Source organism: Bos javanicus, chromosome 17, assembly GCF_032452875.1.
Source record: "Bos javanicus breed banteng chromosome 17, ARS-OSU_banteng_1.0, whole genome shotgun sequence".
In the NCBI taxonomy this organism is placed as follows: domain Eukaryota; kingdom Metazoa; phylum Chordata; class Mammalia; order Artiodactyla; family Bovidae; genus Bos; species Bos javanicus.
Window position 1 is genome coordinate 52685374 of NC_083884.1, and position 60948 is coordinate 52746321.

The window sequence follows — 60948 nt, forward strand, 5'->3', positions numbered from 1 at the left end:
TGGGTTATTTTAAAGCAAAAAAATCACAGATTTTACATCATTTTATTCATGAATATATCAGCAAGCCCATAGTCTTTATTTATTTATTTTTTAACTTTTTTGGTCACATGGCATGAGAAATCTTAGTTCCCTGACCAGGGATAGAACCCACATCCCCTGCATTGGAAGCACAAAGTCTTAACCACTGGACCACTGGGGAAGTCCCAGCCCATAATCTTTGAATAGCTGTTCCATGTTATTGGGAGGGAAGGTTGAGTACTGTGTGTAGAGTAGATGGAGAAAGAGACCCTCTAGTGAACTGACCTTTAATCACCTTTCCATTATTTCCCAGCAATTCCGCTCTGACTCAAATTTGCATGCCCTCCTCAACAAGTCATATGCTGTCTCCCACTCAGCACCTGAACTCGCTTTCTAAGTTTGGGCTGTCCATCCCTATGTGATTTTTGATGAAAGCAGAGTTTTATTCCTTCTATGGAAGTTTAAAAAGTTAAACTTAAGGGAAAAAAAGGAACAAAAAAGGTTAAACTTCACTTCCCTTGATCATGGGCTATGACCCAAGCTCAGCCATTTGGATGCTCTCACCAAGAATGTGAGTTTGGACTAGATGAACCATGTACATAGGACTAAAGGAACAGAAGGGTGGCTGGTGCTCAGACAGTGAGATGCTTAGGTGTGAGGTGAAGATGGACTATGAAAGTTATGTCAGCCTTGGGAAGGACTTTGGGCTTATTATAACTTGGCCTTGATACCTGGTGTGATACAATGTATGTATTTATCAAGATTTTTGAATGCCAACTTCCCCTGTAGTCCATTGGTTAAGACTCCATGCTTCCACTGCAGGGGACACAGGTTTGATCCCTAGTCAGGAACATTCCACATGCCATGTAGTGGAGAAAAAAAAAAAAGATTATTGACTGTTGAGTAGAAGATTAGAAGGAAGAAGGGATGAAGCAGAAAACTCAGTTAGAAGCCTACTGTAGCCTTCCAGGTGGTGAAATAATATTAAGTGGGGCTAGGGTGCTAGGAGGGACATGAGGAAATAGAAGAATTTCTGAGATGCATTGCAGGTGCAATTGATGGGACTTGGTTGCCCTAATTTCTAATTCCTCTAGTAGCTTCAAACACCACAGTAAGAGAACAGTGTTGATTCCACGGCGTCAGTGTTCTGAATGAAATGCTTCAGTGGTGACAGTGACAGCAAATGTAATAGTTACAACAACAATAATATAAAGAGCAGCAGCTAACATTAATGTAGCTCTTACCACGTGCCAGCCTCTGATCTGTTTTTTTTTTTTTCCATGTGGAGTCTTAGTTCCCCAACCAGGGATCGAATTTGTACCCATGGCCACTCTCTAATCTCACATTTTCATTAACTGCCCCATAAAATCCTGTACCTATTAACAGTCACCCTCCATGCTCCTCTGCCTGAAGCCCACGGTCACCACTAACCTTTCCGGGTCTATAGATTTGTCTATTCTGAACATTTCATATAAAGGAATTATATATTATGTAACCTCAGGTTTGACTTCTTTCACTTCTTTCACTTAGCATCATGTTTTTCAAAAATATGTATTTCTTTTTGTTTACTGATTTGGCTGTGCTGGGTCTTAGCAGTGGCATGTGAGATCTTTGATCGTCACTGCGGCATTTAGGGTCTAGTTCGATCCTAGATCGAACCCAGATCGAATTGAACCCAGACCCCCTGCACTGGGAGAGCCGAGTCTTAGCCACTGGACCGCAAGGGAAGGCTCTAGCCTCGAGTTTTTAAGGTTTGTCTGTGTCATAGCCTGTGTTGGTGCTTCATCCCTTCTTATAGCGGAATCCTGTCTCATTGTATGGATGGACCGCATTTTGTTTATTCATCTCACAGTGGACTCCTGGGTTGTTTCCACCTTCTGTGTTGTTTTGCCTGTGGTTAGTACTTTTCTTCAGATCACTTCATAGGAACAGAACTCCTCGTTTCTCTGAGATAAACCAGGCTCCAGAAGAGGGTAGGTAGAAAAAGAGAAAAGGCCCTTATCCAACCAGGAAGCTCAACTATTGAGTGAGTACCTTTCGTGTGCCAGGTGGGGCAGCCCTGCGACCACCAACCTGCTTTCTGTGCATTTGCCTATTCCGGACATTCTGAATAAATGGAATCATATGATACGGAGGGAATAAGAGAAGACCACAGCCCATGTGTGTGAAGCCCAGGGAACAAATGTGCTCTGTTTGAGTGTGAGTCAGGAGGCTGAGCATAGATTGGATGGGGCAAGTTGGGGAGCAGGGGAGGGCGGTGGAAAAGAGGACCAGAAATTGATTCTGGGTCCAAGTTCACATTTGATGCAGTAGGTTTGTTTGTTATATGACCTTTGGTGAGGCACTGAATCATTCTTTGTCTCAGTTTTTCATCTGTAAAATGGGAATAAACAATTTTTGTGGGGATTAAATGAGTTAAAGGGACTTCCCTGGTGGTCCAGTGGTTAAGACTCTGCACTCCCAATGCAGGGGGTCTGGGTTCGATCCCTGGTCAGAGAACTAGATACTAAATGCCACAACAAAGATCAAAGATCCCGCATGTCATAACCAAAACCAAGCACAGCCAAATAAATAAACAAATAGAAATATTTTTGAAAAACATGATGCTAAGTGAAAGAAGTCAGACATGAGGTCACATAGTATATGATTCTTTATATGAAACGTTCAGAATAGACAAATCTATAGACCCAGAAAGCAGATTAGTGGTGAACAGGGGCTTTGGGCAGAGGAGAATGGAGGTTGACTGTTAATAGGTACAGGATTTTATGGGGCAGTTAATGAAAATGTGAGATTACAGGGTGGTCGTGGGTCTTCCCAGGTGGCACTAGTGATAAAGAACCCGCCTGCCAATGCAGGAGTCGTAAGAGACACTGGGTCAATCCTTGGGTCGGGAAGAACCCCTGGAGGAGGGCATGGCAACTCCCTCCAGTATTCTTGCCTGGAGAATCCCATGGACAGAGGAGCCTGGTGGGCTACAGTCCACAGGGTCACAAATAGTCAGACACGACTGAAGTGACTTAGCACACAAGCATAATGCCTGCACAACTTTGTATACTTACTAAAAACTACTGAATTGCACACATTAAAAGGGTCGGTCAAATGGCACCCCACTCCAGTACTCTTGCCTTGAAAATCCCATGGACGGAGGAGCCTGGTGGGCTACAGTCCATGGGGTCGCTAGGAGTCGGACACGACTGAGCGACTTCACTTTCACTTTTCATTTTCATGCATTGGAGAAGGAAATGGCAACCCACTCCAGTACTCTTGCCTGGAGAATCCCAGGGACAGGGGAGCCTGGTGGGCTGCTGTCTATGGGGTTGCAGAGTCGGACACGACTGAAGCGACTTAGCAGCAGCAGCAGCATCACTGCAGGTGATTTACATCTAAACAAAAAAGAATCTTTCCTAACAAAAGGAAATGCTAGAACACATTACCACCAGATAAACTGAATTCAAATCAGATCAACCTCTCAGTCCAACACCAGTCTAAAGAAAAGACAGGGAACAAACATATTAAAGGGCTTTACAGAGGTAAAATTATCAGAATCTAGACTGAGAATCGCTATAAGGCAAACAATCCTGTTTCATCATCAAACTGATTTCAAGGGAAGGAGAAAAAAGAAGAGATGGAGGAGGATTTAAAGAGACGAAAGGACATATCAACCAATTGGAATATGTGGATATGATTTGGATCTTGAGTTAAACAAACTTAAAAAATAAACTCATGAAACAACATTTCAAACATTGGATGCTTGATATGAAGAAATTATTAATTTTTTCAAGTGTGATCATGATACTGTAGATTTATCATTTCATTATGTTTTAGAAATACATATTAAAATATTTGTAGGTGAGACAATATGGTGTCTGGAACTCTTTTTTGAAATTGAATTGTGTTAACACATCTAGTTCCTGTGACACACTAATTTGCTAATTCCCCTCCTCTTTCTCAACCCTCTCTTGTTCTATCTGAAATTAGTTTATTTTTGGTTTTACTTGTTTACCATCTGTTTCCCACAAGAGCAGTAATCCTGTCTCTCAGATATTGTCATAGCCCACAGGTTTAGCAGTGAAAGTGGCAATTTATTAAGAGCTAAATATTTATTGAATCAGTGAATGTCAATATTGGTCTTACCACATCAACTGCTCTAGTCCTGAGTTTCAGCTCCAGGTCCCCGCCTGTCAACCGGACGTCTACACCCAACCCAGACATCTCCCCAGGTTTCCTTTTTTTTTTTTTTGGCCATGCCACATGGCTTTTGGGATCTTTGTTCCCTGACCAGGGATCAAACCTGGACTCCTGCAGTGGAAGCATGGGGTCCTAATTTTGGACAGCAGGGAATTCCCGCCTCCAGGTTTCTTTCATCTTCATCATCTTCATCTAGTTTTTCTATAGAACTTTGTGTGGCTGGCTCATATGCTTCTTTGTTTAATAATCACAATTACCCTTTGTGACCCCATATTACAGAGTGGGAAGCTGAGGCCCCAAAGAGTCATGTGACTTGCCCAAGGCCACACACCCTGTCAGTGACTGCACCAAGCTTAGAATGTAGAGTGAACTGGAAGCTTAACCATCAAAGCTTAACTGCCTCTCCCTACTTAAGATTGTAAACATTCTCTGAAGAACTCAGGCTCATCATCTGGCGGGGGCAGGTCACCCTGGACTCCTGCCTCCCCTTTCCCTTCCTGGGGTCTTAGTTGTGGCATGTTGTGGCAAAGTCATTTCCATCTCCTCCACTCTCCCATCCCCTTCCTGTCCCGGTCCTGAGGCTCAAGCTGCTGGCTGACACTGTGGCTCCTCTAGCCTTGTCCCCTCCCAGCAGATTCTCAGTACATCTTTGCTGCCTGCTTTGAGGAAGGCAAAGTTGCCCCAGTCTGAGCATCCATTACTTATCTCTTAGTTCACCGTGGGGGCACACCAGGTTCAGCTCCATCCCTCCTAGCTGTGGGCCCCTAAACAAGTTACCTAACCTCCTGTGGCAAGTTGAATGGTGCCATGCCTCCTGACACTCATCCCCCCAAAAAACAAGTTGTTTCCGTCCTAATCTTCAGAACCTGTAAATGTGACCTTATTTTTAAAAGTGTCTGTAGAGATGTGATTAAGGATCTCAAGATGAGATCATTCTGGGTTGTGTGGGTAGGTCCTAAATCTAAGACAATTGTTCCTTTTTTTTTCTTTTTTGCAGCTCTGAGCAGCATGTGGGTGGGATCTTAGTTCCCCACTAGGGATCAAACCCTTGCCCTCTGCAGTAGAAATGCTGAGTCTTAACCAGCGGGCCATCGGGGAAGTCCTGTAAGTATTCTTGTAAGAGACACAGAGAAATCAGACCTACAGAGAAGGCCGTGTGAAGACAAAGGCAGAGACTGGAGTGATGCTGCCACGAGCTATGCAAGCCAGCAGCTGGAAGAGGCAAGGATGGATCCTCCTCTAGAGCCATCAGAGGCAGCACACCTTGACTTCAAATTTCCAGCTTCCCAAACTGTCAGAGAATGTTTCTATTGTTTGAAGTCAAGTTTGTGGCAATTTGTTACAGTAGCTAGAGGAACTTAATGTCCCTCCCTATTCCTCACTGTCCTTGATTTAGGGTGGAGATAATCATAGATCAGAGCTTCCCAGGTGGCCCAGATGGTAAAGAATCCACCAGCTAACGCTGCTGCTGCCGTTGCTAAGTCGCTTCAGTTGTGTCCAACTCTGTGCGACCCCATAGACAGCAGCCCACTGGGCTCCTCTGTCCCTGGGATTCTCCAGGCAAGAATACTGAAGTGGGTTGCCATTTCCTTCTCCAATGCAAGAAAGTGAAACGTGAAAGTGAAGTTGCTCACTCATTCCTGACTCCTAGCGACCCCATGGACTACAGCCTACCAGGCTCCTCCATCCATGGGATTTTCCAGGCAAGAGTACTGGAGTGGGGTGCCATTGCCTTCTCCCCAGCTAACTCAGGAGACTTGAATTCAATCCCTGGGTTGGGAAGATCCCCTGGAGAAGGAAATGGCAACCCACTCCAGTGTTCTTGCCTGGGAAATCCCATAGACAGAGGAGCCTGGCAGCTACAGTCCATGGACTCACAAAAAGTCGGACAAGACTTTGTGACTAAACAACAAATCATAGATCCACTTTATTGGGATGCTGTGCACAGATCTGACCCCGGCTTTAACACTTACCAGCTTGTCTGACCTCGGGCAAGTGATTTGACTTCTCTGTGTCTCAGTTTCCTCTGTTGTAGAGTACAATACTTCTTAGGAAGTAGTAAGGCAGCAGTTCTCAAACTTTTCCCTCTCAGGGACTCTTAAGAACTGTTGAAGACCTTAAAGAGACCTTGTTAAAATGTTACATCTATTGATATCTACTGTAACTAGAAATTTAAGCTGTTTTTAAAAAACACTGATTAATTTAAAACAGACACATGACATGTTAGCATGAATTTTTTCGATAAAAATTAACTATGCTCCAAAACAAACAAGTGCTGAGGACAGTGACATTGTTCCATATTTTTGCAAATCTCTTCAAAATCTAGCTCATTATCAGAGAGCTAGCCCCTAAGATCTGTATCTGCACATTCAGTCAATCATGATATGCTGATTTGTATTACCTATAGGAAGAAGATGCAGCCTGTCATTGATGTATAGCTAGCAAAGGGACCTGAAAGAGACCCTTTGGGTGTTGAGGAACCCTGACGGTCATGAGGCCACACTTTAAGAAGTAGTAAGTTAGGAAATATTTGTAAAGTACCTGGAATAATGCCTGACACATGATAAACACTACTTTTAAACTAAATATAAAGCAAATGCTCAATATATTTTAAACTAAACATTTTTAGAGTTTCCCTGGTGGCTCAGTGGTAAAGAATCCGCCTGCCAATGCAGGATACACAGGTTCAATCCCTGATCCAGGAAGATCCGACATGCTGCGGAGCAATGAAGCCGGTGCGCCACAACTGCTGAGCCTGTGCTCTAGAGCCAGGAGGCTGCAACCACTGAGCCCATGTACCACAACTACTGAAGCCTGGGCACCCTAGAGCCTGTGCTTCACAACAAGAGAAGCCTGCGCACTGCAACTAGAGAAAAGCCCATGCAGCAACAAGGACCAGGCACAGTCAAAAATAAATACATAAAAATTATATATATATATTTACATAAACTTTAAGCATTTTTAGTTTTAAATAACGTGTGTCAAGTTGGGGTGCACTTTACAGCTACAATGGCGTTCAGGGTTTTTTCTGACTTCAAGGAGCTCTGAAGAGGGAAATAAGTGTAACCTTGGTCAAAACTCACTGTGTTAAGAGCAGCTTTATAGGAGTACGAGATGGGATGTGGGGATGCAGAGGAGGGGGTGTGAAGGATGGGGTTGTGGCTTCCGGGAAGGCTCACCTGGGCGAGGAAGGATGGTCTGATGGACTAGCAGATTCAGCCAGGTCAAAAGAACAGGGGGCTTGTGACAAGAAAGCTGAAATTCAAACCCTGTTCTCACCGCCTCTGTGAAGTGGTGTAGGTGTCACAAAGAGCCGCTAACGGATGTGGCTGGCCGGCAAGCGGGGCAGCCCGGAGGCTTAGGGACCAGAGAACCCCTCGATCTTTCTGTCCCTCTCCTGGGTGCCTCTTCTGAAGCTCAGGGCCCGGCGCCGCCAGGTCCGCCCGCTGACCCGGTCGGTGGGGAGGATAGGCGAGGCGCGGGGTCCTCGACGCTTTCCCGGGATGGGCCGCATCCCGGAGTCCACCTCCTGAGCCCTCCATTTCTCTGCAACGCAGAGTGGCCTCCCGGCGCTGTGAGTGGTCCCAAGAGATCTGCGACCCGCAGTCCCACCGGCTCCGCACCCCACCACCCACCTTGCTTCTCCTCTGGGCTAGTCTCGACCCCTCCGCGACGGGATTGGGAGAGGAGGAGCTAGGACCGCGCTGGAGGCGGGGGTGGTGCCTCCGGACGCGCTGGGGGCGCCGGCTGGAGGCGGGGAAGGAAGGTCCCGCGGGTGGAGCGGCGGGAGCGGCGCGGGGGGCTGCAGAGTCGGAGGGTGGGGGTGTGGTGCCCGCGGGGACCCCAGGGCGCCCTCGGGCGGCGGCAGCCGGGCGCGCCCCTCTCCAGGCCGGGATCGGGGCGGGGCGCGCGGCATCCCCGCGGGGGGAGCTGGTCAGCCGGCGTCGCCGCCGCCAAAGTTTCCCGGAGGAGCCGCGGCCGCCCTTCCTTCTCAGGCCCAGGGCGAGGGAGCGAGCCCTCGGGCGAGGACTGCTTGCGAGAGGGCAGCGTAGCCCCCTCTCCAGCCAGACCCCGCGCCTCCATTGCGCCCAACTCGGATTCCCAACTTGGGAGGCGCCGCGGGCCTGCGCACGCGCGCGCCTTCCTCGCCGCCGCCGCCGCCGCCTCCTCCCCTCACTGGGGAGCAGGCTCCGGGCCGATCCGGGCGCCGAGACCCGCACCCTGATCGCTCACCTCCGGCTCCCGGCCCACCGCCTCCGCCCATGCCGACGCCCGCCGCCTGCCAGGTGCGCCCTCGCCCGAGGGCCAGCTAAGCGCCGGCCGGCTGCGGCGGCGAAAGGTGGGCCCGGCCCCGGCGCTGCCCTCGACAGCGGCAAGTTTGGGAGTTGCACTAGTTTGCGGGGTAGGGGAGAGGCTGGGCGGGGGGGCCATGGAGGAGGACCGGGGGTCGGCGCTGGCGGCCGAGTCGGCGCTGGAGAAGAACGTGGCGGAGCTGACGGTCATGGACGTGTACGACATCGCGTCGCTCGTGGGCCACGAGTTCGAGCGGGTCATCGACCAGCACGGCTGCGAGGCCATCGCGCGCCTCATGCCCAAGGTCGTGCGTGTCTTGGAGATCCTGGAGGTGCTCGTCAGCCGCCACCACGTCGCTCCCGAACTGGACGAGCTGCGCCTCGAGCTGGACCGACTGCGACTGGAAAGGATGGACCGCATCGAGAAGGAGCGCAAGCACCAGAAGGTGGGAGGTAGCCTCAGTCTGCCCATCCGGGCAGTGGGGCCGCTGGGACCTAGGGGGCCCTTCAGCACTGGGGTTCTGTAGGTGCACACGTACGTGTATACAGGGAATAGATGAGAGAAGATCCTACTGGATGAGGGAAGGAGCGAGGCCCCTGGCCCTCTCTTACCCAGCCTGGGCACCTGGCATGTACCACCCACAGAGATTAAGGGTAGTTGGTTGGAGTCAAACCTGAGTTCCAACCCCACCTTTACCATTTAATAGCTGTGTGACCTTGAGTAAGTTATTTCACCTCTCTGTGCTTCATTTCCTCACATATCAAATGGCGATAGGAATAGGACCCGCCTTATAAGAATTAAATGGAATAGTATCTAAAGTGCTTAGATAATATTATTCTTTTCCAGAAATGAAATAAGCGCCCCTACCTTTCAGTGCTACCCAGAAGGTGTGACACAGGGCTCCTTTCTTCATAGTACTCCAGACCTTTTCAGAGCCAAGGGGATGGGACCTCCAGCCACCGAGTTCATTGACCCTCAGTCTCTGGGCTCTTGATTGCCAATGACTCTCCAGAGTTCCTTCGAGTTTATTAACCTAGGTTGGTTTCCCCACCTTGACTTTACTCTGTGAGGTAGGGATAATTCCCTTCATTTTACAGATGAAGAAACTGAGGATCCGCGTGGAGGGATTTGTCCCAAGTTAGTGCTGAGACTCCCAGCCCTCATGGAGATAATTCTAGTGTCTCTTCCCCACCCTCTTTGAATTGGAGAAAGATGATTTGGGGTGCCTTTAAGGCTCAGCCTCTGCTTGTGACCAAGGATCCTTCTGGGCTCATGAATCAGGGACTCCTCGCAGTCCACATGAGGTGACCGGGGAAAAGGAAGTGGGAGACCTGTGGTTTCCTGTCCCAACCTCAGCCCAGGGAGGCTCCTGGCAGATCCTTGAGACTGAGAATGAGAGGAAACGCTTCTCCTTGGAGGATCAGGGTGTCTGAGCAGACTCTGACTCGCTGTGTGTCCTCGGGAAAATACCCTTGGCCTCTCTGAAACTCTCTGGCCAGCCATCAACCTACTGTGTGCTTTGAGGTCTGTGTCTTTTCAAGGAAGAGAGCCTGGGCTGTGTTCACAGTCTTAACCTTAAGGGCAGATCCCTGGGTGATTCAAAGTACTCATGTTTTGGAGGTGTGATTGTGTTTGTCCTCAGAGGTCCTTGAGTCCTGAGGTCAGGTAGGAAATTCAAGCTCCCAAGCCTTAGACAGGGACCTTAGACAAGATCTCACAGGGAGCTTGAAAATGTCCCCTGCCCTGTAATTAAAGTCAAGATTCCCAGGGCCTTTGGAGTTAGATAGCCTGGTTTAAAGTGCTGTCACTCACGCGCTGTGTGACCCTGGGCAAATCACCTCACCTCTCTGTGCCTCAGCTTCTGGGTTATACAGTGGGGAAATATTAATAATAGGAAATATTAATAATAGGCTATATGATAGGGAAATACAATATTGATGATACCCATCTCATAGGGTTATGGTGCTCTGGACAAAACCTGGCCCATTTTGAGGGCTTCGCCAAGTGTTGACTTTTGTTTTGGGGTCAGGAGGGGATTTCACAGAGTTCTCTTAGGCTGATGTTGGAAATGTTTCCCCCACCCTAGGTACCCGGACTCCTACACTTTCCATCTCTCCCAAAAGGTCGAGGAAGGAAGGCACCTTGAGATGCTCACGTACAAACTGCTTCTTACTGACAAGGACTAAGGGCCTTTAGCCCAAGTCACACAAGTCCTGGCACCTGTGTCCCCATCCTTGGCATTTTAAGTTCTGCTGCACCTGGGCTGGGAGACACCCTTGGGAGCCATCGGAGGCCACTGGGCCTGGAGTCAGGTGGAATTCCCAGCCAGCTGCACTTGTCACTTCTGGAGTGCTATTGGCCAGGAAGTAAACACCAGTGTGTTCAGAGCCAGGGCTCGTTTGTAAACACTGAGGATGATCTTTTATAATTTGGAGGACAAAATCCTTTTTTCTCCCATCCCAGCTCCAGTCCCCTTTACTTCATATTCTTGAGATCAAGAGAGACTCCTCTTATTCCCTCCTCCACCCCATGCCCACCCCCTCATAAGCCTCAAAGGATCTTCAAGGTGTTATTTCCACAAAAATCTTCTTAGCATGTCCTTGATCTTATCTGTCTGTCTGTTCATTCCTGCCTCCCACCTTTTCTGCCTCCCTCCTTCCCTCCCTTCTTTCCTTTCTTCCTTCTCTCTCTTTCAACTGGCTCCAGGGACTTCCCGGGTGATCTGGTGGTTAAGACTCCAAGCTCCCAATGCAGGGGACACCAGTTTGATTCCTGCTTGGGGAACTAAGATCCTGCATCCTACATGGCGCAGTCAAAAAAATAAAAACAAAGCAAATATGGCTCCAGTAAAGCCTGCACCCTCTCTTCTACTCCTCCTTCCAAAAGACCTCCAAAAGACTCAGTTCTGTTCATCACTTAGACCTGGGCCACAGTCTTACCAGGTACTGCCTGGTTGCTCAGTCTGCAACCCCGCTGACTGACCACAGCTTGCACAGTGCCTTCCCAGGTAACACAGGTGATGCAAAGGAAAGGAAGACCAGGTCCTCATCTCAGCAGCGAGTGCATAACAGGGAAGACGGGAAAACACAGAGAGAGACTTTAGAAAGCAGTGGCAGGTGCATATCATGTAAATAGCATACGTTATTTATTCATTCGACAGATATATTTATGGAGTACCTACAAAGTGCCAGGCACTGTTCTGGGCCACAGTGGTGACCACAAGAGATGAGGTCTTTGTCTTCAGGGGTTTGACTTTCTAGTGCAGTGTTGTTCCGTAGAAATAAATGTGGTGTGTCACGTTGATACAAAGACATAGGTAAGGTTAACGTTTTTTTTTTTAACCTCACCTGTGGCTTGCGGATTCTTAACTCCCTGACCAGGGATTGAATCTGGGCCCAGAACAATGAAAATACCTAGTCCTAACCGCTGGACAACCAGGAAATTCCTCAGATGAAGTTAATTTTAATAACATACCAAACCAGGCTTTCCAAAATGTTATTTCAACATGTAATCAATGTAAAGGTACTTTTTATTGAGATGTGATTGACAGATAACACTATTTTAGGTGTACAGCATTATGCTTTGATATATGTGTGTATTGTAAAATGATTACCACCTAAGGTCAGTTAACATCCATCACCACACAGTTACCAAAATATTATTAATAAGGTATTCTGCATTCTTTTTTTCCTACCATGTCTTTGAAATTCGGTGAATGTTTAACCCTCACTGCATGTTTCAGTTGAGACCAGCGCATTCCAAGTACTCAGTAGACACATGACTAATGGCTACTCTAATAGAATGATATGATTCTAGCGTGAGGAGATAGATTTTTTTTTACAGTTTAAAACATTTCAGCTTATCATAAGTGCTGGATAGAAGATAGATAGAAGATAGAAGAAGATAAAATGGGGAAATATAAAAGAGACTGGTCAGCATTGGGGTCTCATAGATGGAGCAGTCAGGAATGCTTTCCCTGAGAAGTGCCATCTGAGCTGAGATCCAATGAAGGGTAGGTACCAGCCATAGGGAGATCTGGGGGAGGGGCGTTCTGGGCAGGAAGTGCAGCAAGTGCAAAGGCCCTGAGGTAGGAGGTTGGTGTGTGCATGGAATGCAAAGAAGGCTGGTATGACGAGAGCAGAGCAAGTGAGGAAGAGGTCAGGGAGACATTGTTTGGTGGCTCAGTTGTGTCCAGCTCTTTGCAACCCCATGGACTGTAGCAGCCAGGCTCCTCTGTTCTTGGGATTTCCCAGGCAAGAATACTGGAGTGGGTTGCCATTTCCTTCTGGGGATCTTCCCAACCCAGGGGTTGAACCCGCATCTTTTGTACCTCCTGCATTGGCAGGCAAGTTCTTTACCACTGAGCCAACTGGGAATCCCTCAGGGAGGTACAGGGATCTGATAACTCTGGGCCTCATGGGCCGGCATAAGGAGTTTGAAAACAGTGTCAAGAAAAGGTGAAGGAGATGATCAGTCAGGGGCCACTTCCTGGAAAAGCCTTTTTAGCTGGTGTGGAGGCAAGATCAAATTGTCCTTGATCAGCTCAGGGGCAAGAACCAGCTCCCCCAGCATCAAGTTCAGCTCACTGAGAGAAGAATAAAAAAAAAAGAACTGAGGGATAATAGATAAATTGTATTCATCTAGTGCTACTGTAGCTAATTTCCACAGCCTTACTGACTCGAAACACAAATTTATTATCACATTGGATAATATGATACTATGAATAATATCAATATGAAGAATACTGGATAAAATTCTGGAGGTCAGAAGTCGGAAAGGAGTCTCACTTGGGTTAAAAACAGGTGTCAGGAAATTCATTCCCTCTGGCAACTTTAGGGGAGAATCCTGGCCTTTTCCAGCTCCTGGGGGCCACCTGCATCCCTTGGCTTGTGGCCCCTTTCTCCATCTTCAGAGTCAGTAGTGTGGCATCGTCAAATCTCTGACTCTGATCTCTGCTTCTGTCACCACATTGTATGTGGGATCTTAGTTTTCTGACCAGGGATTGAACCCGCGCCCCTGCAGTGGGATTGTGGAATCTTAACCACTGGATCACTAGGGAAGTCCCCCCATCATTCATCTCTGATTCTGCCCTTCCTGCCTCCCTCTTTCATGTTTAAGGGCCCTTGTGATTACATTGGGTCCACCTTTGATAACCCAGGAGCATCTCCCCATCTCAGGGTCCCTTTTGCTGCACAAGGTCACATATTCTCAGGTTCCAGGGAGATGAGGTTGTGCACATCTCTGGGGGGCGTTGTTCTGCCTCCTCCAGCCATTTACACTTGACTGATAGGCTGATAGCACTGGGGCCCTCTGTGTGCCCAGCCTTTGTCAGGTGGGAGCAGAGAGGACTGGGGCAGGAGGAGCCTGACTCTACTTCTAGTCCATACCTGCATGTGGGAAGGTCCTATGGTCGCTCCATCTTTTTTCAATCACTGCTTCTGCCCTTTGGCCCCACGCTTCACCTCCCTTGGTGACCTTGAACCAGCTGTCTGAATACTTAAGTTATTACCTCTCATTTCCCAAGTTCAGCAGGCTTCCTGATGAAGGCGATGGGATTTAGGAACTTATTTGAAAGATGAACGGAGGCGATGCTGACATCTGGCCACCTGGGCTGGCTTGGAATGGGTTGTAGGAGGACCAGAAATCAACAAACATGTTTAGCATTTTCTGGGTACTGGGCACAATTCCAAATATCTACCTATATTAACCATTTAATCCTCATGAAAACCTGCAGGGTAGATATTACACTATCTTCCTCATTTCCAAGGCACCCAAAGATTGAATAACTTGTCCAAGATCAGCTAGTAAGTGGCAGAAATTAAATTCATGCTCAGGTCAACAGGCTCCAGTATCCATGCTTTAAGCAAGCATTCTATACAGTTAATGGTTTTACAAAATACTTGTTTTTTTGGCAACAGCTTTATTGAATATAATTCACATGCCATACAGTTCACCCATTCAGAGCATACAATTCAATGTTTTTTTTAGTTTTTTTCCCAGACTTGTGTTACAATCAGTTTTAGAACATTTTTATTACTCCAGAAAGAAAACCCAGGCCCATTAACAGTCGTTCCTTATTCTCCACCAACCCTTCTGCCCCTGCCAAGCTGCCAGTATACTTTCTGTATCTGTGGATTTTGTGTGTCCATCTGTATCTTGGACATTTCCCATCAATGGAATTACACATTGAGTGACCAATTGCATCTGGCTGCTTTCGCTCAGCATCGTATTTTCAAGGTTCATCAAAGCTGTAGCTTGTGTCAATGCTTCATTCCTTTTGTCTGAATTACATTCCGTTGTGTGGATACACCACATTTTATGTACCTGCTCATCAGCTGATGGATGTTTGAGTTGGTTCTGCCTTTCGGCAATTATGAATAATGCTGCTGTGAAGGTTCGTGTACATGTTTCTCTGTGGACACATGTTTTCATTTCTCAGACCCTACATGTGGAATGGATGGGTCATATGGTAACTATGTCTAACTTACTGAGGAACTGCCAGACTGCTTTCCACAGTGGTTGCACCATTTTACATTCTTACCAGTGATGCAGGAGGGTTCCAGTTTCTCCACATCCTTGCCAACACTTGTTATTATCTGTTTCTCTGATTACAGCATTTCTCTGATTACAGCCATCCACAAAATTATTTAATAGGCATCTTGTTTATCCTCACATTCAACCAGTAAGCCTTTAATTTTTTTTACTGAAACATAGTTGACACACAGTATTATATATTAGTCTCAAGTGTGCAGTGTAGCGATTTGACATTTACATATATTATGAAACGATCTCCATGATAAGTCTAGTAACCATCTGTCCCCATGCAGTTATTGCGATACTAGTGACTGTATTCCTTATGCTATGTGTTACATCCCTGTGGCTTATTTATTTTGTAACTGGAGGTTTGTACCTCTTAACCCCTCTCATGTGTTCCACTCCCTTTCCAGTCCCCTCCCTTCTGGCAACCACCTGTTTGTTCTCTGTATCTATGTTGTTTGTAGATTCTGCAAATAACTGCAATCATGTGGTATTTGTCTTTCTCTGTCTATCTCATTCCACTTAGCGTCATACCCTCTAGGTCCATCGGTGTCACAGATGGCAAGATTTCATTCTTTTTAAAGCTCAGTAATATTCCATTGTGTAAATAGACCTTATCTTCTTTATCCACTCATCTATCAGTGGACACTCAGGTTGCTTCCAGATCTTGATTGTAAATAATGTTACTGTAAACAGAAGGGTGCATGTATCTTTTCAAATTAGTGTTTTTGTTTTCTTCACTGTGAGCCTTGATATTAGGGCTCCCCAGCTAAGGGAAGCTGAGGCTCAGAGTTCTAAAGTTAGTTGCTCAAGGCTACTTGAAGAGGTGCCTGTTTCAGGTATACTAGGAGCTTCGGGCCCAGGGAACATCCTTGGGATCTTTGCAGCCCTCTCTGTCTCTTGGAAAGAGGTGTGTCCTGCTGGGATGGAAAGTCTGTCTGAGGATCAGGGATGTGACCTCCCTAGAGGGCAGGTACGTTCAGGCCCCTGTAACCTGGGGCTGCCCCTCCATCCTCTGTCTCCTGTCTGGGTTGTTAAAAGGTGCAGATCCGGTGCCTTGGTTGTCTTCAGGGCAGTTCTAACCTGCCTGGGGCCTAACAGTGTAAGTGCGGGCTTTGCCCAGAGGAAGGGCGTCTTCTAGTTTTTGTGAAGTTGCCTTGTAGGCTGGAGATGCCTGAACTTCTCACCTGCTGATGCCTGGTTCTTGCGGAGAAGGGAACAACCCCAAAGCTCCAGCATCTCTGAGCTGCTCCTGAGTGTCGGGGTAGGGTGGGTGAGGCTGTTGCCCTGGGCAGGCAGTGAGTGACTCACACTGGCCCCTCGCCCTTGTAGGAGCTGGAGCTGGTGGAGGACGTGTGGCGAGGGGAAGCACAAGACCTCCTTTCTCAGATCGCCCAGCTGCAGGAGGAGAACAAGCAGCTCATGACCAACCTCTCCCACAAGGACGTCAGCTTCTCCGAGGAGGAGTTCCAGAAACACGAAGGTAAGGGAGGGGCTGGCACGGGAGGTGAGGGGAAAGGCACTTCCCATCGTCATCACCAGTATCACCAGTGAGTCCTGAGGATGGTCCCAAGCGTTGTGTCTCATGTCACGTGCATTTACACCATCACATGCCAGGCGTGCGTGCTCAGTCGCGTCCGACTCTTTGTGACCCCATGGACTGTAGCCCACCAGGCTCCTCTGTCCATGGGATTTCCGAGGCAGGAATACTGGAGTGGGTGGCCATTTTCTCCTTCAGGGGATCTTGCCAGACCAGGGATCAAACCTGTGTCTCTTGCATTGTCAGGCGGGTTATTTACCACTGTGCCACCGGGGAAGCCGTTCCCGCCATCACTCTGCCCGAGAGAAATTGTGTAGTCTGGTTTACAGGTGATGAAACTGAGCAGTTCATTTAATAAATTGTTAGAGGTTCCTCACTTCTCCAGACTCTTTTCCAGGCACTGGGGATACATCTTGGACAAGACAAAGCCCCAGCCCTCGTGAAGCTTATGTTCTAGTGCAGAAGAGATAGATGATAAATATGTAAACAGATAGCACAGTCCTGATTCTGACCCACGTTGTGGAAGAACTGAAAAGGAAGGTGGGTGGAATATGATAGAGTTGACTTGGTGAGGAGCTTTTTTAGATACAGTGATCAAGGAGGGCCTCTCTAATGAGGTGACATCTGAGCCCTAGTTAAGTCATGGAGCGAGCCATGCAAATATCTTGAGGGGAAAGCAGGTACGAAGGCCCTCGGGCATGACTGTTTATGGAAAGCCAAGGAGACCAGCATCACAGACCAGCATCACAGAAGGCCAAAGGTGGTTAAAGATGAAGTCAGAGGGGCCAGCAGCGATCAGATCACATAGCCCCTTAGAGACCTAGGTTTGGATTTTATTCTGAATGTGCTAGGAAGAGATTTGATGTACATGTCATGGGCACACGTTTAACAATGAGCAAGCCGGGATGGCCACCCAGATCTTAATGGCGCTGGAGCACCCCAGCTGTCATTGATCTCATTAACAGTTATCTAGAACCTTCACTCCAGGCCCTCTGCTGGTGCTGGGGAAGCAAACACAGGAAGATTTGGTCTGGTCCCTGATGAGCTGCTTCAGCTTAGGGCATTTGAGATCTTTAGTTACAGCAGGCAAACTCTTAGTTGTAGCATGTCTAATCTAGTCCCCTGAAAAGGGATCAAACCTGGGCCCCCTGCATTAGGAGCTTGAAGTCTTAGCCACTGGACCACCAGGGAAGTCCTAGAGCCATCTCTTTAGTCTGAGTAAACTCCTTGGGTCCTGACACAAACCCCTCCTCATGTTTGTTATGAAGGGGAATGGACTTCCAGGGAGGAGACCTGAAGTTCAGAGGTTACAACTCTCGTGAGTATAAAGTACCGCACTGTATAAGGACCATAGGGACCAAGGAGAAAGGAAATGTTTGATCCAGGTGCTGCCGTCCTCTTGTCCATGGGTTTCCTTTGTTGAGACATGAACGGTGCAGTGAAAACAAAAGTCTTAGCAGTGATAAGCATTGGTGCTCAAAGCGTGCTAACCAGGGGTGATTCCTAACCTGATAGTTACCTGCTGAGTGACCTTGCTCAAGTCATTTGACCTTGGTGTGCCTAAGTGCCCCATGTGAAAATGGGGCAGATAACCCTGTCTCTGTCATCAGATTGTTGTGAGGATTAAATGAATTAATACATGTAAACTGCTTAAAATAGTACGTGGTGCCCACACGCTGAAAGTTTTTAACTATTGTCACTATGAGCTATTGTTATCCAATCTCCTTTTTGAAAAAGAGGAGGAAAACAGGCTGAGGGGGTGCAGCCTTCCTCTTTATGGCTTAATAATATTCCCTTATCTGTTTGGACAACGTTTTGTTTTTATCCATGCCTCCACTGACGGACGCGGGCTAGTTTCCAACTTGCGGGTGTTGTAAAGAATGCCACTGTGAAGGTTCTGGTATATGTTTTATGTGGACATAATGTTTTTGGTGTTTTTTGTTTTCTTTTAAATAAATCGTGGCTGTCCTGTGTCTTCGTTGCTGCACTCAGGCTTCTCTAGCTGGGGCATTTGGGCTCTTAGTTCCCCGACCAGGGATGGAACCGAGGTCCCCTGCATTGGGAGCGTGGAGTCTTATCCACGGGACCCCCCAGGGAAGTCCCTGTTTGCGGTGCTTTGAGAGGTATATACCTCCAAGTGGACTTGCTGCAGCCTGTGGTAACTGTTGGACTTCACGAGGCACCCTTCGCCATCTTTTGGTTTGTGATATTTCTGGAGGTCACCCAGTAGGCTCCAGGGATGATGTGGGAACTCCCCTGCCTGCCCCAGTGATGCCCCAGAGGCCTCGGGTCTGCCAGGTGTGGGTCCCAACACCCGGAGCTGCTTTCTCGGGGCTCGTTGCATCTGTGTATATGCGGCACCCTCTGTGTGGGAGGGCTGTGCCTCGGCTCTCTGCGTCCCTGCTGGGCTCTTTATCAGACAGCCCACACAGGTGCCATCTGAGACGCACTTAATTGGCATCTCACGTGGGTCCAGCTCCCAGGGCTGAGCTCAGGGAGGCTTGGGTGTTCTGCACGGCTGCAGCCCCCACCCAAGTGGAGAAACTGGGCGGATGCCAGGCATGCCTCTCACGGTTATTTTTATTTTGCACAGGAAGCTATGGGAACATAACAGGGACAAGAGCATTTCTTCCACCTTGGAGAGGAACAGACACAGGACAGAGGGTTCCTGGGGAGAGGTGCCCCCATGAAGTTAGACTATGTGTCGGGCATCACTTGGGGCAAACTAGAGATATAGGGGATGAGGGGGTGGGGTGCCTGCTTAGAAGAGCCGGCCCTGGAACTTGCCTGGCGGTGCAGTGGTTGAGACTCTGGCTTCCATGGCCAGGGGTGTGGGTTCGAGTCCTAGTTGCGGAACGAAGATCCCACATGCCGCGCAGGGCAGCCAAAAAATAATTTTTAAAAAACACTATGAAAAGAAAAAAGAGGGCTTCCCTGTCGGCTCAGGGATAAAGAATCCACCTACCAATTTGGGAGACACAGGTTCCATCCCTGATCCAGGAAGATCCCACATGCTACAGAGCAGCTAAGCCACAACTGCCCAGTCTGTGCTTTAGAGCCTGGGAGCTGCAACTGTTGAGCTCATGCCCTGCGGCGACTGAAGCCTGTGCTCTGCAACGAGAGAAGCCACCGCAGTGAGAAGCCCAAGCAGCACAACTGGAGAGGAGCCCCCGCTCACTGCTACTAGAGAAAAGCCCACACAGCCAGAAGACCCGGCTCAGCCAAAAATAAATAAATAAAGTAATTAAAAACGAAAAGCAAAACAAAAATAAGAGCCAACCCGCCTGGAACAGTGGTGCTTTCCCAGCCATCGATACTGGGCGCTGGGCTCAGAGCACCCGCCAGTCTCTCGTCTCCAGCTCCCCGAAAGTCTCCAGGTGAAAAAGCACTTCACTGCCTCTTGTATTTGGAAACCGTCCTGTCAGCACTTGGAAACTACTAGTTAGCACATGCTGAGATGAATTACAGATATGGAAGCGATGGGGGGTGGGGGAACAAAAATATGCTCAGGCCTCTGGAGAAAAACTCCTGGGCTCTGGACAAACAACTCTTGTCACTAGGAGAGGCTGAAGACTGACCACTTAGCCATTGTCTGAAGGGAAGCTGAGACATCTTTTACCTTTTACCAAAAACTGTAGGCAAGTCACAGATATGACTATAATTTTTCTACGGGTGGCATTTAAAAAAGTAAAAAGGTGAAAGTAATTCCAATTTAAACCAATAGGCCCAAGGTATCATCCTTCAACATGTTATCAATTTAAAAAATCATCAGTAGAGGAATTCCAAGGTGGTCCAGTGCTCAGGACTGCACGCTTTCACTGCCAAGGGTCTGGGTTCAGTACTAGTCAGGGAACCAAGATCCTGCAAACTGCATGATACAGCCAAATCAATAATTATCCATAGGATATTTTGCATTTTTTTCATATTAAGTCTTTGAAATTTGGTAGTTTATTTATTTATGTATAATCACTGCAGATGGTGACTGCAGACATGAAATTAAAAGACGCTTACTCTTTGGAAGAAAAGTTACGACCAACCTGGATAGCATATTGAAAAGCAGAGACATTACTTTGCCAACAAAGGTCCGTCTAGTCAAGGCTATGGTTTTTCCAGTGGTCATGTATGGATGTGAAAGTTGAACTGTGAAGAAAGCTGAGCACCAAAGAATTCATGCTTTTGAACTGTGGTGTTGGAGCAGACTCTTGAGAGTCCCTTGGACTGCAAGGAGATCCAATCAGTCCATTCTGAAGGAGATCAGCCCTGGGATTTCTTTGGAAGGAATGATGCTAAAGCTGAAACTCCAGTACTTTGGCCACCTGATGCGAAGAGTTGACTCATTGGAAAAGACTCTGATGCTGGGAGGGATTGGGGGCAGGAGGAGAAGGGGACGCCAGAGGATGAGATGGCTGGATGGCATCACTGACTCGATGGACGTGAGTCTGGGTGAACTCTGGGTGATGGACAAGGAGGCCTGAAGTGCTGCGATTCATGGGGTCGAAAAGAGTCAGACACAACTGAGGGACTGAACTGAACTGAATGTTATATTATATGTTGTTGTCGATATTTAGTTGCTAAATTGTGTCCGACTCTTTGTGACCCCATGGACTGTAGCCCACCCGGCTCCTCTGTCCAAGGGATTTTCCAGGCAAGAGTACTGGAATGGGTTGCCATTTCCTTCTGCAATATACATATATGTTTTATTTTTATTCATTTGTTTTTGACTGCGCTGGGTCTTCAGTGCTGTGCTAGGGCTTTCTCTAGTTGCTCTGAATGGGGGCTACTCTTGTTGTGGAGCACAGGCTCTAGGAATGCCGGCTCAGTAGTTGTGGCTTGCAGGCCCTAGAGCTTGGGCTCAGTAAGCAGTTGTGGCACGCGGGCTTAGTTACTCCGTGGCAGGTGGGATCTTCCCAGACCGGGGATTGAACCTGTGTCGCCTGCATTGGCAGGTGGATTCTTATCCACTGCACCACCAGGAAAGTCTTATATATGTTTTGTTGTAGTAATCTGTACATAATATTTATCATCTTAACCATCTTACCCAGTATACAATTCAGCTGGGTCTAGTACATTCACATTGTGCAGCCGAACTCCAGAACTCATCTCATCTTGCAGATCTAAAACTCTGTCCCGTTAAATGATAACTCTCCATGCCTCCCTCCCCTAGCCCCTGGCAACTGGCATTCTACTTTCTGTCTCTATAATTTTGACTACTCCAGGTATCTCATAGAAATTGAATCATGCGATATCTGCCTTTTTGTGACTGGTTTACTTCACTGAGCATAAATGTCCTTGACTGAGCGTAAATGTCCTTGACTTTCCTCCGTGTTGTATGTGTCAGAATTTCCTTCCTTTTTAAGGCAGAATAATATCCCATTGTATGGGTAGACCACACTTTGTTGATCCACCCATCCGTTGACGGCTGATGTGTATTTTACATAGAGCACTTTGAGGGGTGATAAAGTGGTTGCGAGAGTGTGGACCCTGGAGCCAGGCTACCTGAGTTTCAATCCTGGTTGTCGTTGTTCAGTTGCTAAGTCGTGCTGACTCTTTGCGACCCCATGGACTGCAGCACACCAGGCTCCTGTGTCCTCCGCTGTCTCCCAGAGTTTGCTCAAGTTCACGTCCATTGAGTCAGTGATGCTGTCTAACCATCTCATCCTCTGCGGCCCCCCTTCTCCTTTTGCTTTCACTCTTTCCCAGCATCAGAGTCTTTTCCAATGAGTCGGACCTTCGCATCAGGTGACCAAAGTATTGGAGCTTCATCTTCAACATCAGTCCTTCCAATGAATGTTCAGGGTTGCTTTCCTTTAGGATTGACTGGTTTGATCTCCTTGCAGTCCAAGGGACTCTCAAGAGTCTTCTCCAGCACCACAGTTTGAAAGCATTACTTCTTTGGCGCTCAGCCTTCTTTATGGTCCAACTCTCACATCCATACATGACTACTGGAAAAACTATAGCATTGACTAGATGGACCTTTGTTGGGAAGGTGATGTCTCTGCTTATTAATACGCTGTCTAGAATCCTGAACAGTGCCTAAATCCTGAATCCTGGTAGTGCCGCTCCTCAGCTGTGTGACCTTGTGTAAGTTCACTAGCTACTGTGCACCGCAGTTTCAACTGTACAGTGGGAACAGCAGGATTCCTACTTTGTAAAGTATTCTGAGGATAGAGTGAGCTAAGCTCTGTTTATATCAGCATCTTCTATAAGGAGACCCTGAGACGAGGATGTTCCTCTGCAGGTGATTTATTAAGGACGTCCCCCCTAGACAAGACTATTGGGGGAAGTGGAGGGATCAGGACAGGGAAAGGAGGAATCCAAATAAAGTCCATGCAGGGCAGTGAGCTCTGGAGTGTAAGTTACACCTAAGAGTCTCCCTACCCTTGGGCACAAGGGTGCAGTTTCTTTTTTTAAATATTTTTATTTACTTATTTATTTGGGTGCACTGGGTCTTAGTTTCAGCCTTTGGGATCTTCAATATTCATTGCAGCATGCAGGATTTTTAGTTGCGGCATGTAGGATCTAGTTCCTTGACCAGGGATCAAACCCAGGCCCCCTGCATTGGGAATATGGAGTCTTAGCCACTGGAGAGCCAGGGAAGTCCCCTGAATGTCTCGTTAATTTAGCTCCCAGAGTCTTGAATTGCTGGGTGACTTAAATAATTGCTCAGATGGTAAAGAAGCCTTTACCAAGGCAGGAGGCACAGGAGACACAGGTTGGATCCCTGGGTTGGGAAGATCCCCTGGAGAAGGAAATGACAACCCACTCCAGTATTCTTGCCTGGGAAATTCCCTGGGCAGAGGAGTCTGGCAGGCTACAGTCCACGGGGTCACAAAAAGTTGGACACGACTGAGGGAGTAACAACACAACTCCCGGCTTTTACCTATGTCTGTGAATCTCTTCAAAACACTTAACCTTATAGTTTTTCAAACCACTTCTCCAGCACTCTCGGACTGTGTCTTAGCAGAGCGTTTGGAGCAGGGAGAACTGGTATTTCTCTTTTATAGATAAAATGACACTTGGAGACACTCACTCTGGGCCAGGCCTGTTGTGAGTACTTCACGTAGATTAACAGAGGCAGCCTCACAAGAGTCCCCGAGATGGGGCCACCACATGACCCCCATTTGCAAGTCAGAAAACAGGCACCAGGTCAGCTGCGAATGAGTCCAAGTAGCCTAGCCCCAGACTCCCAGCCCTTGACCATGTGTTCTCTGACTGCTCCATCCTACAGCCACCAACACCCATGAAGGTGATGGATGGCGAGTTCCCTGGTGGCTAGTGGTTAAGATTCTGGACATTCACTGCCATGGCCCGGGTTCAACCCCCAGCCTGGGAACAGATCCTGCAAGCCATGTGGTGTGGCCAAAAACAAAAATCCTTTCTTTGGGAATTCCCTGGTGGTCCAGTGGTTAGGATGGGCTGCTTTCACTCTGGTGGCCTAGGTTCAGTCCCTGGTTGGGGAACTCAGATGTAGGTGGGTCCCAAATACAGATTTCCTTTCTCTGGACTTCATGCTTCCCTGCCTCCATCCCACTTGAGTTCTACTCATCTGATTCCTCAGAGTGGAATGTACCCGCCAAGGATTAAATTGATTGAGCTAAGCCCCTGATACTCCTGCCCTGGGGTTTTGCAGGATGGGGGCTCAGAGAGAAGACAGCAAATGTTTTTGTGGATTTTTCACAGATTCTGCCTGCACCAGATTTCAGAACCCCCTCCCCTACGCAGACAGAGATACACACACACACTCGCTCTAGCATTGTGTCTAAGGTGTGGTTTTTCTGGAAATGTTAGTCATGTCTTCTTGTTCCACTACCCCAGGCCCAGGTCCTGCCTCACATCAGTTGCCCAGGAGTTTTGAGAGAGGGATACCCAGTGCCCAGAACCCTCAGATGGCCCTGTGATTCCCCATCAGCAGTCTGGGGGCCTGGCAGTTAGGACTCCAGCTGAAGAGTCTCCTTTGAGGAGCAGGGAGTGTCTGGAGAAATAACTGACTTGATCAATTTCAAATGCAGCTGGTAGTCGCTGTTTCTCACTGCTGTGCAGCGTTCCATTGCCTGTCACTCTCAAGGTTTATCTTTTCATCCTACTACTGACGGACATTTTGGCAGTTTCCAGTTTGGGGCTATTACAAATAATGCTGCTATGAACATTTTAAAAATATTTATTTATTTAGCTTTGCCAGGTCTTAGTTGCAGCATGCCGATTCTTTGCCATGAAATGGAAATGTGAGATCTAGTTCCTTGACCAGGGATCCAACCCACGCCACCAGCATTGGGAGTGCAGAGTCTTAGCCACTGGACCACCAGGGAAATCCCTACCGATGGTTTAAGCAGGAGAGGGAGGTAGACTCACCTGCTGGTCCCTCTCGCCCCTCTCTAGGCATGTCAGAGCGGGAGCGGCAGGTGATGAAGAAGCTGAAGGAGGTGGTGGACAAACAGCGAGATGAGATCCGTGCCAAGGATCGGGAGCTGGGGCTGAAGAACGAGGATGTTGAGGCGGTAAGTGCTGAACCCCGCCTGCCGTGTCCACCCCTGGCCAGGAGGTACCAGCAAGGGACTCCACCCTCCCCTCCGAAAGCTCCCCTTCTCCCGCTCGGTCTCACTCCATGGGCTCCATGATGTAGGGATCCTGCCCGTGGCTTGGTGGGCCCAGCCCTGAAACAGTCGCTATGGATAGGCCCCTCAGCCAAGTCTTCACTGGAACAGTAGGAGGGAACGTGGCAATGCCCACTGACCTGACTGTTGCCACACACTGAGGAAGTTCCAGGGCCTGGTCAGCCTTTTTCTGACCCTGAGGCTTCCTCCAGTCCACCCCTTTCATGGCCTGGCATTGTCCCGGCCCCTTCAAGAACCTATACTTTGTCTCTGGTTAAATTAAAAAAAGATACCCCTTTCTCAAAGCGTGTTACTTCCTTCTGTTGGGAAATTGTCATAATATACTAACAAGACCCTTATCTTCCACCTGACGTAAAATTATCATAGTAAATATATAAATTGCCCATCTCTGGCATCAACAGAGTTGTAAGAATGTGAACAAATTTCAAGCAAATCAAAGCGTGTACAGTATGAATGGCATGCCTGTAGACGGTTTGCCCTTGTTCAGTGCACAACGTGAGCTACTGTATGTGGCGGCCTCGTCCAGTGGGCTTTCTCTCTCTACAGCTGCAGCAGCAGCAGACCCGGCTGATGAAGATCAACCACGACCTCCGGCATCGCGTCACAGTGGTAGAGGCCCAGGGGAAGGCTCTGATTGAACAGAAGGTAGAACTGGAGGCAGATCTGCAAACCAAGGAGCAGGAGATGGGCAGCCTGCGGGCGGAACTTGGGAAGCTGCGAGAGAGGCTACAAGGCGAACTCAACCAAAATGGAGAGGAGGAGCCTGTGGTGAGTGGGAAGCCGGCCTCTGTAGGCTGGCTCGAGGTGGGCCAGGCTGCCTTGCTTTCACCATTATACTTGAGGGAAATAGGAGGCCCAGAGAGAGCCAGCTTCTGGCCAGGAGACACACAGCTGGGCAGAGGTAGTGCTGGGCCTGGAACCCAGGACTTCCAGCATTCTAGCCCCGAGTATCCAGCTCGCTGGTGGTTACTGGGCATCTGCTGTTCATTCATTCATTCAAATAATTATTGACTATGTTATAGGCATGGGGGATGAAATGGAGACCTGGTTCCTGTGCACATGGGGCTTACAGCTAGTATGAGAGAAAGACATTAGACAGATAATCACATAATATACCATGCGTGCATGCGTGCTCTGTCACTTCGGTTGTGTCTGACTGTTTGCGACCCTATGGACTGTAGCCTGACCCTATGGACTGTAGCCTGACTTTTTGCGACCCTATGGACTGTAGCCGGCCAGGCTCTTCTGTCCTTGGGATTCTCCGGGCAAGAATACTGGAGTGGGTTGCCATGCCCTCCTCTAGGGGATCTTTCCAGCCTAAGGATTGAACCTGTGCTTCCTGCCTCTCCTGCAGGTTCTTTACCTGCTGAGCCACCTGAGAAGCCCTAATATACCATATGACCCAGCAATCCTACTTTTAGGTATATGTCCAAGAAAACTGAAGACATGTGTCCACCTAAAGACATGTACACAGGGATTTCCCTGGGGGTCCAGTGGTTGGGAGAATGCCTTCCAATGCAGGAGACAATGCAGGGAGCGATCCCTGGTCAGGGGACTGAGGTTCCACGTGCCACAGGGCATCTAAACCTGTGTGCCGCGAGTACTGAGCCTGCGCGCTCTGGAGCCCGTGTGCCACGGCTAAAGAAGCCCACGCGCTGCATCTAAGACCCAACACAGCCAAATGCAGGAATGTATTTTAGAAAGGCCTGTACACACGTTCATAGCAGCACTAGTTTCAACAGCCAAGAGGTGGAAACCACCTACATGTCCATCACCTGGTGACTAGATAAACAAAATATGGTCTGTCCACATCGTGGAATATTATTCAGCCATAAAAAGGAATGGAATACTGAGACATGCTGCAATTTGGATGAACCTCAAAAACATGCTAAGTGTAAGTAGCCAGACAAAAGGCCACATGTTGTGTGAGTCATTTGTTTGAAATATCCAGAACAGGCAAATCCATAGAGAGAGAAAGAAGACGGATGGTTGCAGAGACTGGGAGAGGGGAGACTTCTAATGGGTACAGGGTTTCTTTTGGGGGCGATGGAAATGTTTCTGGAATTAGATAATGGTGATAGTTGCACAGCCTTGAATGCACTAAAATGTATTCTGATTTTTATACTTCAAAAGAGTGGATTTTATGGTATGTGAATTATATCCCAAAAAGCAAACCAGCAATTTATGTTAAAGGAGAGCCATAGTGCCAGAATGCCCCAACTGCATGGACTCTAGAGCCAGTCTGCTTTGGTTCATATCTACTCTACTCCGTACTACTGCCATGACTTTAGAAAAGTATTTAGCTTTTTCACATCTCAGTTTTCTCGTCTCTAAAATGGGAATACTAGGGAGTTCCCTGGTGGCCTTGTGATTAGGATTTGGTACTTTCATTGCAGTGGCCTGAGTTCAATTCCTGCTCAGGAAACTGAGATCTCATAAGTCATGTGGTTTGGCAAAAAAAAAAAAAAGGGAATACTGATAAGAGTTCTTACTCCCAGATTGTTATTATGAGAATTAAATGACTTAGTTCATTTAGAGTGTTAGCTGTTATTATTACCATGATAGTCTGAGGGAGTCAAAAAGGCTTTGCCAAGGAGGTAATGGAAAGAATGAGAGTGAACTAGGTGAAGGGGGGTGGCTGTACAAAGGCCCTGTGGCAGGGGAAATTGCAGTGCAGTCAAGGAAGAATAAGAAAGAAAGAGTAAGGCACTTCCTTGGTGGTCCAGTGGTTAGGACTCTGCCCTTCAAATGCAGGGGGCAAGGGTTCGATCCCTGGTCAGGGAACTAAGAGCCTACATACCACATGGCGCAGCCCAAAAGAAAAAAGAAAGTCAGGATGGCTGGTGTGCAAGCTGACAGGGAGGGAGAGGGTCTGAATGCGGTCAGAGAGGTTGGCAGGGGCCAGTGCTGCAGAGTGGAGCTTGGCTTTTATCTGCAAGCACTGTGCTGGGCGCTGTGGAGGTTTGAGGAGCTTACAGCCCAGTGCAGGAGACAGTCTTGGACCCCAGCAGCCACACTCAAGGTGGGACGGGATTGTCTTCGCACTAAGAAGCTGTCTCTGTCTGGGTTCCCTCGAGGCAGAGCTTGAGAAGAGAAATGTGGGCAGGAGGTTAACTGGGGAAGTGATTGATTTCAAAGACCAGAGAACTGACACAGGGAAGGAGGAAAAGGGAATTTGAGGGTGTGTCACTGAGGTCGCCATGGGGAAGCTCAGTCCCTCTGGGACCTCAGAGAAGACCTCCCAGAACAGTCTTTCTGGAGGAGAAAGTCTTAGAGCAATGATCTACAAATGCCTGTCCCCAATTACTAAGGGGAGGTGGGGTCCCCAGGGGTGTTATCCCTACCAGTACTCCCAGGCAGAACTTGTGGAGCAGAAACTGGGGGGGAAATGGAAAGACAGGGCACTTCCCTGGTGGTCCAGTGGCTAAGATTCCAAGCTCCCAATCCAGGGGGCCTGAGTTTGATCCCTGCTCAGGGAACTAGATCCTGCATGCCACAACTAAGATCCCACATGTGGCAACTAACACCCAGTACAGCCAAATAAATAAATGAAGTAAATATTAAAAAAAAAAAATGAAAAGACATCCAGTGTGTGCTCGAGGTGGGGCTCTGTCCACATGAATGGAACCACACCACAGCTGCAGCGGAAATCCGGGTGGGCCCAGTATGTGACCCAGGGCACCAAAGGTATCTCCCACGTAGATGTGCCCCTGGGATATTCCAGGAACATAGAGATGGGGCAGTTAATCCTGATGGGGGTGGCATGGAGTTTCATGGACCAGCTGTTGCTTCAGCTGAATGTCAGTGATTACAATGCTAAGATATTGATAGACAGATGTAGAAGATGGATATACTGTTTCAGAAAAGTGTAATGAACTGTTAGAGAAAAACTCAGAGCTTCCCATTTCTTCCAGCACATATTTTTTGACTTTCCAGTTTGCAGGCACTGTGCTGGTCTCTTGGGTTCCAGGTGAGGGAGGTAAGATAGACGAACTTTCCATCAGGCTGGCTCAAGTCCCAGCAGAGTCATTAAGTATCTTGTGAATTTGGGCCATACACTCCTAGGTTCTTTGAAGGACAAGAACCTGCGAGATACAGATAGGAAGGAAGAGAGAGAAGTCTTAAAAGGGAAATTGGAGTAGAATCTTTTGGCTACAGGTGACAAAAGCTTAACTTAAAATGGTTCAAGGATTAAAAAAAAAAAAAGGAATTTGGGACTGTGTAACTAAAAGCTTTGAGTTAATGACGGCTTCAGGTATAGCTGGTTCCAGGTGCCCTGATGACGCTGGCAGGAATTTGTTTCAGACCTTCTCTCTGTGTTGGTGTCATTCTCAAGCAGCCTCTTGCCATATAGTGGCCCCTACTCAACCAGCTTTGCAAACGCAGTGGAAAGAAATTGCTTCTTTCTCAAATTCTCAGCAAAAGTCTCAGGAACCTTCTCATGACCTCACCTGAATCAATCACTGTGGTCTGAGGTCTAGATTATACATGTTGTCCATTTCTAAGCACATGGCTCTCCATGATGGTGCCAATCCAAGCCACATGCACGGAGAGTAGGAAAGAGGAGTTTCTCCAGAGGAAGGCTGCCGTGACCCAGCCCAGAGATGTGCAGGCCAGGCAGGACAACAGCTGTCGTCAGTGTCAGAGAGTCAGGGTTGAGAATGCCACACACAGAACTCTGAGCAGTGAAGGCTGTGGATTCTTTCACAGGGTTTCAGCTGGGGAGTGGGAGGATCAGCTCTGAGTTTATGGCGGACAGTTGAACAAGGAGACGACGGCAGCCATGGCTGTCAGGAGCCCTTGGCAGTAATCCAGGCAAGAAAGGTGAGGGCTGGACCAAGTCGATAGCCTTGGGATGGAGGGGGCGCCCAGCAGGCGAAGCTTGGGGTGGTCACTCCCTCCCACCTCCCCTGGGTCCCCCTTTCAGCCTCCTGAGCCCCACGAGAGCTCAGGCTCTGTCTCTGGCTGGTCCAAACCTGGGTCCTGAGGACATCACCCCTAGCCACAAGACTCTGAGCCCTGTTCCAGATCTCTTTCGGACAAGGACATTTCACACCTCCTTGGCCTCGTCGCCGGTAGGTTTCAGTTTCCTTTCTGGCTCCACGGAGGTGGGGCAGAAACAGAGGAGTAAAATCCAGTAGCAGTTATGACTAACCCACTAAGCTTCTCTGCAGCATCTGTTCCTGAACTCAGGGTGTCTTTTGAGGGCTTGACAACATCCTTTGGAGTTGAGTGGCGTTCAGGATGCTTGTCACTCAAACAAGGAAGCTGCAGGGAGTGGTGGCCTCGTCACCTGCTGCCATGTGACTTGGGGCCCGTCCATCTCTTTGGTAATAGGTTCTTATCTGACAAATGAGGGACATGAACTTGACTTGATTCAGTAGATCTAAAAGTTAGCATGGCTGGCACTAAAAGGAACAAAATGGGGTCATTTGTAGAGACATGGATGGACCTAGAATCTGTCATGCAGAGTGAATTAAGTCAGAAAGAGAAAACAAATATCATATATTAATGCATATATGTGGACTCTAGAAAAATGGACAGAGGAACCTATTTCCAAAGCAAGAATAGAGACACAGAGGTAGAGAACAGACATGTCGGCACAGGGTGGGGGAAGGGGAGGGGGGGACAAATCGGGAGATGAGGACTGACATATGTACACCACCATGTGTAAAACAGATAGTAGTGGGAAGCTGCCATATAGCACAAGCTCAGCTCGGTGCTCTGTGATGACCTGGATAGGCGGGATGGGGATGCTGGGAGAGCGGTCCAGGAGGGAGGGGTGTATATATACAAACAGCTGATTCACTTCATTGTACAGCAGAAACCAACACAATATTGTAAAGCAATCATACTCCAATATAAAAAAAGTTAGCATGGCTGGATAGAGGGTGGTGATCAGAGAAGGGCACAGTGAATTCGGAGTGTAGAGGAGATGGCCATGCAGGGCTTCAAGGCCTTGAGAAGGGTCTATGGGCTGGGTAGGATGTCCGGGGATGGAATGTGGGACAAGAGGAACAGCATAAGTCAGACTAGAGACTGTGCAGGGTGAGGCTGGGGTGGTAGTTAGTCCTGGCACCAGATCAGTGAGGGAAGATGGGAGCTATGCAGGGATCCAGAGCCAGGGAGGAATCCATTCTTTTTCTTTTTAAACTTTTATCAGAGTATGTACTGTGCTGTGCTTAATCGCTCAGTTGTGTCCAGCTCTTTGCGACCCCATGGACTGTAGCCCGTCAGGCTCCTCTGTCCATGTGGATTCTCCTGGCAAGAATACTGGAGTAGGTTGCCATGCCCTCCGCCAGGGGATCTTCCAACCCAGGGATCGAACCCAGGTCTCCCGCATTGCAGGCGGATTCTTTACCAGCTGAGCCACCAGGGAAGCCCATTGGCGTATAGTTGCTTTACAATATTGTGTTAGTTTCTGCTGTACAGCAGAGTGAACCAGCTATATGTATGCATGTATTCCACCCCCCACCTTTTTTAAATTTCCTTCCCATTTAGGTCACCACAGAGCATTGAGCTATACAGTATGTTCTTATTTATCTATTTTATACATAGTATCAATAATGTATTTATGTCAATCCCAATTTCCCAATTCATCCCAAACTCCACCCCATCCCCCTCGGTATCCACACATTTGTTCTCTGTGTCTCCATTTCTGCTTTACAAATAAGATCATCTGTACCATTTTTCTAGAGTCCACATGTATGCGCTAATATACGATATTTGTTTTTCTCTTTCTGTCTTACTTAACTCTGTATGACAGACTCTATTTCCATCCACATCTCTACAAATGACCCTGTTTCCTTCCCTTTTATGGCTGAGTAGTATTCGTTTGTATATATGTATCACATCTTCTTTATCCATTCCTGCGTTGATGGACATTTAGGTTGCTTCCATGTCCTGGCTATTGTAAAGAGTGCTGCAGTGAACACTGGGGTGCATGTATCTTTTTGAATTATGGTTTTCTCTGGGTATTTGCCTAGAGGAATCTGTTCTTAACATTGCCTCTTGATTCATATGATTCTTTCTGAGATGTTAATGCTGTCATTTCAGTGTGATCTCCAGTAGGCAGGTCTCTTTGTATATTTTTATAACATATTTATTGAGAGGTAATTCACATGGTATACAATCCACCCATTTTAAAGTGTACAGATAAATTTTTTTATTTTTTGGCTGTGCCATGTGGAATCTTAGTTCTATCCAGGGATCAAACCCACACCTGCTGCCTTAGAAGCACAAAGTCTTTAAAAAATAATATTTATTTATTTGGCTGTACAGGGTCTTAGTTGCAGCATGTGGGATCTAGTTCCCCGACCAGGGATCAAACCCAGGTCCCTTGCATTGGGAGCTCATGGTCTTAGCCACTGGACCAGCAGGGAAGTCCCAAAAGGGCAAAATCTTATCCACGAGACTTCCTGGGAAGTCCCCAGGTCAGTGGTTTTTAGCATTAAATATATTCACTCTATTGTGTGATTGTCACCACTATCTAGAACATTTCCATCAGCCCGGAAAGAAACTCCCTACGCATCAGCAGTCACTCCCCATCTGCCTCCCCCAGCCTCGGCAACCACTCGTTTACTTTCTGTTTCTGTGGATTCGCCTCTTCTGGACATTTCGTTGAAATGGACTCATGCACCATGTGATCCTGACTACCTTCCTACTCAGCATGTTTTCTAGCTCATCCAGCGTCTCACAGTTTAACTGATGGCTGTCCTGCCTTTGACAGTTGGACATATAAACCCTAAGAAAATGAAGTCGGCTTCTTGTCTAAAGGACTTTATATAAAACCAGTAAGAAAACTTAAAGGTAATAGTACCTCCTCGATGTCAGTGTCTCCGCCTTTTAAGTTATGATTTCTTAGTAAGTTGGGGTTTTTGTTTGTTTGTTTGTTAACTTTTTATATTGGAGTGTAGCTGATTAAGATGTTGTGATAGTGTCAGGCACATAGTAAAGTGACTCAGCCATACCTATGCATGTATCTGTTCTCCCCCAAACTCCCCTCCTGTTCAGGCTGCCACATGACATACGGCAAAGTTCCCTGTGCTACACAGTAGGTCCTTGTTGGTTATCCATGTTAAATTTAGCAGAGTGTACATGTTGATCCCATACTCCCTTACTATCCCTTCCCCATCCTTCCCCCCTGGTAACTGTAAGTTCATTTTTTAAGTCTGTGAGTCTGTTTCTAGTTGTTTGTTTGTTTTTAAGTATACAGGAAAAGCAGAGAGGGGCCTGATGGCTGGCCTGTGAACCAGGGTTTTGGGCACTGAATTTATCCATGGTAGCCTGGAGCTACCAAGGGTGACCAGAGCACAGTCATTCCCCACTGCTGGGCGAGGGCTGCTCAGAAGTATGTTCCAGGGGCCTTGGGAGCACAGGAAGTGATCTTGCTAGACCCAGGCAGTGGTGGGGTGAGGGGAGCATGCCCAGGGAGCCAGGACTCAGGATGGAGGGCCCTGATGGAAGGTATTGTCTCCCTAAGGCCTCTGGACAGGCCCCATTGCTTGTCGGCTGGTCTCTTAGGCCTCCCTGGGGAGTACCTGGGGCCTCAGGCATCTCCCTCAAGCTGTGCCCAGAGAGCCTCAGGGGACCACAGACAATCAGCGATAACCCGAGCTACCTCTGTGGTCCCTCATGGGCTAAGTCTAGAAGGCTCGCTGCCGATTGACCCGATTGCCATGTTGGGAAGAGCCTTGGCCATGTCTCTCGAGGACTGGGCTGCCCAGGGCACTGCAGCAGTGCCTGGTGGCCTCCGGAAAAGCTGAAGCCCCAGTCTCATCCTCTTCTGCACTTCCAGGCGGCAGTCCCAGAAATCAGGACTTTTTTTTCCACACCTGTCTCGGCATCCCTCAAGCTCTAAGGGGATCAGGTTGTTCCTCTGATAAAAGAACTGTCTTTTTGCCAGAGATAAAGAACTCAGGTTCTGAGCAAGCCCTTTGGTGTCTTGGGTGAGGACAGCCCATGGAGGTGAGCAGGGAACTACCATACCCTGAAAGCCTGTATTCATAAGAATGCCTGATGTAGGCGTGGGAAGACCCCTTAGAAATATTAATGGGTTTTTTAGGGCTCACTGGGGAAACGGGCCTGGAAAGGAGCAGGCAGCTTGCCCAGAGCCCTCTGGGAAAGTGAGGGGTTGGGACCCCTCCTGAAGGGCTTTATGTCTTCCCCAGGCATGTGATCATCTGTCAGCTGGCACTTCCCAGAGACAGAAAGAGGCAGGGGACTTGCCCAGCGAGTGTAAGAGCCTGGGTTGTTTGAAGGAAGGGCTGGAAGGGAGTGTGTGAGCCTGAGATTTCTGTCTACAGCTTTTAACACCTATGGCATCTAGGCAGAGAGGGAAAAAGGAGAGATGAGTGTGCAGCCCTGGAAACAGCACATAAAAGGACGTAGCTGCCACACAGCATCAGCCCAGTGTTGCCATGTAGACTCCATGTGACCTAGTTTTCCAATGTTTTTCCCAAAAAGAAGCCCGAAACCCAAACTTTAATGTGAAATCTCCTGATCTAAAACAATTGGCAACTACTTCAAAGGAGTTTTAGAACACAGAATCAAATAAAAGGTGGGTCGGGTGGAAGTGGGGCCACTGGGGTGGGCCCAGAGTTCTTGGTGAACTCCTACACATCCCTCAAGACCCTGTGCACAGAGACCACATCTGCAGTAACATCTTCTGTGGTCCTCCTCAGAATTGATGTCCTTGCACCTTTCATTATATTATCTTATAAATTTCTATTTGTGTGTATCTTTCCTCCACCTCCACCTGTCTGATTCGTCTTATTAGCTCAGTGACCAGCAGGCACAAAGTTGGTGCTCAGTCATATTAAGTGACTATTAGACCTGGGTTTGATCCCTGGATTGGGAAGATCCCCTGGAGAAGAGAATGGCAACGCACTCCTGTCTTCTTGCCTGGAAAATCCATGGATAGAGGAGCCTGGCAGGCTACAGTCCATGGGGTTGCAAAGAGTTGGACACAACTGAGTGACTAACACACACACACACACCTCCGAGGATGCTCTGTGGTTAACCTGGGCAGAGGAAGAGAAGAGAACTGCCATTAGTGAGTGCTTGCTGTGTATTAAGCATTTGTTCTACATGGTCTTGGGTAGAGGATACTGTCTGAATGTATGGTCATCAGGTGGTCCAAGGAGCGGCCCCAAAGGCTCTGCAGAGGGAGTTAAACACTGAAGATGGACTTCCCTGGTGGTCTAGTGGTTAAGACTCCATGCTTCCAATGCCAGGGGCGCAGGTTCAATCCCTAGTTGGGGAGCTAAGATCCCACATGCCAATGGTACAGCCAAAAAAAAAAAACCCAAAACCCTTTGAAGATGTACCCTGAGAACACAGTCCTTTGCAGGTGTGGCATCAGTGACCACCTTAGAGTGCCTTCCTGGGGTGTTAATCCCCTGTCTCCTCCCCAGTTCTTGGGCAGGAAGGGGCCCCTCTCAGCTGCCCAGCTGGCTTGGGTGGGCGGCGTGTGTCAGGTTTCAGTTTCCCGCCGCCTCCAGACCCCTCCCCTGCTGCCCCTGCTCGCGCTGACTCCGGCTCAGACCCGCTTCCCATCCCACGCCTGCCGGGTGGCTCTGCCGTCACCTGATCTCCTCTGGTGGGTGGTGTCTCCTTTCAACTGTCCTCTCCCAGAACAGCACGTCCCCGACTCTCTCCAGACGTGAGGCATCTCAGCTCTGCCTCCTGTAGTCCTTCAGCCACCTGGCCCATCTAGGCTGGAGTCCCTTTCTCCTTGTGCTTCTGTGGGGTTTTGGTGGGGTGGGGAGCCAGTTCTGTATTTCAATCCCTTCCCTTGGTCCAAAGCTTTCCAACTGTTGTCCTAAGCTTTTGTCCACTCCTTCTGGACAATCATGGGACATTGGCAATGCAAGGCTGTCAGGAATTGTACACTGCCTGTAGAGTATGGGCCACCTGCTGATACGGCCAGCTTGGACCTGGAAAGCTTGCAAAAACTTCCTTGCTATCAAAAAAAGAAAAAAATGTTGGCAAGGATGTGGAGAATGTCAAACCCCTCCTACACTGCTTACAGGAATGTAAAAGGGGGCAGCCACTGTGGAAAACAGTTTGGCAGTTCCTCCAGAAGTTAAACATAGAGTCACCATATGACCCAGCAATTCCACTCCTAGATGTATACCCCAAGGAACTGAAGTGTTCAAACAAATCTTCACACACAGATGCTCATGGCAGCATTGTTCATTTACCGAAAGGTAGAAGCAATTTAGATGTCCATCAGTGGATAAAAGGATAAACAAAATGTGGTCTATTCACTCAGTGGAATATTATTTAGCAATGAAAAGGAATGACGTGCTGATACGGGCTACAATGTAGATGAATCTTGAAAACATGAGTGAAAGAAACCAGTCACCAAAAGCCACATATATGATTCCACTTCTAGAAAATGTCCAGAAAAGGCAGACTCATAGAGAAACAGAAAGCAGATGGTGGTTGCCAGAGGCTGGGGAAAGGGGGACTGCTGATGGGTGTGGAGTTTCCTCTGGAAAATGTTTTGAAACCAGTTAAAAGTGGTTGCACTGCACCAAGAACGTGCTACACGCGTGCACGCTCAGTCGTGTCCGACTCTCTGTGACCCCATGGACTGTAGCCCGCCAGGCTCCTCTCTCCATGGAATTCTCCAGGCAAGAATACTGGAGTGGGTTGCTGTTTCCTTCTTCAGGGGACCTTCCCGACCCAGGGATTGAATCTGTGTCTCCTGAGTCTCCTGCATTGGCAGGCAGGTTCTTTACCATTGTGCCATCTAACATCATGGAATTGTGCGTTTTATTTTTAATAGGGTTTTGATTTTTTATATTGAATTTTATTTTCTTTTTAATTTTTGGCCATGCCAAGTGGTATGTAGGATCTTAGTTCTCCAACCAGGGATTGAACCTGGGCCCCCTGCACTGAGAGTGCAGAAGCTTAACCACTGGACCACCAGGGAAATCCCTGAATTGTGCATTTTAAAATGGAGATTTTATGTTAAGTGGATTTTTATCACAATTAGGAAAAACAACCACAAAACTCCTTGCTGTGGAAGAGAGCAGGAGTGTGGGGTTTGGGTCTGGAAACTTAGCAGACTAGGATCCATCTGTGTGATCCACGTGGAAGAGACATAAATGCCCTGCGGCAGCTGCAACATTAACCTCCCACCTCCACCCCTACCAGGGCTTCCACGGAACGCCAGTGAATAGATCCCCGCCACCCCTGGGGAAGGCCAGAAGGCTAGTAACAAATAGGAAACTGTGTACAACTTCTTATCAAAGAAAAAAGGAATAGAGAATGGCACACTGGATCTGATTCCAGCGACTTTGGCCAAATTAGCAATAGCCTCCGTTAGTAAGGGCTTCCCTAGGAGGCGCAGTGGACACGAGAGGAGATGCAATACGCTCGGGTTTGATTCCCAGGATGGGAAGATCCCCTGGAGGAGGAAATGGCAGCCCACTCCAGTATTCTTGCCTGGGTAATTCCATGGACGGAGGAGCCTGGCAGGCTAGAGTCCATGGGGTTGCAAAGAGTCAGACAGGACTGAATATGCCAATTGGTTAGAAAATGAAGCAAGAACATGGGGAAGGGAAATCAGGCAGACTTACGAGGACGGTGGCACTGGGGGAGCATTGCGTTTCTTCTCCTCTGACGCCTTTTAGTGTTCTTTGTAATTAAAACCCTGAGTCAACTGGGGAGGCAATGGGACTGTGGGTCTGGGTATTGAGAAGGCAAACAGTGCACAGGTGGCCACTGGCTGTGCTCTCCCCAAGGATGAATGCTGACTGCACAGAACGTGAGCAGAGGCCGCCCCCAAGTTCTTAAAATAGCGCCCTCGGCAAGCTGCTCAGGCCCTGGGGAGGGTGGGAAATTCAGGCTCCGGCAGGATGCAGAGTGGGTGCTAGTGGCTGTGGCCAGGAATTCATTAGCAGCATCTCTGCCCCCTCCAGGCGGAGCTGGGCGGAGAAGAGTGTGTCTCCGAGGCGGAGAAGGTAGCCATGGATCTCAAGGACCCCAACCGCCCCCGGTTCACACTGCAGGAGCTGCGGGACGTGCTACATGAAAGGAATGAGCTCAAGTCCAAGGTGTTTTTGTTGCAAGAAGAGCTGGCATACTATAAGAGGTGAGTGTTCCGCGGAGCTCCCAGGCTGGCTCCATTCTGAGGTTGTTCAGAGTCTGGGGACAAATTCACACCTGGAAGACAAGGACTGCACCTGTGTTCATTGTGGGCATCGTCGCTGGCCTGAAGCACTTACATACCAACTCAGAATTCCTTTCTGAAACTGGGGCTCAGATTCCTCTTATAATTCAGAACTTTTCCAGCAGTTAAAAAGGAATATTATAAATACTGTATTACCTTATGATCTTTACTACATGTGAGTTCTGGGGCAGCTCCCCCCAAATCAAACAAAAGAATATTTTTGCAGCAAAAGATGTGAACATTCATACGAAATCAGTGGGATCAGTCAAGATTATAAACAGCCTCACGAGATTTCATTTCAGAGTTTGCCACCAAATGAATGACCAAAAAAGCGAATTTTGGTTTTTAGAGCTGTTTGGATTTGGGAATTACAGATAAGAGATGGTGGGGGATAAAAAGGAAAAAAATTAACAGAGATGATGGAGCTACCCAGCCTAATATTTTTGATCATTTAGTTCATCCGTGATCAATGAAGTCCTTGCACATACAGTAGCCACTAGCCATGTGTGGCTATTTAAATGCATTAAACTTAAGTAAAATGTAAAATTCAGTTCCTCAGTGGTACTCACCACATTTCAAGTGTTCCATCAGCACTTGTGGCTGATGGCCACATATTGAACAGTGAAGAAAAACATTCCCATTCTCCTGCAAAGTCCTATGCACAGCACTTTTCCGACTTAAACAACTATCTCATACCATGCCACCTCATACTCATTCAGCTTTGTACATGTGCTTCGTCGCTCAACTTGTGTCCAACTCTGTGTGACCCTGTGGACTGTAGCCTGCCAGGCTCCTCTATCCATGGGATTCTCCAGGCAAGAATACTGGAGTGGGTTGCCATTCCCTTCTCCAGGGGATCTTCCCAACTCAGGGATCGAACCCATGTCTCATGTTTCATGCATTGGCAGGTGGGTTCTTTACCACTAGCGCCACCTGGGAAGCCCCAGCTTTGTACACATTGCCCTTCTATTGGTTCCTCAAAACACACCTTGCTCGGTTCAGGTAACTTCAGGACCTTTGCACATGCTGCTCCTGCAGCTGGAAAAACATTCTGCATGACTCTTCCCATAGTTGGCTCCTGGTCACTCGGGGTTTGGGTCGGGTGTCACATCCTGAGAGAGGCGTTCCTTCACCATCGCCGCCCCTTCAAGGAGTGCTCTGCCCTAGTCACAGTCTCTCATTTTACTCAGTTTTGCTTTCTTTTTGGCTGTGCTGTGTCTTCATTGATTTGTGCAGGCTTTCTCTAGTTGCAACAAGCAGGGGCTGCTCCTCGTTGTGGTGCTCAGGCTTCTCATTGTGGAGCACAGGCTTCAGTACTTTTGGCTCTCAGGCCCTCATGCGGGCTTAGTGCTCCACAGCCTGTGGAATCTTCCCTGACCAGGGGTCAACCCATGTCCTCCTGCACTGGCAGGCGGATTCTTATTCACTGCACCACCAGGGAAGTCCCACACCCCCCTCAGTTTTACTTTCTTCATGGCTTTTTTCACCATTTCACATTCTCCTGTTCCGGAACATGCTGGTTTTATTGTCTGTTTCCACACCAGACTGCACCATCATGGCACCAGAAACCTTACTTGTCTTGTTCATGACTAAGTTCCCAGCACTCAGGAGGCAGCTTAGCCCAGAGTAGGTGCACAAGTGCCTATTGAATAGAAAACTGGAAGGAAGGACCAATGTGGTCCCTGCCCTTGTAGGGAAGATAAGACATCAGAGAAAATACAATGCCATACATGCTTATTGAAAACCCACTGCGAGTCTGCCATGTAAGAAAGTTTTATGACAGTGTGTGCACTGGCTGCTTGAAAAAGAGAGAAATCTCTTCTGGCTTGGGGATGGGGTGGAAATCAGGAAGGCTTCATGGAGGAGGTGGCATTTGAACTGGGCCTTCTCTAAAGGAAAGGGTACTTCTTAGATATGGGAGATGTGGGTGGCATATTCCAGGCAGAATGAATCGCAAAGGCATGGAGACAAGGAAACATTTGGAAAGAATAGGAAATAGGAAATCATTCTATTTGGCTAGACTCTCCAAAGTAAACTTAAAGTAGAGATGTGGGTACCTTCCTGAAATTTCTCACTCATGGCCAACTGGGCCAAAGGGGCTGCAGACACCTGTGTGCATTGCCTCCGGGACATATCCTTCCTCTTAACTGGCCATTCCAGAAGCCAGCCCCTGAGGCAGAGAGCTTGTGGGGCGAAGGCCACTGTTGTCCTCCTGGGTCCCTTATTATCACTCCTTTGTAAAAGTATGTGCCCTCTCAGACCACCAGACAGTGCCCTTGAAATATTCCAGCTTTCATGGAATTGTTGACTCTCTAATCTCATGTCTCTCAACTCCTTCCAGTGAAGAAATCGAAGAGGAGAATCAAATACCCCAACCTCCACCCATTGCCCACCCGAGAATGTCTCCCCAGCCCGAGTCTGGGATCAAGCGACTGTAAGTGCTGCGCTTCCGGTATCTGGAGCTGCTCGTTGCCGGCTGAGCTGGTGGTTCACATGACCTCTCACTTCTCCTGGGCACCTGCTCCAGGCCGGGGCTTGTCACTAACCGCCTTCCGCCGAGATGGACCTAACCCTGGGGCACTTTGGGCCTAGCCCTTGACTTGGTGTTCACCTCTATACCTTGAAGGCTGAGTTCCTCCTAGGGGGATGGGGGTTGGTCCCTGGGCAGAGAGGTTTGGGGAAGGCTGAGAGTGCGGGAAAGGGCTGGGACCTATGGCTGACGCTCAGGGCTTGCTTGAGTGTATCAGGTGGGGCATGTCTCTGAAATACTGCGTGGTGGGGAAGGTTTGTGCATCTTAAGGGCTTGAAACCCCAGCTCTGAGATGTCCGAATGGCCCCAGGTCCACCCTATCTATGCTTTTCTGTGATGACTTTATCTGTCCCTCCATCTCTCTATTAAGTATTCATTGGTGCATAATACATGCAGAGCCAGGTCCTGGTTGCTGTGGGGAACACACAAGAAAAAGAGCAACCTAGTCGTTGCCCTCAACTAGACTTAAAGCTACTAAAGGGATCCTCGCATCAAAAGACTCCTTTGAGACTCAGATGAGAGGTTGCAGACCATTTCCTGGAGAGGTTGGGGGAGGAAATCATACAATTTTGCAAACAGTTTTTGGTTCATTGACCCCTGCAACCCTTCAGGTAAAGGGTTAAAGCTCTAGTCTCATTAGCTAATATCTACCAAGAACCTACTATGTGCTAATATCTACTAAGAATGTACTATGTGCCCAGTACTGTCCCGGCAGATTGAGTCCTCACCATAGCCCTGTGTTATTGTTCAGTCGCTCAGTCACGTCCAACTTTTTGCGACCCCATGGACTGCAGCACTCCAGGCTTCCCTGTCCTTCACTATCTTCCAGAGTTTGCTCAAACTCATGTCCATTGAGTCAGTGATGCCATCCAACCATCCCATTCTCTGTCGCCCCCTTCTCCTTCTGTCCTCAGTCTTTCTCAGCATCAGGGTCTTTTCCAGTAGCCCTGTGAGGTGGGGGTATTGTCATTCCCATTTTACAATTAAGGAAACTGAGGCACTGAAGTCAGTCACCTGCCCAGGGTCATACAGCTAATAAGAAGCAGAGTCAGGGTTCAAACCCAGGCACCTAGCCCACAGTTCCCATTTTAAACTGCAGGAGGGCCTCCCACTCCCAGCTGTCTTGTGGCCTCCTGTTCTCCCCTAAGAGGGTCTTCCTGGCTCTCAGCCTTACAACTTATTGTAAAAGAGGCCTCAGTTCTTCCACACAAACCCTGGTAGAAGCTTTGTGAAAGCAAGTGGCCTGGGTTGGAAAGCTAGCTGGGATGTTTGGAGAGGGGAATTGGGGTGTTACGTGGATGCCTCAAACTTTAAAGCCCATTTATGTTTGAAAATCCTTGACTAGTTCTTATCCTGTGAATTGACTTAAGCCGCAGCGTTGAGGGATGGGAAGGGAATGCAAAGTGTGTGTAACTGCTGGACCTTCTGCTTTTAGTTTTTGTTTGGTTTTATTTGGTTTGGGTTTTTGATTGAGCTGGGCGGCGTATGGGATCTTAGTTCCCTGACCAAGGACTGAGCCCACACCTCCTGCATTGGAAGTACAGTCTTTTTTTTTTTTTTTAAGATTTTCTTTTTCATGTGGACTATTTTTAAAGTCTTTATTGAATTTGTTACAATATTGCTTCTGTTTTATGTTTTGGTTTCTTGGCCTTGAGGCATGTGGGATCCTAGGTCCCCAACCAGGGATCGAACCTGCACCCTCTATGTTAGAAGTCCAGTGGTTACTGGACCGCCAGGGAAGTCCCTGGGTTGGTTTTTGTTTTGCCCTTAGAAAGGGATGACTTGTTCAAATGTTGGGCCCTGGGAAAGGCTGGCCTCCCTGTAGAGTGTGGGGTTAAAGATGTGGGTTTCTTCCAAGCCACTCTTGGCCAGCTTCACACGTTGGCCCTCCATCTGCTGGATTTGAGGGGGGTGGTCCCCAGTTCTGCTTAGGGATAAATATTTCCTGGGGGTGAAGCTTGAAACTATTCATTGATAGGCCTCCTCTGGATCTCAACACCATGTTGGCCATGTATTAGTTTGTAATCTTCTGATGGCACTTGAAACGCACCTCTAAGTAACTTAAGATAAACTGTTGGTCAAGCAACTAACAATTTTCAGGTCATCTTGGCTTTAGATTCAGCTGGATCCAGGCCTTGTCATCAGGGCTTTGCCTCGTTCCCTCCACCTCTACCCCAGTTTTCCTTTCTGTGTGCTGTATTCTTGGGTGGCAGTACAGCCACCATCAGCTCAGGCTTCTGCTTTCTGGTATGAAACTTCAGTGGGAAAAGAGAATCTCCCACAGGGTCACAGAATTGAGTCTCATTGGCTCTGACCAGGTCACATGACCACCCCCTAAGCCAATCACAGGGCAGTGCATCCATAGGTCTGGTCTGGTCTGTTTCTCACACCTGAAGCTTGGAGCAGCTTTAACTGCATCCAGTTCCCACAGACTGACGTTAAGGGAGGGACAGACCCCAAGCAAGATCAGTTTGCTGAGCAGACAGAAGTAACCAGCGTTCACTGTAACCTCATCTTTGGGGAGAAGGAGCCCTTTGGTCTTGATTCTCTGATGTACTCAGTATCTTTGGTTAAGATTTCCCATCCAGTGCTTGGTAAGAAGTGGGATTCCTTTCGCTGAGACCCTGATCTGTCCTCCAGCCCCACTTGCATGTAAGGATGAGCAGAAAGTGAAAAGAGAAAGTGTTATTTGCTCTGTCATGTCCAACTCTTTGCAACCCCATGGACTGTAGCCTGTCAGGTTCCTCTGTCCATGGAATTCTCCAGGCAAGAATACTGGAGTGGGTAGCTATTTCCTCTCCACGGGATCTTCCAAACCCAGGGATCAAACCCAGGTCTCCTGCATTGCAGGCAGATTCTTTACCATCTCAGCTACCAAGGAAGCCCTAGGACAAGCAGAAGTGATCTTACATGCTTTGGCTTAAATCCTGGGGAAGTAGAGAAAACGTTTATGAGCTCACACAGTCCCTCCCTTGGCTAAGGGAAGGATAAGACCAAGAGAGCAACATCTTCTTCCCTCAGCAGCTCCTTCCCTTTAACAGCCAGACCTTTCCATCACCTCTGCTCCACCAGCACTGCATGTACAGCATCTCCGGCACTGTAATTCCAAGTCACGTGTAATTCTAAGGCTTCCTTCTGAAGCAGTGTGGTTCTGACTTTCTAGTTTTCCACTCCAGCCCCCTCTCTCTAAAACAGGTAATTAAGTGTTGGTCTTTGCAAATGGCAAACTAGGTAAAATCCAGAGGAAAGGAATCAGAATTAGCCAACACTCTTTTTTCTACTAGTTCTTCTACAGACAGTTGAGTTGGCTGTGGTGTCTGGTCCTCTTTTTTCCCAGATTGTTCCGGAAAGGACTCTGTTCTCAAACTGCATTTCCCCTTTAGTTTGGCCTCTGGTTGCTCAGCAAGACCTGGGGTCTGAGCCTGGCTGGAGAAGCAGCTGGAATCTGGGAGCCAGAGACAGAGAGGGAGAGGGAATTCAGATTCTCTCTTCCATGGGGTGCAGGTGGCTAGTCCCATGGCTGCCCCGGTCTTCTAGGGGATAAGTGGGAGATCAAACTGGCACAAAAGGCTTTTGACCAGCCCAGACAGGACAGCAGTCGCCTTTGTCCACCTCGGCCGCTGACCGGAAGCTGCATCAGGGTGACCACGAGCTCAGAGCCTGGGGCAGAAATGGATCTTCCCTGGAGACCAGGGAAGGGAGTGGCCATTCTTAAGATGGTTCCACGCCTGTCTCCCTCTCCATCTTTCACTCTCAGGCACCCATCTGGGTCTGTCTGGTCCCTTTGTCCTGGCTTTTGTGGAATGTTAGTCATACGGCTTTTTTTTTTTTTAAATTTACTTGGCTGCTCCAGGTCTTAGATGTGGCACTTGGGATCTAGTTGCCTGACTTAGGGATGGAACCCGGGCCCCTCCGCATTGGGAGCGTAGCATCCCAGCCACTGGACCACGGTGTCCAGTGCGTCGGGAAATCCCGACACAGCCTTTTTAGTGCAGCTCACAGCTCTTCCCCAGCTCAGCTTCCTGCTCTCCACCACTTTCCCCACCCACCAATGAGTAAGCAGTAACTATTTAATACCTTGGAGGTTCTGCCCTGTCGGGAGATTCAGAGCTGGGACTGTTAGCACCATTTCTCAGATGAGGAAACTGAGGCCCAGGGAAGCCCACTGACTTCACTGCGATCACTTGCTGGGAAGGATCAAAGTTGGGATGGATTGGAACCCATGCCTTGTTTTGCCACCCAGCCCTGTGCTTGCCCCAACCGCCTCATTCGGCCTCCCTGCCCCTCCTTTTCTTTACCTCCCCCACTTCCCGAGTCACCAGCTATGGGCTGACTGCCCAGTTCCCTTATCTTTCAAATGCACCACCAGCCAAAGACTCCAGAGTCTACATTTCTGGGCTGAACTGGTCGAGGGAACCAGAAACTCCAACCGCCTGTCCAAACAGCGTGCCCAGAGGACGTTCCAAGAATAGCTTGTGATTGAGCAGCTGCTGGCCAGAGAGTCTGGGCTGGCACTGCCTGGGAAGGTCACGAGGGAGCGCCTGAGTGGCTCCACCCTCGTCCCCAGCGGACACCAGGCACCAGCGCCCCCTTTGTGTCACTCGCAGCTCTCCATCACGGGCTGACAGGCACACACAGGGCTGCTGAGCGGAGGAAGGGGGCTGACCAGCTGGTAGTGGGCACAGAGGCTCAGCCAGGGAAGCTGCAATCAGAACAGCTGGCCTCACACACCAGAAAAGCTGGCCCTTGAAGCAGGTGGTCACCTGAGTATCCAACGGTAGTGACAACGGTGCAATCTCTCCCTGTCCTCCTACCTGCCACCCTGCTCACTGCAGCCCAGAAATAACTTCTTCACAGCCGCCCATTGCACTGCCTGAAATGCCACTGTTAGAACCTCATTTGCTTTGAGTCTTCCAGAAATAATTGTTGCAGGGTGGGGCGGTGGTGGGGGCTGGTGGGAGCTTGAAACCAGCTACATTGTATCCAGGATATAACTTTTGACCAAAACAAGCCAGTCTTTTTTCATGGCAGTGGCTGTCCCTTTGGAGGAGGTGGCTTATGCAGGGAGGCACCTGGAATGGGGAGGGGAGGGGGGGCCGTCCATGTCAGGGATCCCAGCGAGACCCACAGAGTAGCTCAACCAGAACCCCCTCCTGCCTCCCCGCCAGGTGTCCCAAGGCCCTAATGCATCAGTCTGGCCCCTGATTGGGCCCCAAATGAAGTCCAGCATTTCCCAGCAGGCAAACGTCTATCCAGGAAAAATACCCAGCCCGCATATCTGGGGCCATCCCCCAAACAACGACTGTGTCTGTGGGGGCTCCCTGTTATGCTAGAGAGAGCATAAAGGTGAATGCAGAGCCTTATGGCCGAGAAGCTAATGATGCCCGCTAGCCTGGCCTCTGTGGACTGGGCCCATTCAGTAGAAAGCCCCTCACTGTCACCATGAGAAGCCGTTCAGATCGGTTCTGCTGAGATGCCAGCTCCCAGCTACTTTGGGGAGTTGCATGAAAAGTGATCCAGACAGAATTCTCAAACCTCATTTGAGATCATCATATTATTATATCTTTTCCCCAGCCAACCTCTTTAAAAAAACAAACAAAAACAAAACCAAGCTGTTCAAAATAAGTTCTGGAGACGTGGTTGGAGTTTCTTCATTTTCCTTGCCCAGACAAGGAACTGATGAGCATTCATTACTGTTTGTTGTTCAGTGGCTAAGTTGTGTCCGACTCTCTGCAACCCCATGGAGCACGCCAGGCTTCCCTGTCAGCCACTGTCTCCCAGAGCTTGCCGAGTAGGCTCTGGCTCATCCAGGGGAGCGATTATGCAGCCTGTCTCCTGCCCGGCCCATCCTGGCTGCCTCATCTTCTCTCCTGCGTCTCCCCTGGCTGCCTTCAGGATACAAAGCCTGCAGTTTGTGGCGGGTGGGGGAGACGGGCTGGAAGATGCCCACGGATGTCACCACTGAATCCCACAGGAGGTTTTGATCTACCGTTCTTCACATCCAGGCCTGTGTTTTCAGCCCTTGAGGCCAGCCTGTCTTCCCTACGTGGTTGTCACATGCTATTCATTTGCTAGGGTTGCTGTACCACAAACCAAGCTGGTTTAAACAACAGAGATGTATTGTCTCACAGTTCTGAAAGCTAGACGTCCAAGATCAGGGTGCTCGGCGGGGTCTGTTCCTTCAAAGGGTTGAGAGAGATCGTCTTCTCCATGCCTCTCTCCTAGCTTCTGGTGGTTTGCTGGCCATCTTTGGCCTTTGTTCACTCATAGAAGCATCACCCCAAACTTTGTCTTCATCTTCACGTGGCCTTCTTCCTGTATGCATGTCTGTGTCCACACGTCCCCCTTTATAAGGACACCAGTTGTATTGGGCTGGGGCCACCCTACTCTGGTATGACCTCACCAAAACTAGTTACATCTGCAAGGGTTCTATTTCTAAATAAGGTCACATTCTGAGCTGCGGGTTAGGACTTTCCAAAATATGCACAGAGGCGGGGTGGTAGGTGGGCAGCACAGTTCCACGTTAACCATAAGCAAACCCTTCAGCTGACCTGTCTGTGGAGAGTGTTTCTTTTTCACGCCTTGCCCTTTTTTTTTTAATTGGGCTCCACTGAGTCTTTGTTGCAGCATGCGGGATCTTTAGTGGAGGCATGGAAACTCTTAGTTACAGCATGTGGGATCTAGTTTCCTGACCAGGGGTCGAACCCGGGGCCCCTTGCATTGGGATCGTGAAGTCTCAGCCGCTGGACCACCAGGGAAGTCCCAACCTCCCCTGTTTTTATCTTCTCTGTGTCTATCTGTACTTTTCTAACCAGGATCTTTACAGCCATAATGCCCATGGTAGCAGCCGGACTGATAATAGATGACCCCACCCTGCAGCCTGTCCGACGACTTGTGTCCCTCGTAGGCACTGGATTTTTTTCTGGTTTCCTCTTGAGCTGTGCCTTTGCAGTGTCTGCTGCGGCTATCGCTGGGGCTGGCCTGTCTCCTGTGGCCCCTTTAGCTGCATGGCCATCCCCCTGCGTGTTCCCATTTGAAGTGGGTGTTGAGTGTGATTTCAAATGTGCCACTCATGAACGCTCCATCTGCACGAGTGAGGCCTTGGAATTCTGGGCTCTGTCACCGATAATTCTTTTTGTCTTTTCTGTTTCCATTCTAAAACCACCTTGTCCATGATCCAGTAAAGAAGGTCCTTTAAATGACGGGTCAGTAAGCCACACCCACCACGACCCACCCCAAGTGACACTAACCCTGTGTTTTTCGATCTTCACACCCTGGCTTTCTAAACTGCTTTGTTTTGCCAAGCCATCGTCAGCAAGCCGTTTGAGCTTGTTAACAGGAAAAGCAGAAGAGGGGACTTTGTCTTGATTCTGTGTCCCCTTAGACAGGAAGTGGCAAGTGGCTTTCCTGCTTGAATCAGGCAGACATGATATGTATCAGTGATGAATGCTGCTATATTTCTGGCCAGCTTAATTGCTTTGATTACATTACAGAAAGAGCTCTCAAATAACCCAGAATGAGAGTCATTCCTTCATTTGCCAGTACATATATTGGCTGCAGGAAGAAAAAGAGGCTTTACATATACATGCCTGAGTCCCTTCGCTGTTCACTTGAAACTATCACAACATCGTTAATCAGCTATACCGCAGTACAAAGTAAAAAGTTTAAAGACAAACAAACAAAAACAGTCCAAGAAGACATCGTTAAAAGAGAGAGAGAGACTTTAGCTAGTACAGAGGATTTCTCCAGGCAGACTTTGCTTGCCCCAGCTTTACAGTGAAAGATTACTTCATTCTAGGTAGGAAGTGATTGTAGGATCCAATAACCACAGAATAGGAAAATCATTTTCACCCAAATGTGATTGAAACTGAACTCCATAGGCCACAGCACCAAAAAACAGAAACAAAACAAACAATAAAACCTAATAGGTAAACGGACAGAGGGAACTAAAAATAGTTGAAGCTTTGATTTCTCAGGGGTTCCTTCCTATTCCTGCTCTCAGAAAACATAACTGAATTACTATAACTCTGACCAAGTTCAAAAACCAAAATTCAAGAGTAGAGGAACTTAGTAAGACTAGAAATCATCTTTAATTAGAAGCTGGGAGTACAGGAGGACAGTTGGCAGCTTAGAAAGGACTTATCGGAAATACTCAATGTGGGCCAACTTGGGTTGACTGCCCTGGGTCCTCGACTCTGTTGAGGTGGCGTTTAAGCTGACTTTGTTTCAAGCGGGCCACTTTGTCAGCTTTTGGCCTGAGCTTTCCACTTTTATCATTCAGGCATCTGATGGTTCGCTCTGATTGATCAGTGAGCAACAGTCACAGCTATTTGAAAAAGACTTCATGGTCTACTGTAGCCATGCAGGTAGTAACTGTGACAACTTCTAAAGGCTCTCACCATTAGATCACTTCTTGTCACTTGTCCAAATTGATGTTTCCAAATTTCTTTCACAGTCTGTATTCACAGTGTTTATCTAATCAGTGCACATGTGTACTATTACTTTTTCTTAATATGTATTTTAATCTCTTAACTACCTACTTTCAGCTCATTCTAAGCAGTAGAAATATCCATGAAATTTGGACTTTGAGGTGCTACTTATCTAGCTTCTCAGTTCACGTCACATAAATACATATTTACTTTAAAACATTCATCTCTTTACATCTGAATCATCTTACATTTCATATGGCTTCTGAGTATTCCTTTCTCTGCATCATCGAGGTAAAGAAACCCATGACGTATGTTTCCAGTAGCTTTTATTTCCACTGGTAAGGAGGAGAAATCCCCTTCAGTGCTTAAGGGGGGAGGTACATCACACATCACCTACGCGCACGCCCTGCTCACACTGTGTCACCTCCAAGGTACCGTGACGGTCACATGCAGAATCAGCCCCCTGCTGCTTTCTGGAATAACTCTGACCCGCACCCCCAACCTTTTCTTTCACACCTTGAGTTGATTCGCTCCCCTCACGTTTGCTGCTGTACGTCCTGGCAATTGCAAAACCTGTGGCGTGCACAGCCAAGGGCAGCCTCTCATTTCCGTCTTTCCCTTCCCAAAGGTTTAGCTTCTTCTCCCGAGATAAGAAGCGTCTGGCCAACACGCAGAGAAACGTGCGCATCCACGAGACCTTCGGCCAGTGGGCCAACTGCCACCGCGATGACGGTTACACGGAGCAAGGACAGGAGGCCCTGCAGCACCTGTGACCATGACTCACCTCTGTCCTTGGACCTGAACCACCCACCCCCAGGGGCTGCCATGAAACACGGCCACCTCGGGTGTCACACCCTCAAAACTGATCCCTCCAACAGACTGTCTGCTTCGAGGGAGCACGTTGAAAAACTGATGCCAAACTCTAAAGAGACTATTATTTATACCAGGGCTACCACCGTTTCTAATAGATGACTCCAATCCCTTAAGATATATATTTAATAAGACCATGAGCGGAGGCCGACTTTTGCATTAACTTCAGTAACACGAGCTTCGCCAGATACATCACCTGCCGTTCTAGTTGCTGTTTGACTCGCTTTGTATGAAATTCTTTGTGTAGAAATTTTATGATCACATTTGGCATACTGACATGGGAGGCAGGGAACTGGTAGGTTTTTATTAGTTGCGTTCATGATATTGTCATGGTGGTAGCAGAATATATAGGATGCATCAACTAGACAGGGAGGGCCTCCGAAGCCACAGGACACATTGGCCCGGCTCAGACACAAAGCAACAGAAAACAGGGACAACACCCTGTTTTCTTCTTCTCCCACCCAGAAACTGGAGACAAGTTTGCAAGAGCCTGTGGTTCTCTATTGCACCTTGTTACTGATAATGCCTAGAGCATGTAGCAATGTTCAAGGCCAGTGCCTTGGAATCTGCTGTGAGTTATGCAGTACTAACCAAACAAAGTTGCTAAGGATGAGACACTGCAATGGTTCTTGTGTGTGTTCTTTTTTATTGGCGTCTGGTTTCTTTTCAGCATTTACTGTATCAAATACTTAGTCCCCTGGGAAGAAGACAAAGATCCCAAAGTGGATTGTGAGTGGGGTATGGAGCGCTAGGGGATGCTGGATGGTGGGTGGGGTAGACTTGGCAAAGAGAGGGTGGTGGGTGACGATGGCTTGGGGATCACTGATGTCTGGCTGACTTCTGGGGCTGTGGTGGACAGCCGGATGCCCTGTCTGCAACTGCCAAGTTGGGGATTTGCCCAAATAATGCTTTTTCTCCACCCAAAGGGGTACCTAGGGTGCAAGACTTGAAAGAGATACCATTTCCCAACAGAGCACTCAAGGACATCTGACTGGCTGCTTTCTGCACGTTTTACTGTGTCGTGCTAAGAAATCATCAGGTTGGTTTACAGAATCTATATGAACTCTGTTTACAGATCACTAAGAAAAATAATCAGATAGGATAATGTTGGTTTAGAGTAGTGGTTCTCCAACCTGACTGCCATTAGAACTACTGGAGTTTACTCTCAGAGAGTGTAAAAGCCTGCCAATGCAGGAGATGCAGGTTTGATCCCTGGGTCAGGAAGATCCCCTGGAGGAGGAAATGGCAATCTACTCCAGAAGTCTTGCCTGGGAAATCCCATGGACAGAGGAGCCCAGCAGGCTACAGTCCAGGGGGTTGCAAAGAGTCAGACACGGCTGAGCAACTCAACAACAAAACTGATCCGCCATCAAACTCCCTCCATCACATTTGACTGCCCTTCCCTGGGGTAACCAGTGTTGGTAGTTTCCTGGGTGTCTTTCCTGAAATAATAAATATACATCAGTTCAGTTCAGTTGCTCAGTCGTGTCCAACTCTTTGCAACCCCATGGACTGCAGCACAACAGGCCTCCCTGTCCATCACCAACTCCCGGAGTCCACCCAAACCCATGTCCATTGAGTCGGTGATGCCATCCAACCATCTCATCCTCTGTCATCCCCTTCTCCTCCTGCCCTCAATCTTTCCCAGCATCAGGGTCTTTTCCAATGAGTCAGCTCTTCACATCAGGTGGCCTAAGTATTGGAGTTTCAGCTTCAACATCAGTCCTTCCAGTGAACACCCAGGACCGATCTCCTTTAGGATGGACTGGTTGGATCTCCTTGCTGTCCAAGGGACTCTCAAGAGTCTTCTCCAACACCACAGTTCAAAAGCATCAATTCTTCGGTGCTCAGTTTTCTTTATAGTCCAACTCTCACATCCATACATGACCACTGGAAAAACCATAGCCTTGACTAGGCGGACCTTTGTTGACAAAGTAATGCAGTCATGTAAAAAACCATGTATTTCTGTTCTTTTTACATAAGTGGCAGCATATGATACACTCGTCCTTCTGTACTTTTCATTCCTTAGAATACCCCAGATATAACTCCACAGCAGTATGAGAGACATTGAGTCTCAACCAAGGGTGATTTTGGCCCCCAGAGATATTTGGCACTCTCTGGAGACATTTTTGGTTGCTACAACTGGGTGGGGGGGGTGCTGGTGCGGGTGCTGTCATCCATCCTGGGTAGGCCCCAGGGATGTTGCTAAATATCCTACAACGCATAGCCCAGCACCCAATACCAAAGAACATTCCAGCCCCAAATGTCGATGCCAGTCCTGAGGAACCCTGGTCAACCATACAGAGTGTAATGTGTTTGTGTTTGTCCAGGCCCACGGGTGGACAGATGGCTTCCAGTTTTCCTAAAATAGCACTGTGCACTTTCATACTTGTGCATCGGCCTGCAGAATGAACTAGAAGCAGAACTGCTGGGTCAGAGGGAGTCGGCCTTTGCCATGTTGATGGCTACAGTCCCTGCCAGGGTGGCGCAGAGGGGGTAAAGGGAGGTAGTCCTACTTTTTTTTTTTTCTTAAGTTATCAGGGCTGATACAAGACTAAACCCAAATGTCCAGAGGCAGGGTCTGGGTGTGTATATTTTTTTCCACCCATTCATGTTCTGGTACTCAGGGTTGATAAATGCCAGCTTAGACTAAACACTGCCACTGGAGACTTACCTGGTGGTCCAATGCTTAAGGCTCCATGCTTCCAATGCAGGGGGTTAAAGTTCGATCCCTAGTTGGGGAACTAAGATCCCACATGCTGCGTGGCACGGTCAAAAGATAAAAATTAGAACTAAACAAAACACTGCCACTGGATGTGTTACTTCTGAAGCCATCTCACAATTCATGTTCCTGGATGGGGATCTCTCGTTTACCTAATATACCTGCTAACTCTAACTCTAGCCCATAACAGATGTTTTAAATGAAATGTGGGTGAAATCAGAAAGGTGTTCCTGCAAGATGGTTGAGATTTGGGAGATTGTAAATTATTGCACTGGAAATCGAGAAACAGTATATTTTTCTAAAATGGTTTTAACAGTTAACAGTAATTTTAAGATATTGTAGGTCCCCAATGTAACAATGAGATTCATACTCCTGATGCCAAAACCTAGTAATGAATGTGTGAATCTTGATACTAAATCAGGCATTTATTCTGCATGAGACATCCTGAATTGTAAGAACTTAACTTTCAAAGATAGTCATGGATAAAACAAAAATGTTAAATGTCAGTTTCTTGAAAACCATAGGAATAGTATGGCACTTATTCAAAGTCCTCAGAAGTTAAGGTCAATATATCCAGCTTTTAAACAAACCAGAGGCCAGATGGTGGAGGGAAAAGGCAAATCAGTCCATCAGAACTAGATACTGACCTTTCGTGGATTTCACTTTCATTTCACTCTCATTCTCTTGAACTTCCTCTTTTCCAAGGGCTGGAAGATTGCCATAGTCCATAGCCTCACATCCCTGCAACTTTGGATTTTCATTTTAAATGCCAGTCACCCCACCAAAAAAGGAAAGGGAAAAAAAAGTAGTCAGCACTTGGCTGGAGAATGGAGTTATATTTGTTCAAGAGAAGCTGGCTATTGACCCAGAACACTGCTAGGACTGGCTTTTGGTTCTCTGTCTCTGGACAATCTCCTTGAATTCACTTTTCTATCCTATTTTTAATTTCACTCAACCAAACCCTTGCACTATGGACATAAAGATGGAAAAGATACAACTTTGATCCTGACCAGATTCAGGTTCCTGAGAGTCACAGATCAATGCAAATGGTTTCCAGGCATCACCTCTTTTTGCTACACTTTCAAAAAGGTCATTTCCAGTAGATGGGAGAAAAAAATCAAAACAAAGCTCTCTACTACCAAATTAAATGAGTGATGGTTCCTTACACAGGTCTTTCTGTACAGATGATAGTGACTACAAAATTGTTTCTCAAGCTTATCAAATAACAGGTCCTTAATCACTGCAGATGGTGATTACAGCCATGAAATTAAAAGACACTTACTCCTTGGAAGGAAAGTTATGACCAACCTAGACAGTACATTAAAAAGCAGAGACATTACTTTGCCAACAAAGGTCCGTCTAGTCAAGGCTATGGTTTTTCCAGTGGGTCATGTATGGACGTGAGAGTTGGACTGTGAAGAAAGCTGAGCGCTGAAGAATTGATGCTTTTGAACTGTGGTGTTGGAGAAGACTCTTGAGAATCCCCTGGACTGCAAGAAGATCCAACCAATCCATCCTAAAGGAGATCAGTCCTGGGTGCTCATTGGAAGGACTGATGTTGAAGCTGAAACTCCAATACTTTGGCCACCTGATGCGAAGAGTTGACTCATTGGAAAAGACCCTGATGCTGGGAGGGTTTGGGGGCAGGAGAAGGGGATGACAGAGGATGAGATGGCTGGATGGCATCACCAACTTGATGGACACGAGTTTGGGTAAACTCTGGGAGTTGGTGATGGACAGGGAGGCCTGGCGTGCTGCGATTCATGGGGTCACAAAGAGTCGGACACGACTGAGCGACTGAACTAAACTGAAAACTGTAAGATGAAGGGAATGCCCTACAGATAACTCTGCACTCTCACTGCTGAGGGCCCCCGGGTTCAATCCCTGGTCAGGGAATTAAGATCCCTGCAAGCTGCCCATAAGCCCAAAAACAAAAACAGGGTAGTCCAGTGATTAAGATTCCATGCTGGCAATACAGGGGACCCAGGTTCCCTGGCTGGTAACCAATATTCCACGTACCATGAGGTATGGCAAAAGATTTTTAAAAATAATAAAAACTGAAAAAACTGTAAGATGAAGAGGGGCTTCCCTGGTGGCTCAGATGGTAAAGAATCAGCCTGCAATGCAGAAGATCCAAGTCCGATCCCTGGGTTGGGACGATCCCCTGCAGGAGGAAATGGCAACCCACTCCGGTATTGTTGCCTGGAAAATCCCATGGACAGAGGAGCCTGGCAGGCTACAGTCCATGGGGTTGCAAACCTCAGTCAGACATGACTGAGCAACTAACACACACACTCGTAAGATGAAGAAGAGAAAATTCATACAATATCAGTGTGTTCAGCTTGAAACTGGGTTCCAGAGTCAAAAGAAAACTTAACTCAACCCCATTATCATTGGAAAGGTTTTGTTCTGTTTTCATCAGTAAGTTTTATTCAACCACTGGACTTAGACTCTGTACACAAGCAATGCGGTATCCCTGCACTCTTACTGGTCCTGCACTTTCCTTTGGGTTTGGGGAGGAAGAGGGGGAGGGATGGTCTACTTGCTTCTGTCCCTCTTCTCCCTCCCCTTGACCCTGTCATCTCTGAAGTCCCTCTCTCTCTCCCAGTCACCTTCTGGCCATGCCCTGGCTGGTTCTCTCTCCTGCCACCTTTTTTCCCGACCCCTGTCATGGTGGTCCCTCATCCTGGAGTCCCAGTGTCTTTCTCGGGACCGAGACCGCTCCCTCCTCTCCCTCTTCCCCTCTCGGAACTGGTCATTTTTCACAACTGGCAGGTTAATGGGTTTGCGAAAAGGCCGATCTCGCCCCCCAAATCTCAGCTGCCCAGATTCCTTCTTCCCACCCAGACCTCCTCCAAGTCGCCGAGGAATCCACCCTTTGAGAGTCCTCTCCAGCTCATAGTCCACAAATATTTCGTGCTGGTCAATGACCAGGCCGTCAGCATCCCGGTAAGCTTTGAGCAGAGAACGCTCGTCTTTGTATTCGATGAAGGCGTAGCCCTTCGAAAAGCCTGTGACCAAGTCCCTCACTAGCCGAAGCCGCCGGATGTCCCCGTAGCGGGAAAACACTTCCTTTAACTTCTCCTCTTTGGTCTGCAGGTTTAGTCTCGCCACAAACAGGGTGAGGAGGGGGTCCCCTGTGACGCCTTTGTTGGGGGTGTATCGTGCCAGCATCGCCCTCCAGACAGCGCGATCGTGTGGGTCTTCGTCAGTGCCATCAATGCTGCCAGCTTTGAGCGGGTCATACTCCTTGGCAATGGGCATCCAATCATTCATGTTCTAAGGAGGGGCACAGCAAGCAAGTTTATGTAGCACCTACTAAGAGCTCTGCCTTCAGTCCTCCAACAACCCCATTAAACGGATACTATTTTAAATCCCTTATTGCAACAGGGAAGGAAGCAAAGGCTGAGGCCTCCCAGTTAGAAAGTAGGGGAGACAGGGTCACAGCCGGGCAGTGGGCCTCCAGGGTGCTCTCACCCACCTCCCCACCCCCGCTCCAGGGAAGACAACATGCTGAGGTCTGAGGCATACATTTATTATCCAGCTTAGCCATAGTAGGGCATGTACAAACTCTTTTAATGTGGCAATATGGATCAAAATCCAGAATCAAAATCCAGGCTTAACCTTTCAGAAACTTTAAAACAGTCCTAGGAAAACCAGCCTGGGAACTTCTATGGAAAAGGGGGTTTTAAGAAACTCTTTACATGTGGTCCAGTGGTTAGGACTGCCAGGGCAGGGGTTCAATCCCTGGTCGGGGAACTAAGATCCTCCCTGTAAGCAGAGTGGCCAATAATTTTTTAAAAAGAAAACAAAAACCTCTGACTACCAAGAATTTCAAACACATACTAACATAAACAATGGCATAACCCTCCATGAATTTCTTACCTGGCTCCAACTATGACCCACACCTGACCCATCTTATTCAATCTGTGCCCCCCACTCACATCTCCCTCCCAGATTATTCTGAACCTAATTCAAGATATTACATCATTCATCTGTAAATATCTCAGTGTCCATTATTACTAAAGGATAAAGACTTAAAAAAAAAAAAAAAGCCATAAGGGAAAATGGTGCTCTGAATGCAGTAAACAGGTAGCAAAGTCAAAATAACAGTGACCCAGCCTCAGGCTCTTCAGTTCAAAAGGAAGATGGGGTTTCTTCTCAGTTCCCTAGCTGATAATCCATTTATGCTTTAGGGGTTGAGTATTGACTGCAATGGTAATTTGAGTCCAGCAAGCACATAGTCATCCATTCATTCTGATACAAGATCTCTCTCTCTTTTTTTTTAAAGAGCGTAGGTAAGGTTAAGTCTGACACATGATAACTGACTTATGTGAATCTGCTGGAATAAATCAGATCCTGCTAATAAGGTGACCACCTCTGTGAAGTTTTAGAGCCAATGCTGAAATATGTTACTTAAAAATCAGGGCTGTTTTGAATATATCTGGTGATCTTCATTGGCTATCTTTTTTTGTTTTTGTTTTTGTTTTGCCTCCTGGCATGCAAGATCTTAGTTCCCCAAGGACAGATTGAAGCTGCACCCCCTGAAAAGGAAGCAGTCTTAAATCACTGGACCACCAGGAAGTCCCATCCTTGCCTTGTTTCATTGATCTCTGCTCTGGTATTCTCTAAATGGCCCTAAAATTCTTAAAATTCTAATCTTACTTCCTGCCTCCATCACAAGGTTGCAGAGGGAAAAAAAAAAAACAACACAACAAAAACACCCTAATAATCATAGTTATCTTGTATAGAACACTTAGGAGGCGTCAGGCACTGTGCTAAGCACTTATCTCCCTTCACCTCTCAACAATAACAGGACACACATAATTCTATTGCCATTTCAGATGTGGAAAGTGAAATGCAAAAAGGTGTCTTTTGTCCCAAATCACAGAAGTAGCTCACCTGTGGAGTTAGGACCAAGGGCTTTTTTGATCCCAGAGCTTGAGCTCTTAACTATTTCCTTAGATGGCTATCGTAAAATATAAAGCTTGAAATAGGGATAGGAAAAAGCAGGCTAGGTCTGGGTGTTGAAGGCTGACGGCGACTCCAATCAAGTGAGAAGGAAACCCGTCCCCATTTGACAGGAAAAGGTTGCAAAGATCCACCAAATGAACCTGACATTATGGTACACAGTCAGAGCTCCTGTTCAAAGCTGTAAGAATTCTTCAAATTAAAATCTGGAGAGAATTACAAAGGTACAAAAGATGAATTTTGTTTTCTCCCTCATCTGCATGCTCCTATCAATACTAAATACCAAGCGAACAGCGGACTTCACGGGTTCTCATTTATCTTTCTAGGTGTGTTTCCTCCGTTGTAACATTACGTTGAGATTTCCTACAAATTTTTAGACTCTCTCTGGCTTTTTCAATTCTCAGTCATTACTTCATAAACGGGAATGGGGATGAATCGTGCGAGGTGGAGGTGGGTTGGGCAATTAGCCATTAAAAACAGAAGTGTGCAAACTGAAAAAGCTCTGGATTGGGAGTCAGAAAACCCAGGTTTAAGACCTAGTGCTTTCTTGGGCAAAATTTAAATCATTTGTTAAATGCTGCTAAATGCCTCTTCACCGCGTTTTATATGAAGATGAGATAAGGTAGTGTCTTTGAAAACGCTTTATAATTACAAATTATTATGCAAGTAAAATCTATTCTTAAAGAAGCAAATAAACAACGAACGCCTCCCCAGGTTGAATCTGCAGAACGAAACTACCCGCGGTTCCCACCAGGTGGGAAACCTTGAAGGCTGGGTCACTGAGCCGTCAGAGCATGCGTAGTGGGGACCTGGGCGCTAAGGCGGAAGTTTCGGTGAAAAGGCTTATGTTTCCAGTTACTACTGCAGCCGCCGGCCCTGGAGGCTACCTCCACCAGCTCCTCATTTGGGTGCGCACAAGAGGAAAGACTAACCCAGCTATCGCCCCCGCTCCCCGCAACACAACCCCAAGAGGTTCCCCGCCACCGCCTTGCCCGGTTTCAACATGGCGGCCCACGCTCGAGCCGACACACGATCCAGGCAGATTCCCCTCGTCCTTCTCGCCAGGGTGGGCCCTACTCCACCTGGCCGCTCCCTCTCACCTCAGCAAAGCTCGGTCTTCCTTTCCCACCGAGGCCTGCCCCGAGCTCGTCGCGACAGAAGATTCTTCTTCTTAGACCGACCGGACCTTAACATCTGAAGCAGCAGATTCGTCACAGGCCGTATTTCCGTCTTTCCTTTTATTGTAGGAAATTTAATCACAGGCATTGAGCATCAAAGGCGTATCGTCTCCGAAGAGAGTGAAATTTCCGCTTTTCTAAAATTTTTCATGAAGATTAAAAAATGCTGAATTGAACAACTAACGAAAGTGCAGCTAGTTGACTGAAAGCCGCTGAATTTCCGTACGAGGAGACGTTTCAGCGCAGGGAGTTTTAGTTCTTAGACACACTTTGAGAATTCGATTCATGTTACGGTTTTTTCCCCCGCTCAGAAAATGCGTGTCCAAGGAAACGTTGTACATATTTTTTGCCAGAGTTTTTCTAACAATATTGTAAAGCAGTTATCCTCCAATTAAATAAATTTTAAGTTTTAAAAAGAAAATGAGTTTGGAGACTTTAAGAATCTCTTGGGAGCTGGTTTAAATGCCTTTCCCTGGCGCTCGTAGCGATCTATGAATTGAAGGATCTCTGAAAATTTGCATTATTATTATTTTTTTTTCAAGTTCCCAAACTGTTCTTTAGGACTCCTGCCTTTACGGTTAAGAAGACTAGATTTAAAACCTGGGGGCGGATGGGGGAAGGGAGGGCCTTGCAATCCGTAAATTTGTATAGAACCGATAGATGTGTAGTTCAGAGTATAGGTTTTTTGTTTGTTAGGTTAGTAATATATTCGGGTAGACTACGACTTGCGGTACAACTTGAAATGCCGTGATACAGTTGTGCTTTTCTTGATGAATGTCTCGTGATTTCTTCAACCACTCTTTAATTCTTACAAGTGGGTCATACCTGCTAACAGCTGATCTCATTTTGATTCCAGTCTTATTCCTAGAAGGTAAGCCAATCACCAACAAATACGGATGTATTACTGTTACTTAGTATTTTTTGAATCTTTATTATGTAGGTGAAGCATAGGCCCTGAATGTCTATAGCTTTCATTATAGTAATATATTGAGTTAAAAAAAAAAAAAATCATCAGGGCAGGCCCCTGGCAGTCCAGTGGTTAAGACTTCACCTTTCACTGCAGGGATGCGTTTCTGTCCCTGGTCAGGGAGCTAAGATCTCAGGTGCCTCATGGCCAAAACAAAGCAGAAACAATATTGTAACAATTCCGTTAAGGCTTTTTTTTTTTTTTAGTGGTACACTTTTTTTTTTTTTAATGAGCAGTATTTGGAGAAGGAAATGGCAACACACTCTGGTATTCTTGTTTGGGAAACCCCATGGATAGAGGACCTGGCAGGCTATAGTCCATGGGTTTGCAAAAAAGTCAGATATAGCGACTAAACAACAGCAAGCATTCCTTAGGTTTTGAACTTCTGGTGTTATCCAAAACTCAAGAATCGGGTAGATTCAGATAATGTGGTTTTTGTACTCATGCTATTTGAACTCCCATCCAAACTCAGGAGCTGAATACATTAAGATAGTGATATATTACTTCTATATTTTGAGGAAGGAAAATTAAATTTGGGGTGAAGGGCAAGCTGCTAGGAAAAAATGAGCAGCATCTATAGTTTAAAATTTCATATTTAAAAGTGTGTGTGTTATATACATGCAATGGAATACTGTTAAATAGGAAGGAAATTCTGATAATTGCAACTTTGGATGAACCTGGAAGATGGTAAGTAAAATAAGCCAGACACAAAAGAACAAATATTTTATGATTCCATTTATATGAGTGACCGTCCCTTGGACTGCAAGGAGATCCAACCACTCCATCCTAAAGGAGATCAGTCCTGGGTGTTCATTGGAAGGACTGATGTTGAAGCTGAAACTCTAATACTTTGGCCACCTGATGCGAAGACCTGACTCGTTTGAAAAGACCCTGATGCTGGGAAAGATTG

At 47.7% G+C, this 60948-nt stretch overlaps 2 protein-coding genes and 1 non-coding gene across 7 annotated transcripts; 2 read left to right on the forward strand and 1 right to left on the reverse strand.

Moving 5' to 3' along the window:
• Nucleotides 1-2444: 2444 nt before the first annotated feature.
• Nucleotides 2445-2517, forward strand: TRNAG-CCC (transfer RNA glycine (anticodon CCC)). The gene has a single exon. It is a non-coding gene; the product is annotated as a tRNA-Gly (tRNA).
• A 5603-nt stretch (nucleotides 2518-8120) lies between these two features.
• RILPL1 (Rab interacting lysosomal protein like 1) lies at nucleotides 8121-50823 on the forward strand. Of its 3 annotated transcripts, none has more exons than XM_061384600.1 (8): nucleotides 8593-8944; nucleotides 16369-16519; nucleotides 24953-25071; nucleotides 25735-25956; nucleotides 38121-38293; nucleotides 40713-40805; nucleotides 47717-47804; nucleotides 49959-50823. In XM_061384600.1, the coding sequence occupies exons 1-8, from the start codon at nucleotides 8636-8638 to the stop codon at nucleotides 49962-49964; spliced, it is 1161 nt and encodes a 386-aa protein (XP_061240584.1). In that variant the 5' UTR covers nucleotides 8593-8635; the 3' UTR covers nucleotides 49965-50823. The 3 variants fall into 3 exon arrangements, with proteins under 3 accessions (XP_061240583.1, XP_061240584.1, XP_061240582.1); XM_061384598.1 differs by lacking the exon at nucleotides 47717-47804 and adding an exon at nucleotides 48083-48106 and having other exon boundaries at nucleotides 8594-8944; nucleotides 49959-50392; XM_061384599.1 differs by lacking the exon at nucleotides 47717-47804 and having other exon boundaries at nucleotides 8121-8944.
• Nucleotides 50824-55309: 4486 nt separating this feature from the next.
• Nucleotides 55310-59438, reverse strand: SNRNP35 (small nuclear ribonucleoprotein U11/U12 subunit 35). Of its 3 annotated transcripts, XM_061384608.1 has the most exons (4): nucleotides 58994-59437; nucleotides 57825-58099; nucleotides 56547-56693; nucleotides 55310-56201 (listed from the first exon to the last, which is right to left on the reverse strand). In XM_061384608.1, exon 4 carries the CDS (start codon nucleotides 56196-56198, stop codon nucleotides 55461-55463), a length of 738 nt encoding a protein of 245 aa, XP_061240592.1. In that variant the 5' UTR covers nucleotides 56199-56201; nucleotides 56547-56693; nucleotides 57825-58099; nucleotides 58994-59437; the 3' UTR covers nucleotides 55310-55460. The 3 variants fall into 3 exon arrangements, with proteins under 3 accessions (XP_061240592.1, XP_061240590.1, XP_061240591.1); XM_061384606.1 differs by lacking the exon at nucleotides 57825-58099; XM_061384607.1 differs by lacking the exons at nucleotides 56547-56693; nucleotides 57825-58099 and having other exon boundaries at nucleotides 58994-59438.
• Between the last annotated feature and the right edge of the window lie 1510 nt (nucleotides 59439-60948).

Excerpts from the sequence above, each read along its gene's own strand:
- SNRNP35 (XM_061384607.1), bottom strand. The coding sequence starts at position 56,198 with ATGAATGATTGGATGCCCATTGCCAAGGAGTATGACCCGCTCAAAGCT.
- RILPL1 (XM_061384598.1), top strand. The coding sequence starts at position 8,636 with ATGGAGGAGGACCGGGGGTCGGCGCTGGCGGCCGAGTCGGCGCTGGAG. Across the intron at positions 38,294-40,712 it reads GAGCTGGCATACTATAAGAG|TGAAGAAATCGAAGAGGAGA; the intron begins GTGAGTGTTCCG and ends AACTCCTTCCAG. Across the intron at positions 48,107-49,958 it reads GAAGGTCCTTTAAATGACGG|GTTTAGCTTCTTCTCCCGAG; the intron begins GTCAGTAAGCCA and ends CCCTTCCCAAAG.